At 41.0% G+C, this 72,089-nt stretch overlaps 3 pseudogenes; 2 read left to right on the top strand and 1 right to left on the bottom strand.

Annotated features, from left to right (window-relative positions):
- Positions 1 to 47,904: 47,904 nt before the first annotated feature.
- LOC143848802 (alkane hydroxylase MAH1 pseudogene) lies at positions 47,905 to 49,710 on the bottom strand (annotated as a pseudogene).
- Positions 49,711 to 55,786: 6,076 nt separating this feature from the next.
- LOC143849185 (noroxomaritidine synthase 2 pseudogene) lies at positions 55,787 to 57,392 on the top strand (annotated as a pseudogene).
- Positions 57,393 to 65,491: 8,099 nt separating this feature from the next.
- Positions 65,492 to 67,264, top strand: LOC143848814 (alkane hydroxylase MAH1 pseudogene; annotated as a pseudogene).
- Positions 67,265 to 72,089: the final 4,825 nt, after the last annotated feature.

Below are 72,089 nucleotides of genomic sequence, written 5' to 3'. Positions count from 1 at the left end.
TTTGCCTAGCAAACGGACGATGTTTGTAGAGTAGTGTAGTGTAGGATTAAGGGTGGCGATTCAGCCAGAAGCGGGGGTGCGCAGTAACCTAGAAAACCAGTTCAAATTTTCCGTCATGGGTTGTCCGGGAAGAAATAGGGGTATACGAATTAATGTGTAACGTAATTAGGGGTGTATTATCCTGAACCAGGGCAATTTCGTAATTTGCGAAGATGCTCTTCTTCCCCTCCAAGTCACCATTAAGCCCTGAACTAGGTTAGTGAGTGATTAGGACTAGGATTAGTTAGAGGGAATCTTAGTTGGTTAGGATTGCTTTGATCTTAACCCTTGAATCAAAAGGTGATTTGAAAGGTTAAGATCAAAGGGAGAGAAGATATTTTTTTGCAAAGATTATTTCCCCCCTGTTTTCTACTTGCCCCCCCCCCCTGCTAGTATAAAAAGTAATTATGAATGCACTAAGGTTGGTTGTCCAGGGGAGAAGGAGGAGGTGGACATATGTTTCAAAATTGGAGACCCCTTTCCTGCTCGGGGCAGCCCCTCTGTAGAGTAGCAGAGTAGTCTTGCATACACTAGATTAGGCTGTTCATGGAAAGAATAGGGGGGCTCAAATTTATCGTGTCCCTTTGGATAAAACCCACCGAATTAGGGTTCGGAAAGGGGAGGTTCCATTTTTTGTGGTGGTGAGAAAGCAGAGAAAGAGAGAAGAGAAGGAAAAATCCCTAAGATCCAAACCCATCGTCCCCAACCCCACGACCACTTCCGTCTCCACCTCCATTCCCTTCTTCTTCCTCACCCCAAACCCCTCTCTTCGATTATTCTCAGCCTCTTCAACCCACCTCCTCCATTTTTTTTTTCTCACCAACCATCTCCATCATCCTTATCCACCGAGCTCCGACGAACCCACCGGAACCATCACCATCAGCCATCACCACCATCGCCACTACCCTTGTCTCCTCTAACCTCGGTGGAAATCCAAACCCATTTTCAAAAAAAATAAGAGAAAGATAGCACAGAGGAGAGAAGACACAGAGCAGAGAAGAGGAAGAAGAAGGAGAAAACCCATCATCTCCGACCGTTCGAGCCTTTACCTCCACCCCCAATCGGAAACCCGAAACCCAAAAAAAAAAAAAAAAAAAAAAAAAAAAAAAAAACCATTTCTGCAACTTTTCCGTCACCGGAGCTCCGGCCACCGACTCTCACCTCACTAAATCCGGCCATCCACCACGGAATCCGGTCATCCTATCACCCACCTTCTCTAAATGCCTTAACCCTCTTCTCAAACTTACCATTCTCCCCTCTCTACCACCACCACCGGCCATTGCTTCACCCCAAAACCCATTTCCACCACCACCACAACCTCAACCACCATCTTCTACCGCCGATCACCTCCACCATCTCTACCCTCCACTTCACAGCCATCTCGTCCTCTACCCAGAATCCCCCAAACCCATTTCCCTGCAAAATCCAAAACCCAAAAAAAAAACCGTTTCATTTCCTCCATCTCCACCATCCGAACGATACCCCATCATCTCCTTCCCCATTATCAAACCCCTTCTGTTTACAGAGAAAGCAAAAAAGAAGCATAGAGAGCAGACCCATTCTTCCCCGGCAAGGTTGCCGGAACTCCGGACAAATCTTCACCATTTTCTCCGGTCAACCTTCCCCTTCCGGCAAGTTCGCCGGGGCACCGGCAATTAACTCCTCTGTGCTTCCACCACCCCCATCACTTTCACCATTTTCTTCCCCATCTCAACCACCCTTTTCCTTCACAGCCACATCCTTCACCCTCATCTTCATTTACAGCCACCAAAACCCACTTCTAATCCAAACTCACTTTCAAACCCATTTCATTTTCCCCATCTTCCACCTCAACCCCATCCCTACGCCCCATCAACCACCGATCCTACCTCCATCTCCTATTCTATCAACCCCACTCCCTTTCCCATTCCTAACCCACCTCCACCTTCCACCCCCCTTTCTTTAGCTAGAAACCCTAGATGTATTTTTCTTCTCCATAAACCCTAGGTCTACTCTTCTCTGTTAGATTCAAGCCCCCCCCAAACTCCATTTATTCCTGCAAGGTTTTCCGGAACCCGGCCGTATTTTTCTCCTGCAAATCACTTCCCAAGATACCCAATAATCATCTCTAGCTGCTAAAACCTTATTTCTATTTTTTTTTACAACACCAAAAGGAGGAAAGGGTCTTTCATTTTCGGATCTAAAAGAAAATTTGCAGAGAGAGGGTTTATGCAAAGTGAGAGCAGAGGTTTAAGAGGAGGAAGAGTTTATCATCTCCGATTGACAGATTGAAGCTTTGAACCTCTGTTCGGGTGAGCTAAATAAGGGTTATGCATTAAAATCAGGTATGCTATGCTATCTCACCTCCATTTTTTTTTACCATAATCTTCTAGCTCCTTGGACCTTGCGCAGACTTTAGATTTGAATTTTTACACTTCCTTTCCCTTTTTACTAGCACATGTACTTTGATTTTGGCATGTCACTTTGTGAATTTCAAGTTCAATTATGTTGTTAATTCTGGGCCTCAGTGAACAGACCCTTTTTGTTTTGGCTCTCACATTTGCCTTCATTATTTCTCTTGTGTATCATTTGTGTGTTGCTTATATCTCATTGCTTACCCTTTATGTTTTGGGTTGGAAAGAAGGTTTCATGTGTCTAAGAGGTAACTTCCCTCTATGGTGTATGTGATGTTGGGGATTTCAATTGTGCCGTTATCTGTATAACCCAGGCTGGTTCTAATGAAATGAAAATTGGTTGGCTTTTGAATGATGACAGCATTTGTAGATAGTTAAGAATAAGGAATTAAGCTAATATGGTTCAATCGTAAGAGCAGAGCATGTTTTGATAAAAATAAAAGTGTTGATGATCATGGAGATTGCTGTTGGTGTTTGAATAAATGCATGCTTCCAGTTAGTTTTTTTTTCTTTGAAAAGCAAATGACAGCCCTTTTCACTTGATAATGGCAGCCTTCGTGCCCTTACTTTGAAAGCCCTCACTCTCTTGGTATGTCAACCCTCTTTTTGCATATAATATAGTATTGCCAATGGCAACCCTCATAGTGTTGCGTAGACATAGCAGCTCTCATTTTGTTGTAGAGGCATAACGGCCCTCGTATTATTGGAATCATAAAAGCAAGGCAATGGCATGGAGTATGTATGTGTGTCTTTGTGTATGAGCATGTGTAGGTGTGTGTGAACCTGCAAATGCATGTATGTATGAATAGGTGTTTACATTACAAGTTGTAGAAATTCAGTCTTTCTTTTAATCGTTGCACTACCATTTGTGTAGTTTAGTTTTCCTTTTAGCTGTTTGCATTATTAAATGTTTCAATGCAATTTTTCTCTTAACAGTTCACACTGTGCATTGTATGAGTTTAATTCTCTTCTTCATTGTTTGTATTACACATTCCAAGTTCTACACACAAATCTATTCCCGTTTTAAGCACAAATCTGTCCCCTTTTGGCACAGTCTATGCACACAAATCTGTCCCTGCTTTGGATTAAAATCTGTCCCTGTTTTAACGCAAAATTCTGTCACATTTCAGCCCCTGTTTTACACTAAAATCTGCCCCGTTTTGGCACAGTTCAGTCCTTGGATCTGCCCCCTGTTTTAGCACAAATTCTGTCACATTTCAGCCCCTGTTTTACACTAAAATCTGCCCCGTTTTGGCACAGTTCAGTCCTTGGATCTGCCCCCTGTTTTAGCTCAAATTCTGTCACATTTCAGCCCCTGCTTGAGGCGCGAATCCGTCGCCAGTTCGGCCCTCTTTGATTTAATTTTCACTTTGGTTCTATGAGCCTCAATGAGTGCATTTAAACTATGCGCAGTCATTTGAGTGATCCAGTGAAGAAAGGTTTGATTCTTGAGCATGTTCCACTTTCATTTCGCAATTCCTTAGTGTTTTCTTGATGCTCAAGTAGGGCATTAACATTGTATGGGTGTGTATATGTGATTATGAGTGTGTAGAGCTGGGCCTGTCCCCTGAATATTATAAGCTTTGCTTGTCAATATCTGCCCTGTTATATAGTTTAAATGTACAAAGTCTCGCTGATACTGCATACTTTGATTATCAATCTTTGTACTATCTTGTCTTGCTGCCAGAAGGATTGAACTTCTTGTAATTGTCTGTACTGAATCAAGTGCCTAACAGTATGGCTATCGGGGTTATTATATTTATTTGGAAATGTGTTACTAAAGAAAAAGATAACTTCAGAATAGTTGATGAGAGAGTTAATAGTATCATGCTCTTAGACGATGGCATTAACTCTCGTTATTTGTATGTGAGCAGTGTTTAGGTTTCATAATTTGTGATTCAATGTCTATGCGCGTCTCTTTGCTTTAAGGTATGGTGTACTTATGGTGGAAAGATTATGCAAATCATAGCATGTTCTTATTTTGTGGTCATCATATAGCTTTGATTTAATTTCCTTAGTGGTATTTCCTTCTTTTCATTGAGAATATCATTAGTGGAAATCGGTAGTCTTTCAGGTTGCTTCAGATAGATAATTAGGGGAGTTTGCTTTCTTATATGAGTAATGGCCTTAGGAAAATCTAGAAAGTTTGGGATCCTTTCATTTTCTTATCCCCTAACCTTTTCACTAGTAGTATTAGAATTGTCCTGAGAATCATTCAGCTTTTTAGAAGGGCTTGCATTGCAAGGGCGATGAAGGTGCTAGCCCAAGCCCATCCTTAGGGGACTTGCTCAGTCCGAGTAGCATACCCCTCTTTTGTATATAGGAGACTTGTCCAGTCTCATTCTCTTGCTTAACCTCCTCTTTGTGTGTCGTTTGGTTTTGGGAGAACACCCTACTCGGCTTGGCAGCATACCCCTACCCTTATGGGTATTGGGTTGCACATTTGTTGCACCCTTCGGCTAGGTAGCTGTCCGGCCCGGCTGGGTGTTTCACCTTTGCCAAATATGCACAAGGTCTCTTATTCCTTTTAGACCCGCCCGGTCTCTTTCTCTTCCTAAACCTCCTCTTTGTGCGTCGTTTGGTTTTGGGAGAACACCTTACTCGGCTTGGCAGCATACCCCTACCCTTACGGGTATTGGGTTGCACATTTGTTGCACCCTGAGGGCTAGGTAGCTGTCCGGCCCGGCTGGGTGTTTCACCTTTGCCAGCTATGCACAGGGTCTTTTATTCCTTTTTACTTGTGAGCTTCTCCTTATTCGATAGTCCATTCGCATAGGAGTCAGCCCTGATTAGAGAGTCTTTGACTCATTCATCCTTTGTAGTGTTATTAGAGTCTCTGACTCATTTGTACTTCCTCCCTAGTGTTATTAGTTAGGAGTTTTTCCATTAGAGACTAACTCAGTCATATAAGAGCCTTCCCTGCTTAGGATCTTAGATTGTTTTCTCTGTTCTTGGGGCACTATCTTTCTTGTTGTGGTTTGTCTCTTTGAGACGCCAGTTTCTTGTTGTGGATCGTCTCTTTGAGACCTTTGTTGCTTGTTTGGGGTTTCCCCTTTTTGCTTTAAGGCTTTGCCTTAGTTTATGGTATTACTTGCGTGTCCCCTTTAAGATTGAAAACATTTAAAGGTTTAGAGCATTGGAAAAGCTTTAAAATCCAAAAACATTAGAAATTTAAAACTCAAAAACATTTGAAAACTTTAAAAATATCAAAAACATTTGAAAATATAAGAAAACCTTAAAAAATCTGAAGTGTTGAGTGTTTATTTTAGAAGCGTAGTTTGAGAGTTCGTTTCGAACTACGTTGGCTTGATCCTCTTCCACGAGGTACGTAGTGCAGCTTGGGATCTTCATCCCAAGTCCAGCCAAACTTTGTAAATAAAAAATGCTTTAACCCTTCAACTTTAAAACCTTGTTTTTAACAAAAATCTTCCTCTAGAGTTAGGAGTTTGTCCTAGATAGAGAGTTTTAGAGTTAGGAGTTCGTCTTTGATTTGTTGTGTGCTTGTTTGTGTTTGTTTTAGAGTTAGGGGTTTGTCCTAGCTAGGAGTGCCTCCGTCCGGTTAGTTGGCGATTCACATCGCCGACTGATGACTAGGTCTTGGATACGTTAGCAATCCTATTGTTTCCCTTAGGGCATACAGCCTAGTTACACGTAGGTTGTAGGAACCACCTGCATTAGCTTAAGGCTAACTTGCATTTAGTTAGGGCATATAGGGTGTCCTAAAATCTACAATTCACTGGAATTTAAATAATCGTTCAAGAAGCTTTAATAATTAGTCCGGTCTTTTAGATCGAGTCTAAGATAGAGGTCTAGGTGTCTAAGGCATCCTAGCTTAGAATAGACGCGAAGAACTACGTTGCCTTGATTCTCGTGGAGGCGGGGATACGTAGGCTTCTTTGGATGAATACCAGACCATCCGAGGACTCGGGCTTAATCATTTAGAGTCTTAGGATTTATTGTGTTGTTATATTGTGTATTTTGTTGTGTTTTCTTATTTTCTTGTGCAGACCCTATACCTTTAGCTGTAGCATGCATGCGTTCGTCCACCAGAACTTAGACACCTGTTAGGCCTGTCACTCATAACCTAGTTGTCATTAGGTGACATTTATTTCGGTTCTTTTGTGTGTGCTTATTTTCATCTCCGAGACATGCATGATTAGATAGACGTTTTCTCGGAGAGGTGTGTTCCCATTTCATATGATTTTCGCCCAAAACTCTTCGAGGTTAATAATAAATGGCATAAGAGACCAAGTGTTCGCACTCGGGCGAATTGGGGGCGCTCTTCGGACCTTCTCCATTCGTCATCAGGCACGGACCTTCTGTATCTCTGGTTATCCATTGCAAACAGAGCATTTGTTTTGGTTCCATGGCGTGTCCATGGATGGCGACTCTGAGTTATTTTAGGTACATCTCGGTTTCGAGCCTTGGCTCCTGATCAGGATGTATCTCATTCGTTTTTGTATCGCCACTCATGCTATGCTGTGAGGGTGGCATCCGTTTCGAGAGTTCCTTGGTAGAGCTCTCTTCCGTTGTGGAGATCTTTGAGGATTGCTGTGGGGATCTCGCGTCCTTCGGCACCGTCCTCGGATCGGGGTCCACAGGCTGGCGACTCTGCTGGGGATTTCTTGAAATATTGCCTAACTCTATAAAATGCCATTTTTACTAACTTTGGAGAAATTTGAGCTAAAATCATTTTAAATGGGAATTCTATCGTTAGAATCCAGGGGCACCAGATAGGTGCGTAATTAAAACAAGGGATTCACACACTGCACATCATACATTGGCATATTCTTTATTTCTTTCATTGTTTTCATTATTGGCCTCAGGGAATAGATATGACGCGTACCAGACGGGTAATTATGACCTTGAGGGAACCGTTGTATCTATTTCCAAGCTATGCGCCGGAGCTGCAGCCGTAGACACTGGGTGTGCTGGTGTTCTACAGCAGCCGATGAGCGGTGAACATACTCTGTATAATGCTGGGTGTGCTGGCATTATACATCAAGGGTATGGTCATAAGCATAGTACCCAGCAGAAATGCCCGGGCCCTACTTTTATTTCATTATATTATGTATATATATATTAGCTGCTCCCTTTAGAACCAAAATTAGGGAACCCTTGCTAGGACACTATATATATGTACTCATATAGGACGAACATGTGCGACCAGCATATGTGAGCCTAGGATAGAAGTTAGCCTACCCATTGTAGTGTAGAAGGGTAAGTCACACCGTGATTACCCGCCGCGCTATCTAGTACACTCACACACTTTCGAGTCAAGGTTTTCTTGGCTTTGCTAGATCAGGTTAGGGCTGGTGCCCCTGGTTAGGGTGTATGTATATATGTACGTGCATGTATTATATCTATTCTTAGATTATGACCTATCTCTTAGATTAGGTTTCTGTATCTATCGAGGTCGTGCATTCCTTCAGGCCTGATCGATGACCCTTACTCTTGCTCGGTTGTCAGCTAGATCATGATTTACCCTGTGATCTCTTATCGCATGGTCATTCCGGTCTTAGGTCCATGTTTGTGAGTTTTTCTGATCTATTATCATCAGGTGCAGTTTGTTCCTTCTTTCAGTTTTGGGTCTAGCCGACGGTTCTGTTCACCACCTTTCATGGCCATGGTCCAGTCCTTGATTCCTTATTGTCCTGATCGGTCTTTGTGCTAACCTGTTAGACCAGGGTCTGTCTGTCAATAGAATTTTCTGGTCTAACTATTAGCTACATAGTTTCATTCTCCAGTCTTCAAAATGGTTAATCATTTTCCCTGGTCTTTATCCTGATCATAGGCTATGGTCTTTCTTCTGAGTGTACACTTGTATTATTCCATCGTACGTCTTACTCACTCAGTCGATGTGCAGTTTTGCCATCGTCTTGTACATACCCTATTTGTCAAAGTCGGTCGTTCAGATCAGGCCCCCTTTTGCAGTAGGTGTTCCATGTCTGATTCATCCTATTTGCTTTCCTTCGATGCAGTCGATAGTATCTCTTTTACGGTTGTTGGGGCTATATCTGTCATTTTGTCTTCAGATTGTACGAATCTCGTGTGCATACTCAGTTTTGTCGGTTGGTTAGATTAGAACCCTCTTTTCCAGTGAGGGATTCCTGGTCTAATCGATCATATATACAGTCTTTCAGAGTCACCTGATTAATGGTCCATACTCGTCACTCTCATGGCCATGGTCTATTTATTGCCCTTTGATCATGAGTTCATCATGTTGTGTACACAGACCCATGTCATATATGTATGTTGCCCTTCGACTATGTACCCATTCTTTTGATATGCCATAGATCCATGCTATGTGTAGATATTACTCATTGGGTTAGGTTTTGCTATTTGCATGCTCTGTCTTAGATGTGGTTGATGGCTTGTCCGCTGTCTCTGTGACCATAATCTATCATTATTGATCCTCTTGATCATACAGTTGTCAATATCCATCATCAGATTTGAGATCCAGTCTATGACCTACTTCTGTCATTTTGTGGCCATGGTCTACCTTTCTGATCTATTGATCATCCATGATTATTGATGAACAAAATCAGTGTCACCAGTCGTATCCTTCCCATGTGGTTGATCAAAATTATCCCTATTATTTCGTTATTCAAGGTTATCTTTACTCTCTTCTAATTTTATCCTATCTGTGATTAGGTTGAATCATGTCGAACAAGGTGATGAGGGTTTGGATAGCCGAGTCAATTAGAGCTCTCCCGCGGGAGCATGCAGAGTGGAGTATGGCCGACAGGTTCATCAGCACGTTTAATCATTTGAGCGCCTCCGGTGTGAATTGGCAATTTCTTCAAGCAGCTGCAAGACTTTGGGATCCTATTCTTCATGTTTTTCAATTTGGTCCCTTTGAAATCTGTCCTATATTCGAGGATTGGTGCGCCCTATTAGAACTCCCACCTGAGGGACTCTGGATCCAACCTCCGAGTGTAGCGTCTCCTCGTTTCCTCTTCTGTAAGCTTTTCGAGAACAAGACTGTTGATGCTATGCCCTATTTCAAAGACACGTACGTGCAATTCGATGACCTCATTGAGCGTTTTTCTAAAAACGTTGACCCTGTCGACTCCCATTTTCAAAGTTGCCGGCGCAATGCCTTAATCTTTGGTGTCCTTGCACGTCACGTTATCCGTGAAGACTCCAGTATTGCTCCTGTGACCTTACTGAGTGTAACCGATCAAATTAGCGAAGGAAGGAATCCTGTCCCAATCATTCTAGCGGAAACCTTCTCTGGGTTGGACCTTATTGCTCAACGAGAGGTTAAGGATAATTTTCATGGGTGTGTCAAGCTGCTTTATTTGTGGCTTTGTGAAAAACTCACCATCCTTCAGCCACGGAGCTCCCTTCAGTACACCCTCAAGGATCACCTTTCGTGGCAACCAATGGCCAATAAACCCCAATCCATTGATGAGTGGCATTATTGGTTGCAGAGCGTGGAGAAGGATCAATTTCACTGGGTGAGTCATTCATGCTTACACGTTATCACTAGCACTCTCCCGCATCCATTTGTGTATCTTATGGGTTTGGAAAAGTCAACCTTTTATGCACCAACCCGTTTGCTTCATCAGATCACGGGATATCCATGTCTTCCCGGGGCTGTAACGCCTCCTTCTTGTGAAAAACTGTCTCCTGATCTCATTCAGTCCATTGTAGCTGCTTGGAGGAATAAGGTTGTGGAAAGAAGGTTTTCCTTAACATCTAAAGTCCGGCGTGGAGAGTTACCGGAAAAGCCCGCAAGCAAAAGGGCTCGGATCGCAGAGCTCTGAGGATCTTCGGCATGAGATTATCATTTCCTTTATTGTCTTTATCTGTTTTACTTGAATATAATCAGAGTCAAATATTGTAATCCTGGTCTCATTATAGATGAAAATATGAAGGAAAGAGTTTTACTTAATACATGTTATAAACAATTGGCGATTCAAAGATTCATCAATTTTGCTGTCGTTATAACCTGTCTTGATATAATCAATGCAAAATGTGTTTCTTTTCTTTTCTCTCTACTTGTGGAAGCTACCTGATTTCATTTGTCAACCATTTAATCTAGTTTGTTAACTTCCAATCAGGATTCTAAAAGATAGCAACCATCGCTCCGAAAAAGGACACCCAAGCTAAACCTACCTGGTCTAGACCTACCTCAGTGTCTAGACTTGTTCGTCACTTCGATCCCACTGTGTCACCAACAGCACCTTTACCATCTTCACCAGAGTCGTCAGGTTCTTTTGAAGTCAACCAAATGGCTAATGATCTAGTGGACCCCATGATAACTATACAGGAAATGCTGAGAAATATGTGTCGAGATATAGCAGGGTTGAAAGATGAGGTGACTCATCTAAAGAACCAGGGTACTGAAAAGGTCTCTACTTCTAAAGATCCCGCCATTCAGCCTCCTCCAGCCATATCTCCTAACCTCACCAGACCAGCCATCTCTCCCGTAGAGATCGATCTAGAAGATGAGCAATATGTTGGAGAATATTATGTCCCTCCGGTTAACAAGGAAAATGAGTTGTTCGATAAGTATGAGAAGATGGCTCGCGACATTGAGAGCATGAAGGTTCAAGCGTCCAAGGGATTCGATATTTCTGAATTTCTGATGTCCCCTAATGCCGTATTCCCGCCTAAGTTCAAGGCACCAGACTATGACAAATATGATGGAACTGGGTGTCCGAGAAACCACGTCAGATGGTTCATCACTCTTTCCCAGCAGCATGGTCTAAGTCGAGAGCAGATGGCCCATTTGTTTCCCATGTCTCTTATAGGGGTGGCCAAAAGATGGTTTTTGAGGTTGAAACCCGAAGAGATTAGGACATTGGAGGAAATCTCTAACCGGTTTGTTGAACAGTTCTCTATGGAAGAAGGGATTGAGGTTACAAAAAGAGACTTGAAACTGTTGAAGCAGAATCCTCAGGAGACATTCACATCATTCATCAGGCGCTGGAGGCGCAAGTCTGCTCAACTGGGCCAGAGAATGACAGAGGAAGACCAAATAAAGTTGGTCCTCAAGAGCTTGTCTCCGCAGTACTTTCACTTCATGGCACCGCAGCACTTTCAGAATTTCGAGCACTTGATTAAGACTGGCACCCAGATCGAGGATGCTATTGCTAAGGGCCTCAGAGCCAAGACGCTATCTGATGTCCGAGAAGGGAAGAGGCCTATGATCCAACCAAAGGAAGTACAAGCAGTCAGTTATACCAGACCAGTGGCCAAGCCTGTTACGGAAGTTGCCGGACCGGCGATAAGGAGGCAGTTCAGACAGTTTGACCCATTACCGTTTCCACTGCCCATGATACTTAAGAAGTTAATCAGAGACAAGAAGATCAGACTTCCAGATGTCAAACCTGTACCTAACCCGCTGCCTGTAAACTGGAGAAGGGATCAATATTGTGAATATCACAGGGGCCCAGGGCACATGACTGAGAACTGTTTGGCCTTGAAGCACGCGATTCAGAACATGATCGATAAAGATGAGCTTGCAGTTGAAAGGCCGAATATCACTCAGAACCCTCTCCCCAACCACCGAGCTGTTGCTCCTCCCACTGCAAACGCTATCTTTGTAGATGAGCCCATCCTTGATCCCTCTGCTCTCATTTGCGCTATTACATCTGACAAAACATATGTTTTGAGGTTTGACGATGAAGAGCTCGGGGAATTCAAAGGAAAAGAGCCTTATGTGCTGTCGTTCAATGACGCTGAGCTCGCTGAGTCATCTTCAGCCCAGTCGTATGCGCTTCGGAATGTTGGTCTGGAAGAAACGAAGGAAGCCACCTATGTTCTAAGGATGGAGGACTTTGAAGAGGATGTCAGTAATGCCCCTTATGTTTTCAGAACGGAGGAAGACGAACTGCTGTTACTAGAGGATCAATGTGACGAGATGCGTCACATGACCAGAGGTGGGCGTGTATTCAAACCTCCTCAGTTGAGCGTAGAAAATCCGGCAGAGGTTGCAAGAAACTCAGAAAATCAGAGGCAGAATAAAGTGAGCGCAGACGAAGAAGATGAGAGCTTGTTAAAGCAGCTGAAGAAGACTCAGGCTAATATCTCGGTATGGGGTTTACTCATGGCCTCATCAAAGCACAGAAAGCTAGTCCTTCAAGAGCTTAATGCAGCGCAAGTTTCTGTTAATACCTCGCCCGATGAGCTTGTCAGTCTCGTAGCCATGGCCAGAGCAGCGAAAACATTGTCATTCGCTGATGACGATTTACCTCCTGAGGGCCGAGACCATACTAAGCCTCTTAAAATCACAGTCACCTGTAACAAGAAAAAGGTGCCAGAGGTGTTGGTTGACAACGGCTCTGCGCTGAATGTTTGCCCGTTAAGCACCGCAGCAACCCTGGGATTCAGTCCTGAGAATTTTATTCCATCCGAGCAGGGTATTCTAGCATATGATGGCACTCGCCGGGATGTAATCGGGACTTTGGTCACTGAGATACAGATTGGCGGAGAGGCCTTTGAGGTAGAATTTCAAGTCTTAGATATTAAGGCTTCATTCTTACTGTTGCTTGGCCGTCCGTGGATGCACAAGGTCGGGGTTGTTCCGTCTACTCTCCACCAAAAACTGAAGTTCATTCGCGGGAACAGAGTGATAACGGTAAGGGGGGATCCCGATCTTGAGATAGGGCAGATCACTCCGGACTTAACTGAGGAAAGATCCGAAGATATCAGTTTGACAGGGTTTTCACTAGAGGTGACTACGATCACCTTCAAAGAGGCTTTGAATGAGGAAATTTGTTTCCTGACCAGCACAAATTCAAATGTCATCAGGATGATTCGCCGGCAAGGGTATATCCCAGGCGCTGGATTAGGCAAGTACCATCAGGGTTTGACTGATTTTCCGGTGTTCAAAGCGTTCAATGGTTTGTTCGGGCTGGGGTACAAGCCTACAGAGAAAGAAATCAGAGAGATGAAGCAGTTAATGCTGAAATGGGCAGAAAATCGTCGCCGTGGGTTGGGACTACCAATGGCGCCTATTGATTTGAAAATGAACGGTCGATTCCGAAAAGAAGGCGCAGCCTTTCCTTTTTGTGGCTTTGCTGAGTTTTGGTTGGATGAGAACACAGGGCAGATGCTTCCGGGGTTTGAGATTTTCTTCGATCTTGAGCTAGAAGATGAGCCAGTGGGTATGCAGATTATAGAGGCAGAGTCTGAGACTGATTGGGCAGAGCACATAGAGCCGAGCCTTCTGAATTCGCTTTTCCAAGAAGGGTCACAGACTGTGGCCGTGATTGGCAAGAGCCCGCTGATACTAGACCCAACTCGTCTTATCACCCCGGCTGAGGAACCTCTGACCAACTGGACTTCTCAAGTCCTACCCCAGGTTATTTTCCAGTACAATCAAATCCCTTCAGAAGAGTCAGTCGTCCGTAAGTACGTGTCAATCTCCGAGTTTGATTCAGAGTCTATTTCTTCTAACAAGTCTTTTGATGCAGGTACCATAGAGGACTATTCTCCCAAGGTCAGTGGTGGTTTTTCTTCTTCTGGCAACATTGAGTTGAAGATTGTTCCCAATAAAGCAGCTGATGCTGTTTCCTCATATAGTTCCGAGTCAGTTGACGCAGGTGTCAACATATCCATCGAGTCTGTAAAAACGAGTCCAAAGTTCATTGTAAACCCCGATGAGGGTAATTCATCTGTTGATGTATTTGATTCAAATTTCAATGAAATAAAGGATTCTTCTTTTGAGTACATTCCTGTCTCTATTTCGTCTACTGAATCTGCTCTAAAATCTGATAATCTTAATAATAACAATCAAGACTCCCCCTCTGATGAGGATGCCGACGAAACTCCCCCTGAAATCAGACATATGATCCAACAGGAGGAGAGTCGCCGAGCAAAACCACTTGACGAGGAAATTGAAACTGTGAACATTGGTGATGAAACCTCAATTCAGGAAATAAAGATTGGCAAAACTTTATCTCCTGAAGAACGCGAGGAATTGATCACTCTGCTTAAAGAATTCAAAGAAGTTTTTGCTTGGTCTTACGATGATATGCCAGGATTAAGTGAGGAAATCGTCCAGCACAGATTACCCTTAATCCTTGGTGCTAAACCAAAGAAGCAAAAACTCCGAAAACTCAAAACAGAATGGGAGTTGAAAGTCTATGAAGAAGTGAAGAAATTGTTAGAAGTAAAATTCATCCAGGTGGTGGAATATCCTGAATGGCTCGCGAACATAGTACCGGTGCCCAAAAAGGACGGGAAAGTCAGAATGTGTGTTGATTTTAGAGATTTAAACAAAGCAAGTCCTAAAGATGACTTTCCTCTTCCTAGCATTGATCTCCTGGTAGATAACACTGCCGGGCATGCTCTTTTATCCTTTATGGATGGGTTCTCAGGATACAATCAGATTAAAATGGCACCCGAAGACATGTTGAAGACAGCATTCATTACTCAGTGGGGTACGTATTGCTACAGGGTGATGCCGTTCGGTTTGAAAAATGCTGGTGCTACGTATCAGAGAGCCGCTACAACTCTTCTTCATGATATGATTCACAAAGAGGTTGAGGTTTACGTTGATGACATGATCGTAAAGGGGAAGACTCGGCCTGAGCACACTGTTGCACTGAGAAAGTTCTTTGAGCGAATCAGGAAGTATCAGCTCCGTCTGAACCCGAGTAAATGTGTATTTGGCGTTACGTCAGGGAAACTCTTGGGGTTTATGGTTAGTGAAAGGGGGATCGAAGTGGACCCGCAAAAGATTAAGGCGATTCAAGAAATGCAGCCGCCGAAGACAGAAAGGCAGATCAGAGGTTTCCTTGGCAAAGTTCAGTATCTGAGACGGTTCATAGCACATCTGACGATGACGTGTGAACCCATCTTCAAGCTTCTGAAGAAGAATTCCTCGAAGAAATGGAATGAAGAATGTCAGGAGGCCTTTGAAAAAGTTAAGCGGTGCTTATCTTTACCTCCTGTTCTATCACCTGTCATTCCAGGTCAGCCGTTGTTGTTATACTTGTCTATCACAGATACAGCGATGGGTTGCATGCTTGCTCAGCAGGATTTTGAGTCTAAGAAAGAAAGGCCCATTTACTACATCAGTAAGAAGATGCTAGAGTATGAATTAAAATACACTGTTTTGGAGAAGACTTGTCTCGCATTAGTTTGGGCAACCCAGAGGCTTAGACATTATTTGCTTTCAAACAAGGTTCTTCTGCTTTCGCGAATGGACCCTCTAAAGTATTTGTTTGAGAAGCCTGCCCTTACAGGAAGGACTGCAAGGTGGTTATTGTTATTGTCTGAGTTCGACATCACTTATGTTACTCAGAAATCAGTTAAGGGGCGGGTTATAGCTGAACAATTGGCTGATGCTCCAGTTGAGGAGAATGCTGTTCTAAAAGCCGAATTCCCTGATGAAGAGATTATGGATATCGAAGAAGAAGAGGTTCTCAGCACCAAGTGGTTAATGTACTTTGATGGAGCCGTAAACAGTCGTGGTCAAGGAGTAGGTGCAGTCTTGGTCTCTCCGAAGAAAGAATACATTCCTATCTCCATCAAGTTGCAGTTCGAGTGCACCAACAACATGGCAGAGTACGAAGCCTGTATTGCCGGACTCGAAGCAGCCTTAGCTTTGCAGATTCAAGATATTGATGTGTTCGGGGATTCCATCCTGATCATTTACCAGATTAATGGGCAATGGAAAACTCGAGAAGATAGATTGATCCCTTATAATATGTATTTGGAATCTCTAGTCCAGAAATTCAAGAGCGTCACATTTACTCACTTGTCAAGGACCAGAAATCATTTTGCTGATGCTTTGGCTACTTTGGCCTCGATGTTAGATATCTCTGCTACAATGGAAGTTCAACCGCTGGCCATCAGACTGCAATGGGCTCCTGCTCACGTAAATGCTATAGAGATTTCAGCTAGATGTCCAGATGGGAAACCTTGGTACACAGATATCAAAAACCTCATTTCAGGCAAGGGTCATCCTCCAGAAGCTTCAAGCAAAGAAAGGAAAGCTCTTCAGAAGTTAGCTGCTAATTTCATCATTTGCGGTGAAGAGCTGTATAGAAGGTCATTTGATGGTATACAACTCCTTTGTGTTGATGAAGATAAAGCTGCAGAGCTTATTGAGCAGACTCATGAGGGTGTTTGTGGACCTCATATGAACGGGAAGATGCTATCTAGAAAGATCCTTAGACTTGGATTCTATTGGCCTACGATGGAAGCAGACTGCTTCGCATTTGTAAAGAAATGCCATAAGTGTCAAGTCTATGCGAATCTTATTCATGTTCCTCCTTCAGAGTTGCACTCCCTGACTTCGCCGTGGCCGTTTTCAGTATGGGGAATAGACATCATTGGGAAGATTTATCCGAGATCCTCGAGCGGACATGAGTACATTCTGGTGGCTATTGATTATTTCACAAAGTGGATAGAGGCTGCATCTTATGCTTCCATCACTTCGAACACAGTTGCGAAGTTCATCCGTACCAATATAATTTGCAGATACGGAGTACCTCACGAGTTGATTTCAGATAATGGATCACATTTCAAGAAAGAGGTGTTACACCTGTGTGAAGAGTTCAAGATAAGGCATCATAAGTCGTCCCCTTACAGGCCGCAGACGAATGGAGCCGTTGAAGCAGCAAATAAGAACATCAAAGTCATTATCAGTAAGATGACTGAGACATATAAGGACTGGTCGAGCAAACTCCCTCATGCCTTATGGGCGTATAGGACATCGATCAGGTCTTCAACAGGTGTAACTCCGTATTCTCTGGTGTACGGAATGGAAGCTGTTCTCCCTGTTGAGTTAAGAATTCCCTCTTTGAGAGTGATGATGGAGGCCAGCCTGCCAGAGTCAGAATGGGCAAAGGCCAGGCACGAAGAGCTGCAGATGATAGATGAGAAGAGGCTGAGAGCCTTGTATCATGTCCAGGGATATCAGAGACGGATTGAGAGAGCTTTCAATAAGAAGGTTCGTGTCCGACATTTGAAGCCTGGAGATCTTGTTTTGAAGTCCTACAGGGCACCGGTATTTGACCCAAGAGGAAAGTTCAGGCCAAACTGGTCTGGTCCTTACATTGTTGATGAAGTCCTGCCTGGAAAAGCCGTAAGACTCCTCAATGAAAATGGAGAAAAATTAAATGAGCCTACAAACCTGGATCAATTAAAAAAATATTATGCTTAAGTACACCAGGAGGCCATCCTTGGACGATTTGAGCTTCAAGCCAATACCCAAATGTTTTAAACTATTTGCAAACCCTTTGGGCCTAGAAAAAAAATGAATAATGAAACCCCTTTCCGCTAAAAGAACCTGTGAGCCGAAAGCAAAATCAAAATTTCTTTGTTAAACTTAAACTAGGGGCATCTTTTATGACTTTCGTCATAAAAGATTTTAAACCCGAACTACGCGTGACCTGATTCCCAATTTCTTTGGGGATACGTAGGCAGTCTGGAGGATCCAGATTCGGTCCAGATACATGCAAACATACCAAAGTCTAACCGGTTTGAACCTAAGCCCACCCGAAAGTCCTTCTGGTGTACTCAGGCCCAGGTTTGTAGAGAAACAGAAAGAAAGAAAAATGATGGAGTCTTAGACCCGCTAGACTGAAAACCCGCAAGGGCGGTCTAGGCAAAAGTTAGGGTCATTCATCCGCTAAGCTGAAAACCCGAAAGGGCGGCTTAGGCAAAAATCGGGTGCTGAGCCTGCTGGATGGAAAATCTGCAAGGGCAGACAGTCTAGGCAAAAATTAAGGCGTGCGGTCCGCCGAATCGAAAACCTGAAAAGGCGATTTGGTCATGACAGTGACTTCATGGAGAGAGGACAGGGCTTTAAAAAGCCAGCTAAACTTTCGGTTTTCTCTGGCACCTTCTCAAAGTCTAAGTAAGCGCCATCAAGACTTCTTTTGGTACTCTTTGAGCCAGAGAAGTTGAAATCGAGCAATCTGAAGGGAGGATAACCATGGCAGAAATCCTGAAAAGAGGGTTGAAGCACCTTTAAACACGGTATTCAAAAGACTCTAAGAGAGTGACTTTTACCATTTAAAAAAAAAATCTTATCAGACTAAGAAGCAGATTTCAGTCTATCTTGGTATTTGAGTCAGGTGTCCGTCAATGTTCTCGTTCGTTGTTCGTCAAAGTCTTTCCTTTGTCGAGTCGAGGTCAATTCTTCGAAGTCCTGTTTAGTTAAAATTCCTCCCCAAGCCGGGGTGGCAAAAAAAAAGACAGGAGGGAAAGCAGAGCTCTCAGAGAAGCAGAGAATTTATGGCTCCTGTGAGCAAGTGTATAGTAGAGCAGAATTCAGAGGTTGATAGGCTTTTAGCCCAGTTCCAGCGTTAGCAGATGGCAGTAATGAAGCAAGATTTTGAGCAGAACCATTGTTCTTGTACTTTTGAGGAGCTTTATAAGCCCAGGTGTTCATCAGAAAAGTTTGTAACCCCAAGTGTGCATTAATGAAAGCCTTTGGCCCGTTTTTCTTGTGTTGCTCTCCAAATGAACTTTGTTATGGAAGTAATCATACTAGGGGCATCTTTTATAACTCACGTCATAAAAGATGTCAAAGTGCACATTGATATTTGAAATGGACATTCTCCTCAAATAGAGACTAGAGAAGTTTGAGCATGCTCTTTTGGTTCAAGCTCTCCCATCGAGTTGTTTTCTTTTGGATTAAGATTTTCAAAAAAAAAATCTTATCCTCAGCAAAAAAAAAAAGGAGCTTTTCGAGTGATTAACGTACTTGTTTAATTCTTACTATCCAGTATTTGGTTAGTGTTTCTTTGGTAAAGCTTCAATCTCTAAAAATAAAATAAAAATAAGAGTGACTCTTTGAGCGTGGCATTTGGGACCTTTCAGGGTCCGCAATGTGTCCCTGCCTAACAGGTCATGAGTCAGGCGTATCCGCGTGGAAGTTTGTATGGATCCATGTTGCATGATGGGCATACAAGCCTGGATTTATATGGAACCGTGTTACATCACGGGCGTGTAAATCTGGGGTCTTGCGAGATAATTTAGCATTTCCTTTTGTGATTTGAGACTCTTTGAGTATAAATGTTTTGTGTTGATTTGAGACTCTTTGAGTAGTTGAGGCCCTTTGAGTGTTACAGACTCTTCGGGTAGTTGAGACTCTTTGAGTATAAATGTTTTGTGTTGATTTGAGACTCTTTGAGTAGTTGAGGCCCTTTGAGTGTTACAGACTCTTCGGGTAGTTGAGACTCTTTGAGTATAAATGTTTTTGTGTTGATTTGAGACTCTTTGAGTAGTTGAGACCCTTCGAGTGTTGCAGACTCTTCGGGTAGTTGGGACTCTTTGAGTATAAATGTTTTTTGTGTTGATTTGAGACTCTTTGAGTAGTTGAGACCCTTCGAGTGTTACAGACTCTTCGGGTAGTTGAGACTCTTTGAGTATAAATGTTTTGTATTGATTTGAGACTCTTTGAGTAGTTGAGACCCTTCGAGTGTTACAGACTCTTCGGGTAGTTGAGGCTCTTTGAGTATAAATATTTCTGTGTGTGTTTGAAGCTCTTCGAGTGTTACAGACTCTCTGAGTGTTTGATTTGAGACTCTATGAGTATTACATACTCTTTGAGTAATTTGGTTTGATATTCTTTGAAGGATTGATTTACGTCTACATCGATAATGGTTTGCTTTCTTTGAGGTAAGTTCATTGGGTTCGTTTTCTTAAAAGCTTCGTTTTAAAAGAGTGTTTGTGTCTGCTTTAATAAAGTCTTTGCATTTTGATTTAGATAGTTGAGTCGTGAGTATCAGAGAGAGGCTATCTCATTGAGATATCGTGATTGCCGAGTTAAGGGTCGGTGAGAGGTTATCTCCCTTTTGCTTGCAGTCTTTGAGTCTCGTAGTGTTATTTCGTAGTCTTACCTTTTTTTTTAGAACCTAAAACCCAAAAAATTTTTTTTTGCTTTCGGGTCAGCCAAAATGTGTCGTCTGTTCGGCTTCGGCATTCGCGTGTTACACACGCTCTGCCAAAGAGGGGCATCTGTAGACACCCCATTTTGACCGAACCCTAAATCAGAGTCGTTAGGGTAAAAACCCTGTTAAATTAGTGTTTTAATGTCCCAATTTTGTTCCTAGAATAGGTTAAGGTCTCATTTAGATCCCCGTAATTTTTCGTCCGAATCCGTCGCGGTTTGCCTAGCAAACGGACGATGTTTGTAGAGTAGTGTAGTGTAGGATTAAGGGTGGCGATTCAGCCAGAAGCGGGGGTGCGCAGTAACCTAGAAAACCAGTTCAAATTTTCCGTCATGGGTTGTCCGGGAAGAAATAGGGGTATACGAATTAATGTGTAACGTAATTAGGGGTGTATTATCCTGAACCAGGGCAATTTCGTAATTTGCGAAGATGCTCTTCTTCCCCTCCAAGTCACCATTAAGCCCTGAACTAGGTTAGTGAGTGATTAGGACTAGGATTAGTTAGAGGGAATCTTAGTTGGTTAGGATTGCTTTGATCTTAACCCTTGAATCAAAAGGTGATTTGAAAGGTTAAGATCAAAGGGAGAGAAGATATTTTTTTGCAAAGATTATTTCCCCCCTGTTTTCTACTTGCCCCCCCCCTGCTAGTATAAAAAGTAATTATGAATGCACTAAGGTTGGTTGTCCAGGGGAGAAGGAGGAGGTGGACATATGTTTCAAAATTGGAGACCCCTTTCCTGCTCGGGGCAGCCCCTCTGTAGAGTAGCAGAGTAGTCTTGCATACACTAGATTAGGCTGTTCATGGAAAGAATAGGGGGGCTCAAATTTATCGTGTCCCTTTGGATAAAACCCACCGAATTAGGGTTCGGAAAGGGGAGGTTCCATTTTTTGTGGTGGTGAGAAAGCAGAGAAAGAGAGAAGAGAAGGAAAAATCCCTAAGATCCAAACCCATCGTCCCCAACCCCACGACCACTTCCGTCTCCACCTCCATTCCCTTCTTCTTCCTCACCCCAAACCCCTCTCTTCGATTATTCTCAGCCTCTTCAACCCACCTCCTCCATTTTTTTTTTCTCACCAACCATCTCCATCATCCTTATCCACCGAGCTCCGACGAACCCACCGGAACCATCACCATCAGCCATCACCACCATCGCCACTACCCTTGTCTCCTCTAACCTCGGTGGAAATCCAAACCCATTTTCAAAAAAAATAAGAGAAAGATAGCACAGAGGAGAGAAGACACAGAGCAGAGAAGAGGAAGAAGAAGGAGAAAACCCATCATCTCCGACCGTTCGAGCCTTTACCTCCACCCCCAATCGGAAACCCGAAACCCAAAAAAAAAAAAAAAAAAAAAAAAAAAAAAAAAACCATTTCTGCAACTTTTCCGTCACCGGAGCTCCGGCCACCGACTCTCACCTCACTAAATCCGGCCATCCACCACGGAATCCGGTCATCCTATCACCCACCTTCTCTAAATGCCTTAACCCTCTTCTCAAACTTACCATTCTCCCCTCTCTACCACCACCACCGGCCATTGCTTCACCCCAAAACCCATTTCCACCACCACCACAACCTCAACCACCATCTTCTACCGCCGATCACCTCCACCATCTCTACCCTCCACTTCACAGCCATCTCGTCCTCTACCCAGAATCCCCCAAACCCATTTCCCTGCAAAATCCAAAACCCAAAAAAAAAACCGTTTCATTTCCTCCATCTCCACCATCCGAACGATACCCCATCATCTCCTTCCCCATTATCAAACCCCTTCTGTTTACAGAGAAAGCAAAAAAGAAGCATAGAGAGCAGACCCATTCTTCCCCGGCAAGGTTGCCGGAACTCCGGACAAATCTTCACCATTTTCTCCGGTCAACCTTCCCCTTCCGGCAAGTTCGCCGGGGCACCGGCAATTAACTCCTCTGTGCTTCCACCACCCCCATCACTTTCACCATTTTCTTCCCCATCTCAACCACCCTTTTCCTTCACAGCCACATCCTTCACCCTCATCTTCATTTACAGCCACCAAAACCCACTTCTAATCCAAACTCACTTTCAAACCCATTTCATTTTCCCCATCTTCCACCTCAACCCCATCCCTACGCCCCATCAACCACCGATCCTACCTCCATCTCCTATTCTATCAACCCCACTCCCTTTCCCATTCCTAACCCACCTCCACCTTCCACCCCCCTTTCTTTAGCTAGAAACCCTAGATGTATTTTTCTTCTCCATAAACCCTAGGTCTACTCTTCTCTGTTAGATTCAAGCCCCCCCCAAACTCCATTTATTCCTGCAAGGTTTTCCGGAACCCGGCCGTATTTTTCTCCTGCAAATCACTTCCCAAGATACCCAATAATCATCTCTAGCTGCTAAAACCTTATTTCTATTTTTTTTTACAACACCAAAAGGAGGAAAGGGTCTTTCATTTTCGGATCTAAAAGAAAATTTGCAGAGAGAGGGTTTATGCAAAGTGAGAGCAGAGGTTTAAGAGGAGGAAGAGTTTATCATCTCCGATTGACAGATTGAAGCTTTGAACCTCTGTTCGGGTGAGCTAAATAAGGGTTATGCATTAAAATCAGGTATGCTATGCTATCTCACCTCCATTTTTTTTTACCATAATCTTCTAGCTCCTTGGACCTTGCGCAGACTTTAGATTTGAATTTTTACACTTCCTTTCCCTTTTTACTAGCACATGTACTTTGATTTTGGCATGTCACTTTGTGAATTTCAAGTTCAATTATGTTGTTAATTCTGGGCCTCAGTGAACAGACCCTTTTTGTTTTGGCTCTCACATTTGCCTTCATTATTTCTCTTGTGTATCATTTGTGTGTTGCTTATATCTCATTGCTTACCCTTTATGTTTTGGGTTGGAAAGAAGGTTTCATGTGTCTAAGAGGTAACTTCCCTCTATGGTGTATGTGATGTTGGGGATTTCAATTGTGCCGTTATCTGTATAACCCAGGCTGGTTCTAATGAAATGAAAATTGGTTGGCTTTTGAATGATGACAGCATTTGTAGATAGTTAAGAATAAGGAATTAAGCTAATATGGTTCAATCGTAAGAGCAGAGCATGTTTTGATAAAAATAAAAGTGTTGATGATCATGGAGATTGCTGTTGGTGTTTGAATAAATGCATGCTTCCAGTTAGTTTTTTTTTCTTTGAAAAGCAAATGACAGCCCTTTTCACTTGATAATGGCAGCCTTCGTGCCCTTACTTTGAAAGCCCTCACTCTCTTGGTATGTCAACCCTCTTTTTGCATATAATATAGTATTGCCAATGGCAACCCTCATAGTGTTGCGTAGACATAGCAGCTCTCATTTTGTTGTAGAGGCATAACGGCCCTCGTATTATTGGAATCATAAAAGCAAGGCAATGGCATGGAGTATGTATGTGTGTCTTTGTGTATGAGCATGTGTAGGTGTGTGTGAACCTGCAAATGCATGTATGTATGAATAGGTGTTTACATTACAAGTTGTAGAAATTCAGTCTTTCTTTTAATCGTTGCACTACCATTTGTGTAGTTTAGTTTTCCTTTTAGCTGTTTGCATTATTAAATGTTTCAATGCAATTTTTCTCTTAACAGTTCACACTGTGCATTGTATGAGTTTAATTCTCTTCTTCATTGTTTGTATTACACATTCCAAGTTCTACACACAAATCTATTCCCGTTTTAAGCACAAATCTGTCCCCTTTTGGCACAGTCTATGCACACAAATCTGTCCCTGCTTTGGATTAAAATCTGTCCCTGTTTTAACGCAAAATTCTGTCACATTTCAGCCCCTGTTTTACACTAAAATCTGCCCCGTTTTGGCACAGTTCAGTCCTTGGATCTGCCCCCTGTTTTAGCACAAATTCTGTCACATTTCAGCCCCTGTTTTACACTAAAATCTGCCCCGTTTTGGCACAGTTCAGTCCTTGGATCTGCCCCCTGTTTTAGCTCAAATTCTGTCACATTTCAGCCCCTGCTTGAGGCGCGAATCCGTCGCCAGTTCGGCCCTCTTTGATTTAATTTTCACTTTGGTTCTATGAGCCTCAATGAGTGCATTTAAACTATGCGCAGTCATTTGAGTGATCCAGTGAAGAAAGGTTTGATTCTTGAGCATGTTCCACTTTCATTTCGCAATTCCTTAGTGTTTTCTTGATGCTCAAGTAGGGCATTAACATTGTATGGGTGTGTATATGTGATTATGAGTGTGTAGAGCTGGGCCTGTCCCCTGAATATTATAAGCTTTGCTTGTCAATATCTGCCCTGTTATATAGTTTAAATGTACAAAGTCTCGCTGATACTGCATACTTTGATTATCAATCTTTGTACTATCTTGTCTTGCTGCCAGAAGGATTGAACTTCTTGTAATTGTCTGTACTGAATCAAGTGCCTAACAGTATGGCTATCGGGGTTATTATATTTATTTGGAAATGTGTTACTAAAGAAAAAGATAACTTCAGAATAGTTGATGAGAGAGTTAATAGTATCATGCTCTTAGACGATGGCATTAACTCTCGTTATTTGTATGTGAGCAGTGTTTAGGTTTCATAATTTGTGATTCAATGTCTATGCGCGTCTCTTTGCTTTAAGGTATGGTGTACTTATGGTGGAAAGATTATGCAAATCATAGCATGTTCTTATTTTGTGGTCATCATATAGCTTTGATTTAATTTCCTTAGTGGTATTTCCTTCTTTTCATTGAGAATATCATTAGTGGAAATCGGTAGTCTTTCAGGTTGCTTCAGATAGATAATTAGGGGAGTTTGCTTTCTTATATGAGTAATGGCCTTAGGAAAATCTAGAAAGTTTGGGATCCTTTCATTTTCTTATCCCCTAACCTTTTCACTAGTAGTATTAGAATTGTCCTGAGAATCATTCAGCTTTTTAGAAGGGCTTGCATTGCAAGGGCGATGAAGGTGCTAGCCCAAGCCCATCCTTAGGGGACTTGCTCAGTCCGAGTAGCATACCCCTCTTTTGTATATAGGAGACTTGTCCAGTCTCATTCTCTTGCTTAACCTCCTCTTTGTGTGTCGTTTGGTTTTGGGAGAACACCCTACTCGGCTTGGCAGCATACCCCTACCCTTATGGGTATTGGGTTGCACATTTGTTGCACCCTTCGGCTAGGTAGCTGTCCGGCCCGGCTGGGTGTTTCACCTTTGCCAAATATGCACAAGGTCTCTTATTCCTTTTAGACCCGCCCGGTCTCTTTCTCTTCCTAAACCTCCTCTTTGTGCGTCGTTTGGTTTTGGGAGAACACCTTACTCGGCTTGGCAGCATACCCCTACCCTTACGGGTATTGGGTTGCACATTTGTTGCACCCTGAGGGCTAGGTAGCTGTCCGGCCCGGCTGGGTGTTTCACCTTTGCCAGCTATGCACAGGGTCTTTTATTCCTTTTTACTTGTGAGCTTCTCCTTATTCGATAGTCCATTCGCATAGGAGTCAGCCCTGATTAGAGAGTCTTTGACTCATTCATCCTTTGTAGTGTTATTAGAGTCTCTGACTCATTTGTACTTCCTCCCTAGTGTTATTAGTTAGGAGTTTTTCCATTAGAAACTAACTCAGTCATATAAGAGCCTTCCCTGCTTAGGATCTTAGATTGTTTTCTCTGTTCTTGGGGCACTATCTTTCTTGTTGTGGTTTGTCTCTTTGAGACGCCAGTTTCTTGTTGTGGATCGTCTCTTTGAGACCTTTGTTGCTTGTTTGGGGTTTCCCCTTTTTGCTTTAAGGCTTTGCCTTAGTTTATGGTATTACTTGCGTGTCCCCTTTAAGATTGAAAACATTTAAAGGTTTAGAGCATTGGAAAAGCTTTAAAATCCAAAAACATTAGAAATTTAAAACTCAAAAACATTTGAAAACTTTAAAAATATCAAAAACATTTGAAAATATAAGAAAACCTTAAAAAATCTGAAGTGTTGAGTGTTTATTTTAGAAGCGTAGTTTGAGAGTTCGTTTCGAACTACGTTGGCTTGATCCTCTTCCACGAGGTACGTAGTGCAGCTTGGGATCTTCATCCCAAGTCCAGCCAAACTTTGTAAATAAAAAATGCTTTAACCCTTCAACTTTAAAACCTTGTTTTTAACAAAAATCTTCCTCTAGAGTTAGGAGTTTGTCCTAGATAGAGAGTTTTAGAGTTAGGAGTTCGTCTTTGATTTGTTGTGTGCTTGTTTGTGTTTGTTTTAGAGTTAGGGGTTTGTCCTAGCTAGGAGTGCCTCCGTCCGGTTAGTTGGCGATTCACATCGCCGACTGATGACTAGGTCTTGGATACGTTAGCAATCCTATTGTTTCCCTTAGGGCATACAGCCTAGTTACACGTAGGTTGTAGGAACCACCTGCATTAGCTTAAGGCTAACTTGCATTTAGTTAGGGCATATAGGGTGTCCTAAAATCTACAATTCACTGGAATTTAAATAATCGTTCAAGAAGCTTTAATAATTAGTCCGGTCTTTTAGATCGAGTCTAAGATAGAGGTCTAGGTGTCTAAGGCATCCTAGCTTAGAATAGACGCGAAGAACTACGTTGCCTTGATTCTCGTGGAGGCGGGGATACGTAGGCTTCTTTGGATGAATACCAGACCATCCGAGGACTCGGGCTTAATCATTTAGAGTCTTAGGATTTATTGTGTTGTTATATTGCGTATTTTGTTGTGTTTTCTTATTTTCTTGTGCAGACCCTATACCTTTAGCTGTAGCATGCATGCGTTCGTCCACCAGAACTTAGACACCTGTTAGGCCTGTCACTCATAACCTAGTTGTCATTAGGTGACATTTATTTCGGTTCTTTTGTGTGTGCTTATTTTCATCTCCGAGACATGCATGATTAGATAGACGTTTTCTCGGAGAGGTGTGTTCCCATTTCATATGATTTTCGCCCAAAACTCTTCGAGGTTAATAATAAATGGCATAAGAGACCAAGTGTTCGCACTCGGGCGAATTGGGGGCGCTCTTCGGACCTTCTCCATTCGTCATCAGGCACGGACCTTCTGTATCTCTGGTTATCCATTGCAAACAGAGCATTTGTTTTGGTTCCATGGCGTGTCCATGGATGGCGACTCTGAGTTATTTTAGGTACATCTCGGTTTCGAGCCTTGGCTCCTGATCAGGATGTATCTCATTCGTTTTTGTATCGCCACTCATGCTATGCTGTGAGGGTGGCATCCGTTTCGAGAGTTCCTTGGTAGAGCTCTCTTCCGTTGTGGAGATCTTTGAGGATTGCTGTGGGGATCTCGCGTCCTTCGGCACCGTCCTCGGATCGGGGTCCACAGTTGGGTGAGTCAATCATGTCCACAAATTATTACCAGTACATACCCATACTCATTTGTCCATCTTATGGGTTTAGAAAAATCATCTTTCTATGCACCTTTGTGTTTTCCTTCCCAGATTATTGGAATTTTGTGTCCTCCTAAGGTCATTACACCACCTTGTTGTGAAGACCTTACTCCTGACCTCATTGCATCCATAGTAGCTGCTTGGAGAAACAAAATCGCGGAGAGGAGATCCGCTTTCATGTTTAAGCTCCGAAAGGGAGGAGTATTTGGAGAGCCTGCATTCCGAAGAGCTCGAATTGGTGAACCATAAGGATCTTTGGATCGAGATTGTCATTTCTTTTATTGTTTTCATTTGTTTTACTTGAATATAATCAGAGTCAAAAATTGTAAATCTGATTTCATTATAGATGAAAATTTAAAGAAAGAATTTTACTTGATACATGTTATAGACAGCTGGCAATTCAGGGTTTCATCATTTTTTTCATGTAACCAATCGCTGGTGTTGTAACCTGTCAATATAATCAATACAAAGGATGTTTGTTTTTCTTTTCTCTCTATTGGTGCAAACTATCTTATTTCATTTGTCAATCATTTAATCTAGTTTATTAACTTCCAATCAGGATTCTGAAAGATAGCAACCATCGCTCCCAAAAAGGACTCCCAAGCTAAACCTGCCTGGTCTAGACCTACTTCAGTGTCTAGACTTGTTCGTCACTTTGATTCTCCTGTGTCATCCGCAGTACATTTACCTCCTTCACCAGAGTCTTCCGGTTCCTTTGAAGTGAACCAGATGACTGACTCGACTGACCTTCTGCTCAGTATGCAAGAGATGATGAAGAATCTCACCCGAGACATGGCGGGGATGAAAGAGGAGACGGCATGTATGAAGACCCAGATAAGTGATAAGACTTCCACCTCTAGACCGGTACTTCAGCATACTCGTGCTGCATCTCCGGAAGCGCGTAGACCTGATATCTCGCCCTTTGAGGCTGATATAGATGATACCCAATACGCCGCAGAGTATTGCGCTCCAGGGGTTGATAGAGAAAAAGAAAAATTTGAAAAATTTGAAAAAGAGATGTCTGAGAAATTCAGTAAGATGGCTCATGACATGGAGCAAATGAAGGTGCAGGGGCCAAAGAAATTTGATGTCTCCGAATTAATACTGTCTTCAACAGTATCTCTGCCGCCCAACTTCAAAGCTCCTGATTATGATAAATATGACGGAACCGGGTGCCCGCGTAACCACATGAGGTGGTTTATCATTTTATCCCAGCAGTACGGTTTGAGCCGTGAGCAAATGGGCCAGTTGTTCCCGATTTCTCTGACAGGAATCGCAAAGAAGTGGTTCTTAAGGTTGAAACCTGAAGAAGTGAGAACCCTAGAGGACATTTCTGAGAAATTGATAGAGCAGTTCTCGATGGAAGAAGGTATTGAGGTCACAAAGAGGGACCTAAAGCAGTTGAAGCAAGGTCCTCAAGAGACCTTTACTTTCTTTATCAGGCGTTGGAGAAGCAAATCTGCTCAGCTGAGCCAGAGAATGTCTGAAACAGAACAGATAAAGCTGGTTCTGAAAAGTTTGTCTCCTCAGTACTTTCATTTTCTTGCTCCTCAGCATTATCCGAGTTTTGATCATCTGATCAAGACTGGTACTCAGACGGAAGATGCCATAGCAAAGGGTCTGAGAGCAAAAGTTTCTACAGAGATTCGAGAAGGGAAAAGACCTATGGTCCAGCCCAAGGAAGTTCATGCTGTCAGTTATACCAGGCCTGTGGCCAAGGTTGTTACAGAAGCTGCCAGAGCACCCAGGAGAGGTACATTTGACAGGAAATTTGATCCTCTTCCATATCCTATAATAATGATATTCAAAAGGCTTATGAAAGACAGGAAGATCCGGCTCCCAGATATCAAACCTCCACCCAATCCTTTGCCCGCATTCTGGAAGATGGACCAATATTGTGAATATCATAGAGGTCCAGGGCATTTGACTGAAAATTGTTTGGCCTTGAAGCATGCCATTCAAAATCTGATTGACAAAAATGAATTGGCAGTGGAGAGACCAAACGTCACTCAAAACCCACTTCCCAACCATCATGCCATGCCTCCTCCTACTATCAATGCAATTTTTGCTAGTGAGCCTTTGCTTGATCCATCAACCCTTATTTGTGCCATTACCACAGAAAAAACCTATGTCGTGAAGTTTGATGATAGGGAGCTGGAAGGGGCAGAAAGGAGAGAGCGTTACGTGATTTCCTTCGATGATGACGAAGTTGCTGAGTCATCATCATCTCAGTCTTGTGTATTTCAGACTGACAATGTCAGAAATATGAGAAGAGCTCCATATGTCCTACGGGCTGAGGACTTTGAAGAAGATGAACTGTTGTTGCTAGATGACTTTTGTGACGAAATGCGTCATATGACCCGAGGCGGGCGTGTATTCAAACCTCCAGAGCTGAGTGTAGAAAATCCTGCAGAGGTTGCGCGAAATGCTGAAAACTAGAGACAGAATAAAGTCAGTAAGGCCAGCGCCGATGAAGAAGAAGAGAGCTTGTTGAAACAGCTGAAAAAGACTCAAGCTAATATCTCAGTATGGGGTTTACTCATGGCCTCATCTAAGCACAGAAAGTTAGTCCTTCAAGAGCTTAACTCGGCACAAGTCTCTGTAGACACTACTCCTGATGATTTGGTAAGCTTGGTTGCAATGACCAGAGCGTCTAAGACTTTGTCTTTCACTGATGATGATTTGCCTTCTGAGGGCCGAGACCACACCAAATCTTTGAAAATCACAGTAGTTTGCAACAAGAAGAGAGTACCAGAGGTGTTGGTTGACAACGGCTCTGCTTTGAATGTTTGTCCGTTGAGTACTGCAACGACTCTTGGATTTGGTCCCGCAGATTTCATCCCATCTGAACAGGGTATTCTGGCGTACGATGGTACTCGCCGAGATGTGATCGGAACTCTGGTCACTGAGATACAAATCGGAGGAGAAGACTTCGAAATAGAATTCCAGGTCCTGGACATCAAAGCCTCATTTTTGCTATTACTTGGGCGCCCTTGGTTGCACAAGTTCGGGGTTGTTCCATCCTCTCTTCACCAAAAACTGAAATTTCTTCGTAAAAACGGAGTGGTAACTGTAAAGGGAGACCCAGACCTTGAAGTAGGGCTAATTACTCAGGACATGACTAGGGAGAAAGCTGAGGATATTAGTTTGACTGGGTTCTCACTAGAGGTGAGTGTCATCACCTTCAAGGAAGCTATGAATGAGGAAATTTGTTTCCTAACCAGCACAAACTCGAATGTTGTCCGGATGGTTCGCCGACAGGGATACATGCCAGGTGCAGGGCTGGGTAAATATCATCAGGGTTTGACTGAGTTCCCTGAGTTTGAATCCTTCAACGGTCTATTTGGGCTGGGATACAAGCCCTCAAAGAAAGAGGTTAAAGAGATGAAGCAGTTGATGCGAAAATGGGCTGAATGTCGCCGAAGAGGGTTAGAATTACCAATGGCGCCAATTAATTTGACAATGAATGGCCGGTTCAGACAAGAGGGTGCAGATGTCCCTTTCTGTGGTTTTGCCGAAACTTGGCTAGATGAGAATTCAGGACAGAGGTTGCCAGGTTTTGAAATTTTCTTCGATGTGCAGTTAGAAGACAATCAGACTGGTAGGCAGATTTCAGAAGCTGAGTCAGAAGCTGATTGGACAGAGCATATAGAGCCGAGCCTGCTGAATTCAATGTTCCTTGAAGATTCGCAGATTATTGCTGTGATTGATCAGAGGGCCGTGATTCTGAATCCTACTCACTTAATCACCCCGGCAGAGGAACCATTGACTAACTGGACCTTTCAGGTCATACCTCAGGTTACTTACCTAAACAGTCGTGTCCTTTCAAAAGAGTCTGTCGTTCGTAAGTCCATGTCAGTCTTTGAGTCTGATTCAGAGTCTGTTTATTCTAACAATTCTTTTGATGCAGGTACTATAAAGGTCGAGTCTCCCGAGGTCGGTGGTGATTCCTCTTCTTCCAGCGAGATCGAGTCAGATGCCGTTTCTATCATTGATTCAGATGTTATTTCCGTACATAGTTCAGAGTCAATTGACACAAATGTCAATCTATACGTTGAGTCTGTAAATTTGTTTCAAGAATCTATTGTAAAGCCCGATGTGGGTAATTCATCATTTGATGTACTTGATTCAACATTCAATGAAATAAAAGATTCTTCTGTGTACATTCCTGTCTCTACTTTTATTTCTAATGTTTCTGCTTCAGAATCTGATAAACTTAATAATAACAATCAAGACTCCCCCTCTGATGAGGATGCCGACGACACTCCCCCTGAAATCAAATACATGATTCAACAGGATGAGAGTCGCCGAGCAAAACCACTCGAAGAGGAAATTGAAACTGTGAATATAGGTGATGAAACCTTGATTCGGGAGATTCGAATTGGCAAAATTTTATCTCCTGAAGAACGTGCAGAATTAATCACCTTGCTCAAAGAGTTCAAGGAAGTTTTTGCTTGGTCATATGATGACATGCCAGGATTAAGTGAAGAAATTGTTCAGCATCGCTTACCCTTAATCCCTGGTATTAAGCCAAAGAAGCAAAAACTCCGAAAACTCAAAACTGAATGGGAGTTGAAGGTTTATGAAGAAGTAAAGAAACTGTTAGAAGTAAAATTCATTCAAGTGGTTGAATACCCAGAATGGCTTGCAAACATCGTACCGGTGCCCAAAAAGGACGGAAAAGTTCGAATGTGTGTCGATTTTCGAGACTTGAACAAGGCAAGTCCTAAAGATGACTTCCCTCTTCCAAACATTGATCTCCTAGTTGATAATACAGCTGGTCATGCTCTTCTATCTTTTATGGATGGATTCTCAGGCTACAATCAGATTAAGATGGCGCCCGAGGACATGATGAAGACAGCGTTCATTACTCAGTGGGGTACCTATTGCTACAGGGTGATGCCATTTGGTCTGAAAAATGCTGGTGCTATATATCAGAGGGCTGCTACAACTCTTTTACATGATATGATCCATAAAGAGGTCGAGGTATATGTCGATGACATGATTGTAAAAGGCAAGACTCGACCTGAGCACACTGTTGCCCTGAGAAAGTTCTTTGAGCGAATCAGGAAATATCAGCTTCGCCTAAATCCGAATAAGTGCGTCTTTGGTGTTACCTCAGGAAAGCTCTTAGGGTTTATGGTCAGTGAAAGAGGGATCGAAGTAGACCCGCAAAAGATTAAGGCAATTCAAGAAATGCAGCCGCCAAAGACAGAAAGGCAAATCGGAGGTTTCCTTGGCAAAGTTCAGTATCTGAGACGGTTCATATCACATCTGACGATGACGTGTGAACCCATTTTCAAGCTTCTGAAGAAGAATTCCTCGAAGAAATGGAATGAAGAGTGTCAGGAGGCTTTTGAAAAGGTTAAGCAGTGTCTATCCTTGCCACCTGTTCTATCACCTGTCATTCCAGGCCAGCCGTTGTTGTTGTACTTGTCTATCACAGATACAGCCATGGGTTGCATGCTTGCTCAGCAAGATTCAGAGTCTAAAAGGGAGAAGCCCATTTACTATATCAGTAAGAAGATGCTGGAGTACGAGTTAAAGTACACGGTGTTGGAAAAGACATGTCTAGCATTAGTTTGGGCTACCCAGAGGCTTAGACATTATTTGCTTTCGAGCAAGATCTTTTTGCTTTCGCGGATGGATCCGTTAAAATATTTGTTTGAAAAGCCGGCCCTTACAGGAAGAACCGCAAGATGGTTGTTGTTACTGTCTGAGTTTGACATCACCTATGTCACTCAGAAATCAATTAAAGGACGTGTCGTTGCTGAACAATTGGCCGATGCACCCGTTGAAGAGAATGCTTTTCTGAAGGCAGAATTTCCGGACGAAGAGATCATGGATATTGAAGAAGAAGCTTCGGGTACTAAGTGGCTTATGTATTTTGATGGAGCTGTAAACAGTCGAGGACAAGGAGTAGGAGCTGTGCTTATATCCCCTCGGAAAGAGTATATTCCTGTTTCTATCAAGCTGCAATTTGAGTGCACGAACAATATGGCCGAGTATGAAGCTTGCATCGCCGGGTTAGAGGCAGCCTTAGCTTTGGAGATTCAAGATATTGATGTGTTTGGGGATTCTATCTTGATCATTTGCCAGATTAATGGGCAATGGAAAACTCGAGAAGATAAATTGATCCCTTATAACACTTATTTGGAATCTTTGGTCAGAAAGTTCAAGAACATTACGTTCACTCACTTGTCAAGGACCAGAAATCATTTTGCTGACGCTTTGGCTACTTTGGCCTCGATGTTAGACATTTCTATATCAATGGAGGTTCAGCCGCTAGTTGTCAGACTTCAGTGGGCCCCTTCGCATGTGAATGCAATAGAGATTTTAGCCAGGTGTCCAGATGGGAAGCCATGGTATATAGATATCAAGAATTTTATTGCTGGTAAAGGGCACCCTTCAGAAGCTTCAAGTAAAGAGAGGAAGACTCTTCAGAAGTTGGCTGCCAACTTCGTTATTTGTGGTGAAGAGCTGTACAGAAGGTCATTTGATGGCATACAGCTTCTCTGTGTTGATGAAGACAAAGCTGCAGAGCTTATTGAGCAGACCCACGAAGGAGTTTGTGGACCTCATATGAATGGGAAAATGTTGTCAAGAAAGATTTTGAGACTTGGATTCTATTGGCCCACCATGGAAGCAGACTGCTTCGCATTTGTGAAGAAATGCCATAAGTGTCAAGTTTATGCAAATCTTATTCATGTTCCTCCTTCGGAGTTGCACTCTATGACTTCTCCATGGCCGTTTTCAGTGTGGGGAATTGATATAATTGGAAAGGTTTATCCGAAGTCTTCGAGCGGACATGAATACATTCTGGTCGCCATTGATTACTTTACGAAATGGATTGAAGCCGCTTCGTATGCTTCCATAACGTCAAACACAGTTGCGAAGTTCATCCGTGCCAACATTATTTGCAGATATGGAGTGCCTCATGAGCTGATTTCAGATAATGGGTCGCATTTCAAGAAAGAGGTGTTACACCTGTGTGAAGAATTTAAAATAAGACATCACAAGTCATCTCCTTACAGACCTCAAACAAACGGAGCTGTAGAGGCGGCAAATAAGAATGTTAAAGTCATTATTAGCAAGATGACTGAGACTTATAAGGACTGGTCGAATAAGCTTCCATATGCCTTATGGGCTTATCGGACATCGATCAGATCTTCAACAGGTGTAACTCCATATTCTTTGGTGTACGGAATGGAAGCAGTCCTCCCCGTTGAGGTAAGGATTCCCTCTTTGAGAGTGATGATGGAAGCTGACTTGCCAGAGTCTGATTGGGCTAGAGCCAGGCATGATGAGCTGCATATGATAGACGAGAAGAGGTTGAGAGCCTTGTACCATATTCAGGGATATCAGAGGCGAATCGAGAGAGCTTTTAATAAGAAAGTTCGTGTTCGAGATTTGAAGCCCGGAGATCTAGTTTTGAAGTCCTACAGGGCACCGGTGTTTGATCCTCGAGGTAAATTCAGGCCAAACTGGTCTGGTCCTTACATCGTTGATGAAGTCTTGCCTGGAAAAGCCGTAAGACTCCTCAATGAAAATGGAGAAAAATTAAATGAACCTACAAACCTGGATCAGTTAAAAAAGTATTATGCTTAAATACACCAGGAGGCCGTCTTTGATCGACCTGAGCTTTGAGTCAACAGCCTAAATGTTTTAAACCATTTTGCAAACCCTTTGGGCCTATAAAACAATTTGTTTCTTTGACGAACCCAAACTAGGGGCATTTTTTTTATATATAAAAAAAAGAAAGAAAGAAAAGAAAGTAGTTTGAACTACGTTATGACCTGATCCCTTTTTAAGGGTACGTAGGTAGCCTGATTAATTCGGGTTCGGTCACGTTTTTTGCAAAGCCAAATGGGGCGAACTACGCGGATCTGATTCCCATTTCTTCAGGGATACGTAGGAAGTCTGGAGGGTCCAGATTCGGTCCAGTAACATGCAAATACATTAGGGTTTAGCCTTTTTGAACCTAAGCCTACCTGAAAGTCCTTCTGGTATATTTAGGCCCAGGTTTGTAGAGAAACAGAAAAAGAAAAAAAATTGATGGAGTCTTAGACCCGCTAAGCTGAAAACCCGAAAGGGCAGTTTAGGCAAAAATCAGGGCATTGGGCCTGCTGGATGGAAAATCTGCAAGGGCAGACAGTCCAGGCAAAAATTAAGGCACGCGGTCCGCTAAATCGAAAACCCAAAAGGGCGATTTGGTCATGGCAAGACTTCACGAAGGATAGAGCTTTTTGGAAGCCAGTTGAGCTTCTATTTTTCTTTTTAGATCTTCTTTAATGTCTGAGTAAGTACCATCAGAGCTTCTTTTGCTACTCTTTGAGTTAGGAAATTGAAACTAAACAATCTGAAGGGATATAACCATGACGAAGATCTTGAAAAGAGGTTGAAACATCTTAAAACATGGTATTCAAAAGACTCTAATAGTGATGGACCTTTGACTCTTTTAAAAATGTTTATCAGTTTAAGAAGCAAATTCAGTCTCTTTTGGAGTCTTGTTTAAAACTCGTCAGAGTCTTTGGTCATTATCTGTCAAAGTTAGTCTGTTGTCAAGTCAAAGTCAATTTCCAGAGTCCTGTTTAGTTAGTATTCTTCCCAAAGCCGGGGTGATAAAGACTCAGAGGCTCAGAGAGGCAGAGAATTTGTGGTTCCTGTGGATAATGTAGAGTTGAGCAGTGTTCAGATGTCAACAAGCTTTCAGCTCAGTTTCGATATCAGCAGATGGCAGAGATGAGAAAATTTTGAGCGCAGCAAGTTTCTTGTACCTATGAAAAACCTTGTAAACCCAGGTGTTTATCAGAAAAATTTGTTGTAATCTCAAATTTTCAGTAATAAAAGCCTTTGGCCCATTCCCTTTTTGTTGCTCTCTAATGAATTTTGTCATGGAAGTAATCATATTAGGGGCATCTTTTATGACTTATGTCATAAAAGATATCGAGTAATCATTGATACTTGAGATAAATATCTTTATAAAATAGAGACTAGAGAAGTTCGAACACTCTTTATATTGAGCTTTTTAGTCAGGTTATTCTCCTTTGGAGTTAAAATTCCTGGAAAAATCTTTGTCTCAGAGGAGTTTAGAATTTACTCCAGCGATTTTTAAACTTCAATAGAATGCTTTGCGTCTTTTAAAAAGGTTTGACCTTCAAAAATTGTTTCAAGTTACTTGAGTCCGGTCTTTGATAAAAATCATGCATCTTTGTTACTCTTTGCGAAGAGATGACTGGTTTATCAATGAAATCATTAAGAGTTGATCTTTTCTTTCAGTCATTGTGAGTTTCTCAACTTCCTGCTGTCTTGAAGTTTTTCTTAATAAAGATAGAAATTACCAGAATATGTGTTATACGATCTGGTCTTTTCTTCAAGTGTTTTGAAGAGTGTTTTAATAGAATAAGAAATTATCGGATTTAGTGTTGCACTATCTGATTGTTCCTTCAATCTGTTTTTGAAAAAATTTTACAAAGAAAAAAAAATTACCGAACTTGTGTTACACGGTTTGGTCATTTTTGAGAGGTTTTAGATAATGGAGGTTACTGAACCTGTGTTACACGGTTTGGTTTTTTTGAAAGAGATTTTTAACAGAAATGGAAATTACCGAACTTGCGTTACGCGGTTTGGTCTTTTTGAAAGATTTTAACAGAGTTTGAAATCACTGAACCTGTGTTACACGGTTTGGTCGTTTTGAAAGAATTTAATAGAATTGGAAATTACCGAACCTGTGTTACACGGATTGGTCTTTTCTTCTTTCTCCCGGGTATTTAGTACCCCGATGATTAGTATTGCAATGTCACGTAGTGACTTGCCTGATCATCGTTCCGCAATGTGCAGCTTCCTAACGTGTTAGGAGTCGTGTGTATCTGCGAAGAGGTTTGTATGGGACTGTTTAGCAGGACATACGAATTTGGATTTATGTGGAACTGTTTAACAGAACCGCGTGATCCGGAGTGATTCGCTACCTTGAAAGAAAGGAGTCAGAGTTACTCGGGTAGTTAAACAGATTTATTTTCAGCAATGATCTGTATATCTACCGCCGGGCTTGAGACTTAGTTTCGCCTCGGTATTAGATGTTTGAGTTTAGCTCAAATATTCGAATACCCTAATGATTGGTCAAGTCTTAGACTGATCCGCATGATATAAAAAAAAAAACTCTTTGAGTGTTTAGTTTTGAATTTGTTTTGGACGAATTTCAATACATTGGTCTTTGGCCTATTTTTACAGGTTTCTAAAAAGGAAAAACTCTTTGAGTGTTTGGATTTATGCTTGTCTTAGACGAGTTGCATTATGGTTTCTAAAAAATGAAAACTCTTTGAGTGATTGAAATGATTTGTTTGTTTGTCTGGTTGGTGCTCTTTGAGCAACTGTTATGTTTACTTTGGCTTAGCCTGATAAAAAAAAAATGTGTTTGTGTTTTGCAATCGTTCGTTCGTTTTTTTTTGTTAACTAGTTTAGATAGTTGAGTCATGAGTATTAGGGAGAGACTATCTCTTTGAGATGTCTTAGTTGCCGAGTTAAGAGTCGGTGAGAGGCTATCTCCCTATTGTTGGTAGAGTTTTACCTTTGTGAATATCGTTTTAAAAAACCTGAAAATCCAAAAATTTGCTTTACTTTCGGGTCAGTCAAAATGTGTCGTCTGTTCAGCTTTGCCATTCGCGTGTTACACACGCTCTGCCAAAGAGGGGCATCTGTAGACACCCCATTTTGACCGGACCCAAGTTCGTGTCGCTGGTGCGAAACCTCGCCAAACCAGTGAGTTAGGGCCTCAAATTGCACCCTAAGCTAGGTTAGGGTCCCCCATAGGTCCCTGTAAAATTTCGTCGAAATCCGAGTTGGTTTGCCCTGCGAACAGACCGAGTCAGTGTCGTAGTATAAATGCAGAAGGGGGGCAAATTATCCGCACAGGGGGGTGTCCTTTTGTAAAATAGCCGAGGTTTTGCCTTTTGTCTAATAAGACAAAGCGGGAAGAGTGCAACTAGTAGTTCGCGCGCCTTATCCAAAAGTGGAGTGCCGATATCAAAAAATTTTTTTTATATATATTCAAAAAAACCAAAAATTCGAGGTCACTGTTCATTCTCGTCGAAAACGAGAGAGAGATTTTCGCAGAAATCTGAGAGAAAGAGAGAGGGAATTGGGTTTCTTCCTTCGCCTTCATCTTCTCCGATCGGATTTTCCGATCGGATCCGATCCTTCTCCGACAGCTACATCCTCCTCCTCCTCCATCTTCTCCGGCAGCTGTATCCTCCACCTCCTCCACCATCGCTCCGTCCATCTCCTTCTTCCACCGATCCTCCTCCTCTGCAGATCCACCGATCCTCCTCCGCAGATCTACCACCTCCACCACCATCTCTTCTACCTCCGGGCTCCGGCCGATCATCGCACCTTAGATCTGATTTCCCTCTTTCAAATTAGTTCGTAAAGAAGAAATCTCAGATCTGAGATCTGAGAAGTAAGGAGAGAAAGGAGATTTGCAGAGAGGCTTTAAGCAAGATCTGAGAGAGTAGAGAAAAGGGAAAAAGGGAAATTTGGTTTTCCGATCGGATCTCCGATTCTTCTCCGGCCTTCTTCCACCTCAGGTAGTCTCCCTCCTCTCCGATCCACTTCCTCCTCCGGCAACTCCATTTTCTCCGATCTTCCTCCTCCCCGATCAATCTCCTCCTCTAGCAACCTCCTTCTCCTCCAACCTTTTCTCTGCAAATCCGACCGGATCTACGATCCTCCTCCGTCCGATTGTCTCCGGCCGGCAGCACCTCCTCCTCCGACCAAGCTTCTCCGATCCACCTCCACAAGCCGGCCATTCGTTGTTAGATTCTCAGATCTGAGATCTGAAATCTCAGATCTGAGATTGCAAAAAGAGAGAAAGGAGACTAAGAGAGAAAGAGAGAGAGAGAGGAGGATCTGGATCTTGTCTCTTTCATCCTCTCCGGTGGTTCCTCCGGTGGCAATCCTACCGGAGATCCGGCCCAGCATCGACTCCATTTTTCCCAGTCAAGCTCCAGCGATTTTCAGGTGATTCATTTCATACTTTGTTGAAGAGATTTGAGATTCGAGCCTTTGTTGATTGGATCTGTTCGTCGAATCACCATTTGTTGAAAAATTCAAATCGAAATTTTCAGGTATGGCAATTCATTTTAATTTTAATTTCTTTTAAAAATAAAAAAAATAAAAAAATAAAACTGCAGTAATGGAGTAGTTTGTACTGGGAATATGTCGTGTTGTTTTATTTTCTTTTATATGCATGAATATGTGATGACCTTTTGTTTAGAGTCATTGTGCTGCTCTGTTAAAATAAGGAGGATTTAGATGTTAATTGCTAGATAATGAAATTTACAAGTGTAAGTTTGCTTTACTCTGTTTTGTTGATGATTTTGTTGTACAATAATGGGGTTATGACAGTAGTAGTACACCTATGTTTTGTTGAAGGCATTATGATATTTTGTATTTTCTTCTTCATGAGGATTGTCCCTTTCAAAATAACTGTTTGAATCTGTTATCAGCCGTTTGAACATTTAAAGGCAAACTGATTTGGTGTGGTTAGCAGAACCTAGTTGTGTGATAGAAATGGTGTATAGGGTTTTGCATGTATGGCATTGTATCACCTCTTTGATATGTATTTTTACTAATGATTTGAGCCTGTCTATATTTTCTTGGATGCTTTAATCATTGGCTAAGTGTTATCTCATTAGATTGTCTTTCTATTATTAATAATAGCTTGTCATTGATATCATGGGCGTGTTGTTGTTCATTAGAGTGTATCATTGAAAGGGCGATGAAGGCGATAGCCCAAGCTCATCTTTAGGGGGACTCGCTCAATCCAAGTAGCGTTCCCCTCTTTTGTTTAGTAAGCCTGCCTAGTCTTTCAGATATGCCCCCTGTTATGCATCAAAATTTATAAAAATCAGAAATATCATTGCATGCATTTGTATAATCTATTAAATTTTTTAATATTCTTCTCTTGTACTAAACTTTGAGTTAGGTTCTGAAGATGAATTGACTGTCCAGGTGAGACTATTTCGAAAGCTTATTTTACTTAGGCTACCCAGCGGCTGGTCTGGGCTAATTAATTTTATTTTAAATAAATTGTTTAATAGGAAGGAGGAAATCAGATGACTACTCTATTCGATATTATCGACATGAGTACTGTCTGATTTCAAGGCGGTTTGTAGGAATATTATATGTGTATTGAAATCAGATGATTACTTTGGCATCATCTGATTTCGCTGAGTCCCCGTATTGGGGTTTGTGGTTGGCTTTGAAGTGTTTGAGTGTTTGATATTATTTTTACTTCATTAGGCTACATGCTATGATTGCTATTATTACAGGTTGTGTACTCTTTAGTTGTAAGTCTTTCTTTGCTTAGTACTTGATTTGTTTATATAAGAATTGAATGGAAATTTGAGATTGTCTAGTAGCTCTTTTCTGCTCTCTTAGTGGACTTTCCAAGTCTTTTAGACACCTTTAGATAGATCATTTCCTTCGTTTAGAGGACCATTGTGGTCTCATTAGTAAGGTCCTTCATAAGGAGACGCGCTTCGTCTTGTTAGGCAGCTCCCATCGAGGAGCAAGCCTCGTTGCTTAGAGCCCGCCTTTTCCCATTGGAGGCATATAATGCCTCATTTAGGGAGCATCCATGGTTTGTCTCTCTTTTGAGCTAAAAGACATGTTATGTCTTATTTGTCCCCCTTTTTAGAGTATGAGAAAGTCTCTGAATCGTTTATCTTTTTTTTTAGTGGCGGTATTAGAGAGTCTTTGACTCATTCTTCCTTTAAGTGTAGTATTAGAGAGCCTTTGGCTCACTCGTCCTTTAGGTAGCGCTGTTAGGGAGTCTTTGATTCATTCATCCTTTAGATGGTGTTATTAGAGTGCGCCGTTTGGTTTTGGAAGAACACCCTACTCGGCTTGGCTTCATACCCCTACCCTTATGGGTATTGGGTTGCACATTTGTTGCACCCTGAGGGCTAGGTAGCTGTCCGGCCCGGTTGAGTGTTTTACCTTTGCCAAATATACACAAAGTCTCTTATTTCCTTTTAGATCCGCCCGGTCTCATTCTCTTGCTAAACCTCCTCTTTGTGCGCCGTTTGGTTTTGGAAGAACACCCTACTCGGCTTGGCTTCATACCCCTACCCTTATGGGTATTGGGTTGCACATTTGTTGCACCCTGAGGGCTAGGTAGCTGTCCGGCCCGGCTGGATGTTTTTACCTTTGCCAAATATGCACAAGGTCTCTTATTCCTTTTGCTTGTAAGCTTCTCCTTAGTCGATAGTCCATTCGCATAGGAGTCAGCCTTGATTAGAGAGTCTTTGACTCATTCATCATTTAGATGGTGTTATTAGAGAGTCTTTGACTCATTCACCTTTTAGGTGGTCTTTTAGAGAGTCTTTGACTCATTTGCCTTTTCGGTGGTTTTCTAGAGAGTCTTTGACTCATTTATCTTTTAGTTGGTGTTATTGGAGTCTTTGACTCGTGTTCCTTTTCTTTTAGAGAGTCTTTGACTCATTTATCCTATGTCGGTGTTTGTGGAGTCTTTGACTCGTGTTTCTATCTCTTTTAGAGAGTCTTTGACTCATTTGTCTTTAGTCATTGTCAGTGGAGTTTTTGACTCGTATTTCCATCTTTTTTAGAGAGTCTTTTGACTCATCTGTCTTTAGTTGTTGTCAGTAGAGTCTTTGACTCGTGTTTTCGTCTCTTTTAGAGAGTCTTTGACTCATTTATCCTTTAATTGGTGTTAGTGGAGTCTTTGACTCGTGGTTCTTTTCCTTTAGAGAATCTTTGACTCATTTATCTTTTAGTTGGTGTCATTGGAGTCTTTGACTCGTGTTTCCGTTTTTTTAGAGAGTCTTTGACTCATCTGTTTCATTTGTAGTGTTATTAGAGAGTCTTTGACTTCGTTATCTCATTTCAGTGTTATCAGTTGCTCCTATTAGAGAGTCTTTGACTCGTTTATCCTTTAGTTGCTTTTATTAGAGAGTCTTTGACTCATTTATTCTTCAGTTACTGTCATTAGAGAGTCTTTGACTCATTTGCTCTTATAATAGTATTATTAGAGCATAGTTTCCCCTGTTAATCCTAGGGTTCGTCCCTAGGGTGTTGTTGTGTATATTCCCTCCGGTCTTTGGCCAAAAGGTTGAAAACATCAGAACTTAGACACCCTTTAGGTTTGTCACTCATAACCTAGCTGTGCTTAGGTGGCACATTTTTCATTTTATTTTATGTGTTTATTATCTTTATCCTCAGGAAATGCATGCTTAGGTAGACGATTCTTGATTATTGTTCCCATTTCAGATGATTTTTATCCAAACTTCTTTGGAGTTAATAATAAATGGCATAAGAGACCAAGTGCTTGCACTCGGACGAATTGGGGGTGCTCTCAGACCTTCCCCATTCGTAACCAGGCACGAACCCATATATATTTCTGGTTATCCATTGCACAGAGGATTTGATTTTAGGGTTCCATGGCATATCCATGGATGGCGACTCTGAGTTTATTTCAGGTATGTCTCGGTTTCGAACCTCGGTTCCGGATCGAGACATATCTCTTTCTTTTATATCGCCACTCGTGCTATGCTATGAGGGTGGCATCCGTTTTGAGAGTTCCTTGGTAGAGCTCTCCTTCACACGTGGATGATCCGGATGGTGTTTGGGACCCGTTCCCTCGCTGCCTATCTCGGATCGGGGTCCACATGTATTCGTCGTATGCCATGGCAAGGATGGAGAGTGTGTGGGGAAAAGATTGCTCAAAATTCATGCCAGAGAGATGGATTTCCAAAGATGGGAAGTTGAGGTCTGAACCATCCTACAAGTTTCTGGCATTTCATGCAGGGGCAAGGAGTTGCTTGGGTTAGGATGTATCATTCACTCAAATGAAGATTGTTGCTGCTGCCTTGCTCTACAACTTTGATATTCAAGTGGTAGATGGCCACATTGTGTGCCCTATGTTGGGTATATAATATAACTGATGTATGTTCTAATATAAGCCCAATAAGATGATGGACCGGTGTAGTGGGCCTACATGGGCTAGAGTCCATTAACTAGTCACTAACCCTAGTGTATCTCTATTTATAGGGGCTGGAGGCAACAAACTTGGTATTCCAAATTAGATACCTTGGGTGTAATGCTTCAAGCAACCTCTTGCTTGATCTAATTCAACTAACACCCTAGCGCCTCTGTACTGCTTCAAATGAAGCATGGGTTGGTGGTGAAGGTGAGACAAAGATGTCCTAGGGCATGAACAATTGTATTAATGGGGAAGACAACTCCGGTTACCTATACCTGTGGTTAAATTCAGTCATAAATAAGGGAGCTTGCTATGTTATTTTACGTAATATATCTATGAATGGTTACTACAACCATCATTCGTGTATGAATCCTTATGTAATCTTAATGTTATGCTTGGCGTGCTTTGTATCTTTTTATATGATGCCTGACCGTGAGAATTACAAGGGCTAGGTTTGCCACCTAGCCCTTGTTACTTTGACGGTCGGCCACCATATAAAATCTTGTATCTTAAATACCCCAAACCGTAATGGTCATTTGAAATTTGGAGAGGGCCATTTTTGTTAATTATGTTAAGTTAGGAACTTCCTATAAATACTAATGTTAAGTCCTAATTTCTTTTAGGGTAAACCCTAGATGAGAGGGCCGGAAGAGACTGCCGAACGATATGCCTGCTTGATCTGCCCCCACTTGGTTTCCAGTCACTCTAAAGAAAACCCCCAAAGTGGAAGTTGCCTGCATAAAGAGTGCACATGGCAACTTTTTTAGATGTAAAAAAAAAAACAAATTGTTGCAATTTTTAGGAGGACAAAAGTATCCTTATCACGTTGAAATATGCAGGAAGTTTCTTCAAAACATTTTGCAGCCAAGTTTTGCTCCCTTCTGGCCCAACCCAAACTACCATAGATTGAAAGTGGAAATCCAATGGCCAAGAAGAAGTAGCGACTCCCTTTCACGATTTGGAGTTGGAAATAAAAACTGTTAACTAACCAACTTCTCCAAAACCTTAAGCTGTTGGAGAAAGGCGTTATTTATCTTTTATACTTTAACACTCCCCCGCACGTGTAGCCCACTTGGCAAACACGTGGCACATGTGGTCCCAACTTTGGGCTGACCATCGCATGTGGATTTTTGCTATCCGAGAGGTTTGAACTCGAGAGCTTTGGCTCTGATCCCATTTTAACTAACCAACTTCCCCAAAAGCTTAAGCAGTTGGAGAAAGACGTTGTTTATCTTTTATACTTTAACAAAAACCAACTCAACTTTCTGTCCTCAAAATTCTCTCCTTTATTCGCTACATATTACTCTCTTTCTCTCTTTATTTTTAGCCAATAGAATCCCAACTCTCTCATTATCCAAAACTAATTAATTAGATAATTAGTTAATCTCACATACAACGCTATTGCGGTATATGCATTTGCGTGCATACACTATTGCTCGTGCATATATCTTCCACATTTACACATATAATCAAATTTATATGTCCATGCACTCTATAAATTCGGGACCCGATTTCTCTAATAATTCTTACTGGTTAAGCGAGTTATGAGTGGGATCATCACAAGAATCTAACAACCCATTATGTTGGACTCGACGAGCCCTACTATGACCATGCTTTGTAGTCCAACCATGATCACACTTAAGCAAGGGGCCCACACTAGGGCATTGCCTTGAAGACGAATGTCAGATTACCAAAATGCCCCTAATCACATCTCCATGTGTATATCCTTCTTCTAATCCTCATTTACTGGACTGGCCTCTATGGGAGGTGGGCACTTACTACCCCCTGGGCCCCCACGAGGTATACCTTCCAATTAGCCAGTCTGGACCAACAAATGGGTTTACAAATTATATTTGAAATACAAATATACAATTTTGGAAAAATTCTTTGATAAACAATTTACCAAATCACCTAATTGGGTATTTTTAAAGGTCCGAGTTGTGATCGAAACTGTAAATGACTTTCCTCTTGTCGAGGCAGTGGATTCCTTGTTGGGTATCCCTATTGATCTCACGGGTTACGCTATAGCACATTATACCCAAATATAATCTCATGGGTTACCCTATTATTCCTTGTCCATGGGTTATTCTAGGATTTAGTCATCTTGTTCAGTGCGTAAACCATTTACTACAACCATGCAGCCTGCTTAGGGTTCACTACCCATGTCACGCCCTAAACCCGCGCATACCCGTGGCTCACCTACACGATCATGCAAGGCCACTTATGATAGCACCTGTCCAACATAGCATGTATGCAGAGCAACTAAAATTCTAATTCCATTTAACCATAAAAGGTTCCACAATTAATATCCAAATTAATTCACCTCTCATGAGGTTCAATCAATAATGAAATACCAAATCACTAATCTGTCTCTACTAAATACTAAAAGAAAGTAAATGAATCTAAGAATGTTAAAGCTAACTAAATCCTCGCTCGCCCCATTCCCCTTTCTGCGTCTGTATCTATTTCTCGCTCTCTGAAAAAACAACATATGTGGAATGAGCTAACACCCAGAGAGAGTGAACAAGTGTCAGATGGATCAAGTATGTAACATAACATTCAAAGTTTCAAACTTCAAAATCATTTTACTTTTCCAAAATGCATAAAAAAGAGCAATAGATCAAGAATATTATACGAATTCCATGAGGTGCATATAAAAATAAGTGTTTAGAGTCAATAGTCTATACCAACTGGTATTTACCTAATTACCCCACAAAACACACACACACACACTCTCTCTCTCTCTCTCTCTCTCTCTCTCTCTCAAACCCTAAGTCTTAAACAACAACGGTTTAGATCTTTTAACAATTTATCTCTACTTTTTAATAAAATCACACGGACCCATCTTGTTCAAAGATCCAAACTGTTCATTTGTTAGGCGCCAACGTGATAAAACCATCTCCATGTGGAGCCTAACAAGTGATGGTTTTATTATGTTGGGGCCTAACAAGTGAACGGTTTGGATCAGAGAGTTACGACCTGGAGATTATTTTAGGGGAAAAGCCTGTTTACGTCATGGCCCAACAAATGAAAACTTCGGATCTTTGAACGAAGTGGACCACAATGAATATTTTCCATATGGTGTCTATATGCCGTTGCACGTACTTTTTAAATACTATGGGGCCACCTTCCTCAATAATATAAACCATTCAGTTGTTGGGCTCCAAAAATCTTCTCCATATAGGATGATCCTAACCTTCCATTCACTAGAGAGTTCTATTTGGTGTAATCTGTCTACATATTAGAGTGTTAGGATCATCCTATGGATCGAAATCATTTTTGGGGCACAGTCTATTTAGATTTGGGGCCACCAATTGAATGGTTTGGATTTTCGAACAAGGTGGGCTCCTTTGTTTTTAAAAAATAATAGGCCATCTAAGCAAAGACGTAATATGGGTGGGACCCACGTATCCCTAGCCCTGTATTTTTTAAAACTACAATAAGTTCAGAGATCTAAAAGACCTAGATTTTTAATCGTGCGATTTAATTGGCGTAACTTTTATATGGTGCCCGAGCATGAAGTCCAATATTTTTTGGAAGGTACACTGAGACCCACTTCAGATGATGATCCAAGCCGTTCATTTGTGAGGCCACAATGCTGATAGTCCGCACACCACATATCATCTCCATAGGATGATGCTAACCTTCCGATCTATCGACGTTTCTATAATGTATAGTTGTTGTACAAAAGGGAGGGTTAGGATCATTATGTGGAGATGATCTGCAGGGGACATCCTATTTACGTTGTGGCCCAACAAATGAACACTTTCGAGGTTTCTATATACTGTACAGCCCTTGCACAAAATGGAGGGTTAGGATCTTCATGTGGAGATGATATGCGGGGTACAACCTATATACGTCGTGGTCCAACAAATGAACGGTTTGGATCATCCTTTGAAGTGAGCCCCACTGTTTGCAGCATATAAAACTCCTGGAGAGAGAGAGAGAGAGAGAGAGAGAGAGAGAGAGAGAGAGAGAGAGTTTGAGTTTGTGGGTAATTCGGTAAATACCGGTTGTGAGCTTCACCAATGAGGTTTTGAAAGGGGCGAATTTATGAGCGCCCAAGAAAATTTACTTTGATCCGGTCGTTGGACAAAAAGTATCTAACATGCGAGAGCAGCCGCGAAATACCATTTGCGATGGACGCTAGCAAGTCCCTATTGAAAATATTCCGGCCAGTCTCTTGGTCTTTCGACGTTGTTTAGAAGCATCCATTATAGCCTGCACTTCATCAATTTCAATTTGAATTGTCTGGCCAAATTATTTTCAAATCCACACTTTGTAACTGTTACTTCTAAATAATTTCCCATTAGATTTTTTTAAACATTGCTATAGTATCCCAGAATTCATAATAACAGTAAACAATATGTCGAAATTTAATGAGAATACACTGAAGACGTTGTATAGTGACACACTAACACATGCATACACTACACAACACACATGACCACAACTGGTTCTATTACCATAACTATACTATATGAGATCTTACTCTCATTTTCACCATCAAACCATGCTTCATTTGAAGTAGAACAGATGCTTTAGGATAAACAGGGTGGCCTTCAACAACTTGAATATGAAAGTTGTAGAGCATGGCTGCAGCCACAGCTTTCATTTGAGTGAAAGTCACTTCCTTACCCAAACAACTCCTTGGCCCTGCATTGAATGCCAAGAACTTAAAAGAAGGTTCACTTTTCAATGTCCCTTCTTGAGATATCCATCTTTCTGGTTTGAATTCTAAGCAATCTTTCCCCCATACACTCTCCATCCTCGCCATGGCGTACGCAGTGAACACTATCTTTGTCCCGGGCCGAACCTTTACGCCGCTCGGAAGAACGTCTGGCTGCAAAACTCCCCTCACCCCAAGAGCGGTGGGGGGAAAAAGACGCAAAGATTCACATAAAGAAGCATGTAAATAAACCAACTTAGTGAGATCTTCAGTGTCAAACACCCTTGTCTTTATGAAACCTTCCTTTCTTGGCAAAATTGTCTTGAGTTCCTCTATGATTTTGGTTTCAGCCTTTGGATTCTTTGAGATTATCCAAAAGAACCAAGTAAGAGCTGAACTGGTTGTGTCTCTTCCTGCAAACAAATAGGCCAACATTGTGTCCCTAAGAAACTTATCTGATTTAGGAACAATGGTTTCATCTTGAAATTTGTCATCCATGTAAGATGTTAATAAATCAACAATTTCTTCTTCTTCTTCTTCTTCTTCCTCTTCTCCTTTCTCCCTTAGTTCTTCTCTTCTAGTTGCAATATATTGGGCCACAAAGCGATCCATTGTCTTCCAAGCTTCATCATATCTCTTCTCTCTCCCTATCCTTAACCACCTCTGCAACTTCCACCAGCTCGCCGGCAAAATATGTCGGTAGAATATCGCTTCCTCGGCTTCATCAATGGCAGTTGCAAATTCGACTTCAGGAAAACCCGGCGAAAGGCAGCCCGGATTTATACCAAAAACCAAGACGCAAGTGCTATCGAAAGTGAATCTCTGCATCACATCTTGCAAGTCCATAACTTTGTCATGTTGGGTTATGTGCTCAAGAATTGGGATAAGCCCCTTCTCCACAATTTCGCGGCTGTTCTTGGCTACGAATCGCCGGAATCTTCTTTGAGTTACACGGGAGATCGCCATTTTCCTGTGAATTTTCCATTTATCATAATCAACACTGAATAAGGATTCCCCGAAAATGTCGAACAATTCGACAAAATCCGGTCCCTTTGGGAAATTCAAGATGTTGGTAGATAAGATATGGGTCACATTAGCTGGATCACAAGTGATTACCAGCTCAAGGTGAGTGAACCCTGGTCCTTTGATCACAAATGTTCCTCCACGCTCTCTGAGAATTTCAGTCCCCCAATCAAACACGCGATGGAGGTTCAAATATAAAAGAGGAAGAGCTCCAAAGATAGGCCAGTTCACTTTGGTAGCATTATCTTTGCGACCCAAACTTCCAATGAAGAAGAAAGAAGCAATGGCTAACAAGATTTCAGGGTAGCTCAACAAGAAGCTTGATGAACCCAGAAACCATGTCCAAGCCATTATTGCTCTGCTTGAATCTTCACCTTTGTAAGGCTTGCATGAAGATACTTTATAGCTGGCCAATGCATTTCTCTTAGGAACGGAGCAAAGTTGAGAGTTAGGTGAGCGGCACCTACATTGGGACTTTTATCAGTTGCTGTGGGCCCGTGATGGTGCTGCCATGTGATACCATTTTGGCATGGAATTACCTTGATGAAGTATCAATGATTAAATTACAGCAATTCTAAGACCTTAAGCTTTTCGAGTAATAGGCTGTTTCACATGGTATCTGAGCTATTGCCTCACCTCGGGTCCTCGGTTCAAAACCCAACAACTTCTTGATAGTAAAAATCCACGTGTAAGCCAACCCAAAAAAGAGGGGCCACATATGAGGGGAAGCGTTGAAGTATAAATGAGTAAATAACACCAACTCTAAGGGGCCGTTTGGATACACGGATTTTAGAATTCATGTTTTAGTTTGAAAATAGTGTAAAAGAAGAGGGTTCATGAACAAGCTGTTGTATGCTGTCCTGAGAATGTTTCTTGGATTTTAAGTAAGAAATCCAGATTTTAGAAATCTCTCCCGCAGCCTGAGATTTCTAAAACCTGGAAACTTGGGACGATCGCCTGCTTTCTTGCTGTCGGAAATAAGGGCGAGAAATAAAAAAAGAGGGCTGGTCACTTTCTTCTCTCGTCTCCCATCAACAATTTTGAGGAAATTCAAGATTCTAAAATCCGCGTAGCCAAGCGACCCCTAAGAGTTTAAGTATACGATCCAACATTGAAAAGGGAGAGAAAGTTATTGGGCTATATATGTAAACTCTCCTTCTCCCAGTGTAGACACATTTTTCAGCATCTCCCAGAGGCAAGCCCGCGGAGTGAATTGGGTACGATTAGTGCTGCTGGAAAACAAAACTTGAGAGCGTGGGAAGACCCGGAACCAGACAATATTTACACAGTGGGGTCGGGGCATGACAAAATGATATCAGAACCATACCTCCCGCAATATGGTGTGCCAGCGAGGACTGGGCCCGAAGAGGTGTGGATTGTAAGATCCCACATTGAAAAGAGAGATAAAGTTCTTGGGCTATATATGTGAACTCTCCTTCTCCCTGTGTAGATGCGTTTTAGAATCTCCCTGCAAAGTGGTTCAGGCATGGTTAGTGCCACTGGAAAACATAATCGGGGAGGGTGGGAAGACTAGGAACCGGACAATATTTACGCAGTGTGGTAGGGGCATGACATTAAGCTTTTGGAGTAATTGGTTGTTTCACATAGATTCATGATCCATAATACAAAAACTAAAAAATGGACTCCATTTGAAACTGTGTTGAGTCGTGTCAACTCAAACGAGCTTGAAAAAAACTCAAGATGCATTAAAGGTGAGCATTATTTTACAGTTTTCACTTTTCATACATGCCAAGTTGTTGGTGAGTCACCACATCGTAATATAATGAGGCATGCTTGCATCGTATAGAACCAACCTACCTTTAATTGATTTGGAACTTCCCAGATCCTCAAATGGCCTGACAATCCATTTGAGGGAAATGATATAAATTAATAAAGACCTACACATGAAGTCTAGTGTTCAATCCATCATGATAAGAGGGGGGGGCGGGGGGGGGGGCGCTGGGGGGCTCACTCCACCAATATAGTTCCATCGTTACGTATACTTCACTCATTCCTACTACTCACAGAAATAAGTAGAGTTCACCGACTTACTATACCTTCGATCTTCCTCAGTTCACTTTATACTACTTATTGCAGGCTTTACATTACCTTCATTACTAACACTTTGTCTTCTGATGTTACAAGAACTCTGCAGCTGAAAGGAGAGTTCATCTAGAATGCCTTATGAAGGTCCCATTAATTTGAAAGGGTTGCTCCTACTTTTTGATGAAGTACCAATACAAGTAGAGTTCACTCACTATACCCTTTACTACACCACTTCCCTTTATATTTACATCGTGCACCCGACTCTTTGTTGAACTGAATATGACATTTTTTTACAGGGAAAAATAGCAATATGATTCATCCTTATTGAGTATTGTTGGTCTTTTTCGGGTTTACATTAGCTGCATTACTAGCACATTGACATCTGATGCGGACGGGAAAAGGAAATCAAATCTAAGTTATATACGTTCCAAGTGGGACAAACATGAAAGTCCTTCATTTTGGTATAGCAGTTTCACACCTTCCCATGTATTTTCCCGTGCTAAAATTCATAACAACACACCTATCCAACTTCACAACTAAATTAGGTGATTTCATTGATGGCCTATAACTTATATGAACACCCCTAATTGTCTTGCTGTTTAAGAAAGGGTAGGTTACCTACTTGAATTGTAGTTGGTTTTACCTCTCACAAAGGCTAGCAATTCGAAGTCAAATATATATATATATATATATATATATATATATATATATATATATATATATATATATATATATATATATATATACACACAATTTGCATACACATTTTGCCTCTATTGGACGAATGTTTCCTAAACCAAAAGTAATAGTCCCAACCATGGTCGGGTGTTTGTCTCTCTAAAGAACCCAATCCTCGATGACATCCGGTCACTTACAGATGTATACTTATGGGTTGTTTCGATCATATATATATATATATATATATAAGGAAAAAGAAAAAGAAAAAGAAAAGTTAAATCGAGAAAAAATTAGATGGACAAGAAGGATGTATTTTTTGAATAATAGGGAGAACGTACTTTAAGAAATATTTTTGTATAAACTTAGAAACAAAGTGTACATCGAACTATTAATCTGTCAATCTTGAATGACAACTTTAAAAGGAATGCTTGAATGCCGCATATATACTTCTAACACATAAAACATAACTTTGTAAAACACTAAGGCCCTGATTGTTTTGGATTTTGACAACCGATTGTGAGTACATAACTGATTATTAGACTCAAAATTAAACATAAGTTTGAGTCCAATATCATTAGCCTAAAAATGGTAGCCAAAGGCCGTTGACTTTTTGCTTGTTAAGGATCTGTTTCTTTCGACGTAAAATAGGCGTAAAACAAATTTTACGCTCATTTTCCACTTAAAAATGGGCATAAAATTTGTTTTACGCCCATTTTATAAGAAACAAAGCCTAAGAAAATGTTTACACTAAATCCAAATAATCGCTCATATGCACTTGACCGTGAACCTCAATTGCCCTTTCATTGACCAACATCAATGTATTACCCTACTTAATTAGTCTAAAGCTTTTAATACACAAGTTGAATGCGGCTGAGGGGTTCAACAAGGACGAGATCGTGACAATATCATAAAATATCTATCAAATAACCTATAATGAAAATTTACGACTTGTTTCGATGTAGGATATGAATTTTTGCAGAAAAATTAACAAAGAAAATTTCCATAGACATTTTTTTTTCCAGTTAGCAGAGTTACGTTTTTCATGAATAAAAAGGAAAAGTTATTAAAAAAAATGTTCATGTTATTGAAAACAAAGTGCAAGCCGATTAATTAATCTGTTAATCTTCAGTCATGGCAGGCATGCTGCATTGCACCTAATTCTAAGCATAACCAAACACAAAAACTTTTAGTTCCTGGATAATATCTTTAGACAATATTTTGAATTCACTGAGGGGCGCTCTAGCAGAAATGAGGTGAACGGGCGCCCCTATTGGCTGCAAGGGCAGTTATGAATTTAATACACTTTGACTTTCAACCATATAAATGCACAACCGTCCCATGTAGCCAATGGGTGCGCCTTTTCACCTCATTTCTTCTGCAAGGGCGCCCTTCAGTTTAGAATAACTCTGGAAAGAATTCATAAAGTAAATAAGAGGAATGATAGATGCAAGGGCCCTCTTTATGCAAGGGCCGGAGAAGGGCACTTGAACAGATCCATGGCATTTTAAAAGTCGGTTGAGAAACTGAATTCGGTTAAACTTAACGACGTGGATCTATTCAAGGGCCCTTCTATAGCCCTTGCATAAAGAGGGCCCTTGCAACTATCATTCCTCAATAAATTAAGTTATAGCAAAGGTGGAGAATTATATGGGTTTACTTCAAATGTCCCCTCAGTTGCCTGTGATCATCTAGGTCAAGTGGTCTCTCATTGCCCTACTTTAACGTATTACACTACATAATAAGTCAAAAGCTTTTAGTACGTTGGTTGCTTGGGCGTTGGGGGTTTAACACGCACGACACATGACAAATATCACAAAAAATCCATAAAATAAACGATATTAGGTACACAGTGTTACGTATCCACATGCAGGGTCCAATTAGAGTGGAATTGTTTGGAGTCAAAGTAGGAACTTGCAATGAATAATTTGTTCCCTCTCACTTTTTTTAGTTGGGAGAGGTCGTACTAGAGAGTGTAATGGGACTCAAACAAGTTGCGAAAGCCCAACCATACAAGGTAGAGGTCCGATATTTGATAAAGACACCCATCTAGGAAAGAAACTTCTTAACATGGGGCCATGTATTACAGGTTTTATCAGTTTTGATGCAATGGAGAAATTTCTGACATTATACTTTGGGAAATGATATCAACACTCCACCTTTTTAATAAGATGTGCGAAAGCATCTTATCGTTTAGTATTTAAAGGGCCGTCAGAAAGATATTACATTTCTCAAAAAGCTCTTTCAAGCTCTTTAAATACTAAATGACAACCTACTTCGTTCATGTTATTATAACATTGCAGTGCTGATATCATTCCCCTGTACTTTATGCTCAGTCAATTCCTTACCATGCTTGTTTAATTGTATGGTTTCGATGTTGTTCTTGGAATGCTTAGACTAACTAAGGAGTTGCTATATTGATTGCTTGTTTTTGAGCTCTTCATGAATATTGATTTTGCGTGGGATCAATGAGAACACCTGACTAGTCTAGCACTCGAGAGCTTTTAGTTAGTTTTTGGGACTTTTAGTTAAGACATGAGTAAATACTTGTTTCGAACAAGGTGGATGAATTGTGGTGGTTTGGACTGTAAGCTGGATTTGTAAAATGATATGATCTTGATAGTTGTTTATTAATTTAGTTATGGAGAGTTTACGTTGCTTTGATTACTGCCCAAGTGTATGAATATTTAAGAAGAATGCCTTGCGGGCTCGCGAGATTCTACTTGGCAAGCACGCGGGGTCTGTTGCGCCTTCGAGTAGGGAGCGGGCAGGAAATTATGTGAGTTCAAAAGATCTGGCACACAAAAGAAAGTGACTAGATCATCTAGATGTCATGTGGGTGTGCCTCGATCGACAAGGCTTCCAATATTGTAGCTTCTCACTTTATCCTTTCCCGACAAGATTTATTACTTGTTAACTTCAGCTTTTAAAGACCTTCTTCCAACAGTCAGATTACACCACGCAACTACACATGCAGTCAGATTACTCCTCGCAACTACACATGATAAGAGGGAAGCACTTAAAAGATTAGTTGTGTGCTTTTATTGCTTAAATTAATCTGTTTACTTCTCTCCGTACGTGAAGCTTTTAAACAAATTTATTGCGCTACTTCACTGACATCTCTCTACGTACAAGAGAGGGAAACTTTAAATAATAATAATTAAAAAAAAAACAAAATTTAAGCGCAATTTTGAGTGAAGAATTGAGGCAAAATTTATTTTACGCCCATATTATGTCCTCGATCAAGTGTACAAGTGTTGTTCATGTTTATGTAAGTTGGGCCATCATTAGTGAACCTACAAATGACAAGTGTAATTAATTCGTTGGTTCCATTTGTTTGGATTTTGAGTCCAAAACTGATTATTGGACTCGAAATCCTACCTAGGCTATGTTATTTTGGATGAGCCCAATTGTGACTCCAAACTGATTATCTGACTCAAAATCAAGACCATTGATTTTGTAGGTAATAGACTAATGGTGAGGCGACTCACATGGTCCCGGGCATCTAATGTGTTCCAAGTACTACAAAAGTCAATGGCGTTGCTTATCTTGGCAGAACCCTTAAAATGGCTTGATGGGTCAAGGTCCTAGGGTCATTCAATCAAGGAGTGCAAAAGTCACTCTCTTTTTAATTAGCTTATTCCCATTGAAAATTGATAATCACATTGACGGTCAAAACCAAATAGATGCACAATTAATGAACGGGGGCTTATAAATAATAGCCAAACAGGCATCATAAGCATGCAAATCTCCCCTGCAACAATGGGTTATGCATGGCTTATGGGTTCATTGAGCTTCTTGAGGAGCTACCCACAAGAAATCATGTTAGCCATTGCCTGTTTCTTCGTTCTTCGCCTGTTCAATAGAAAGGATAAGGGTCCTTTGAATTGGCCTGTTGTTGGAGTTCTCCCTTCCCTTCTTATTAACCTCCATCGCTTGCACGATTGGTACACAGATATTCTAAGAGAAAGTGGTCATACTTACATATTCCATGGCCCATGGTTCGCTCACATGGATATAGTACTCACTTGTGATCAGGCTAACGTGAATCACATCACGAAAGCCAACTTCTCCAACTTCCCCAAAGCCTCCGATTTCTCAGAGATCTTTGATATTTTCGGTGATGGAATTACGAATTCCGACTTGGAATCATGGAGGTCTCAACGGAAAATTGCTCACACTCTTATCAACTATGATAAATTTCGTAGATCGGTCATCAAAACTAACCGAGAGAAGGTGGAGAAGGAGCTTATCACAGTACTTAAGCACGTAGCCACGCATGAAGAAAATCGTGTGGACTTGCAAGATGTGATGCAAAGATTAATGTTCGATAGCATGTGCATATTGATTTTCGGTATCAATCCTGGCTGCCTTTCTATAAACTTTCCTCCGGTGGAATTTGCTGAGGCCTTGGATGATATGGAGAAGGCAATTCTTTCCCGGTATGTCACGCCGAGAAGTTGGTGGAAATTGCTAAGAAGGCTAAAGATGGGGAGTGAGAAGAAATTGGCTGAGGCTTGGGAAACCATTGATTATTCCATAGCCAAATATCTTTCAATGAGAAGAGAAGAATTGAACAAAGCTTCAAGGCCTATAGAAGAAGAGGAAATGGGTGATTTGTTAACATTTTACAAGGATTGTCAACTGGAAGATGGAATAGGAAAATCTAATTCCGAAAACTTTCTTAGAGATGCAGCATTGAATCTCATGCTAGCAGGGAGAGACACCAACAGTACTGCCCTCACTTGGTTTTTCTGGCTAATATCCAAGAACCCAATTGTAGAAACCAAGATCTTAGAAGTAACTGTATGGGAATTTGCTAGAAGAAAGAGATGGGTGCCTAGAGAAACCAAGGGTGTTAGATACCGAAGAACTCACCAAGTTGGTTTATTTGCATGCAGCCTTGTGCGAGTCGCTGCGCCTTTTTGCACCAGTTCCCTTAATACATAGGGGTGTTTCGAAGCTAGATGTTCTTCCAAGTGGCGTGAAGGTTCGGCCAGGGATGAAGATCGTTTTTTCTCCGTATGCAATGGGAAGGATGGAGGGGTTATGGGGCGAAGATTGCTTAGAATTCAAGCCTGAGAGATGGATTTCAAAGCAAGGGAAGTTGAAATTTGAACATTCCCAAAGGTTTTTGGCTTTCAGTGCAGGACCAAGGAATTGCATAGGCATGGACCTTGCTTTCATTCAAATGAAGGCAGTTGCAGCTTCTGTGATCTATAACTTTCATGTTGAAGTGATAGAAGGCCAAAATATTTCTCCGAAGACTTCAGTAGTACTTCCCATGAAGAATGGATTGATGGTTAAGGTCAGAGAAAGAATAGTTTCTCTCTGATGTGTGTTGGAAGTTGTTAAGTAAAGAATAGAGTTTCCCATGTACTTTTATGGTCCTTCATGTTGTAAGAAAATGGACTTAGTGTTGGTCTGTTTGGTTGCACAATAACTAGAGTCTAGTAGGTGTTTTGCTTAGTTTTGGAGCTCGATGATGTACTAGTGGTGGTTGGTTGGCATGTTTTGATTCAAACTATTAGGAGACTACTTGCCTTATCTCTCCCTTGTCTGCCCATGTTGCATGCATGCCTTTCGTATGATAATTTAGTACTTGAGGTTTTGGATACAGTTCAACAATACTGATTTAACAATACTGATATGTTAATATCTCAATGACAATTTAGTACTTGAGGACTTGTTAACCGTATTGATGGTTTTACCCCTGAATTTCACAAAATTAGGACCCGGCTTGCCAGTAGTATATTCCTCATAATCTGTTAATGTGTAATCTATGTTATACCCTAACTTATTATGCCATGTCACGTTATGCATATTTCTATTGCATATTTATAGACATAAATTTCATGTCATGCTGTGTGATACATGGGTTGTGTTACGGTTATGTATTCGATAGTCAAGATGCTTTGGTCGGGCTCTAGTGGCTTGTGCGGTATATCTGAGTATTTAGATATTCCGATACATGGGATGCTTTGGTCGGGATCTAGTGGCTTGTGTGGTATACCCCGTATTTGGATGGCCATATTCAAAGGTTGCTTTGGTCGATTGGACTTGCATTATATTTATTTATTGTTTTGCATTAGTATTGTTAGAGACTTCATATTCTCTTTTACTTCCTTTGGATGGGTTGTGAACACGACGTTGGACTTCTTCTTCTTCTTATTATTATTCTTTGGGATTGTGGCTATATATCTAGTTGTGGATTGGCAATTTAATTGCTTAAGAATGGATTATTTTGCTTTATGGCTTCTGTTTACTGTTGCCTTGCTTATCTGTGAGGTTGGTTGCAGCTATCACGTGCCTGGATTGTCGCTTGGTTCGGGGCCTGACGCCAAGGCTGCTCTGGGCCCACCCACATGACGGTTGGGTGATCTAGTCCCTTTGTTTGGCGGGCCAAATCTTTGGAATCACATAACCTTGGAATCATACTTCTGCTGGATGATCCGAACTATCCATTTACTACCTTGCAAATGAATGGTTAAGAAAGTAACTAAGATGGTTATTGAAGTTCAATTTAGAGTGATTATTGTTACGTTTGCGACTCAGGTGGGTCGAGCATTTTATTGGAAAACCTGAGACACAAACCCGACCTTGAAGAGATCACCCCTTGGGTCGGGTCGGGTCGGATTTTTAATATTTAGCTTATGATATTAGCAAGGTTTAAAATTTCGGTTTTCGGTAACCGTTTCGGACCCCACCAAAAACCGCCGAAATTTGGTAATTTGGTTCCAAATTCCGGACCAAAATTTTGAAATTTAGGACCGAAATTTTGTAACACTTTTTTTTTAATAAATAATGTCATTAAACCGAAATTTCGGACCGAAATTACCGAAATTTGGTAAAGGGCGAAAAATGAAATTTTGGAAATTTTCGGTTTCGGTCCCCACCGGTATCCGAAATTTCGGATTTCGGTCGAAATTTTAAACCATGGATATTAGTGACTATTATCAGCAAATATTCACTCTTAAATTCTCTAAATTTAAATCATGTACATAAATTTAAGAAGGAAACTATTTCAGATCACAAATCGTATCACCTCAATGGAAATAAATATATCAATATACTGAAAATTAATAATTTTCCATGTTAGTCAAGAGATATTTTAGAAATTTAATGTACGCGTATAAGAGTCGGATCAGGTATCAAGTTTCAAATTTTAAAACTGAAAACTGACCCAATCGAAAACCAATGCATGATTTATGAACAAGGCACAGGGCTTTTTTTTTTTTGGGTCAGGTCAATGTGGGTCGGGTTTGTTAAAGTATAAAAGATTAAATAACGCCATCTCCATGAGCTTGAGCTTTTGGAGTAATATATTGGTTGTTTCACATGCGAATTGAGCAGTGACCTTGGGTTCAAAACTCCTTAATATTTAAAATCCAAGTGTAATAATGGCCAACCCAAAAGAGGGGCCACATGTGCCACGTGCCACACGTGAAGGGGAATGTTAAAGTATAAAAAATTAAATAATGCTGTCTCCAACAGCTTAAGCTTTTGGAGTAATTGGTTGTTTCACAGGGCAAAAGCCTACACAAGTTGAAACCTTGGGGATTATCATGCTATTTTACCTGGTAGGGGAGGGTAGTTGAAGCTTCTTGGGGGCTTCTAATAATAAGAGCTTCTCATAGTATCGTATACTTATGTTATTATAGTGAGGAAGACTTTGTCTTCTCTGAAGAATTCAAAGAGAGATGATATCATGCCACCCTTGTATATCATGCCACCCTTGTACGTAATTATTATATATGGCAACGTTCACCCTAATCTGTTTCCGTTGACAATACCCCACCATTGAAATGTCTAGTTTCATTCTGAATGGACGGTAAGACCTAGTTATTCTTATTGGCTTTGAATTCTTTGATCGGGTGATCGCAGGGTCACTTTCACAATCGATACTGAAAAGCAATTTTTTAGGTACAATAAAGGCATGAATGTGAAATGAAGACCATTATTCTTGTGGGCTAAAACTGATTATTGGACTCAAATTAACATCTAAGTTAGAGTCAAATATCAGTGTTGGACTCACAATCTGTTCTCAAAATCCAAAATAAACAGGCCTGCATAATTTTGAGTCCAACAATCAATTTTGAACTCAAAATTAATTCTGAAAATGCAAAACAAATAGGACTCAACAAAGTAATTGCATTTATGTTAATAGTAGGTTCACTAATGATCGGTCCAACTTACGTACAATAAACAACACTTAGCACTCAAGTAATGGTCCCTATAAATTATGTCTCAGAACTCAAAAATTGCATTCTACCATTGGTCGTAAAGGTGACTTTCTACATAGTGGGTCTATTTTAATTAAGAGTGCAGTGAACCACCAATTCGGATAGAATGAACCGTCAATAAGGGATCATTCTTCTATTCATTATTCTAGGAAATATTTTACCATACGGAATAAAACAAGAAGGAAGACTTGGTCTGTTCTGAAGAATTCGAAGAGAGAGAGAGAGAGAGAGAGAGTTTAACCCCCCCAAACCCCCCCCACTCCAACGCCACCTAAAAACACACACACACACACACACCAATCCGGTACTATTTAAGGTGTCCTTCGAGCTCTTTTGTAATTGTATGGGCCCATATGGGATACAATTGGAGACATACATAAAGATAATCAATCCGAAAACTACCAAGCCACCAAAAGAATCCGGTGCAACTCGGGTCAATTTTTGAAAACTTAGGTTGAGATTTTACCATAAAATCGGGCCTGGGTAGATTCCAATTCAATTTTTAGCAGAAGCATCCCTACAAAAGATACTTATTACGTGTGTGGGTGATGAAATCCAATCTGGCCGGAGGAAAAACTGAAGATCCGGCTCATGCGCGTCCTACGCTCAAAGAATAACGTTAGAGGTCCTCGGAGTTTGGAGTCCGGGAAGACCTTCCGATCCTCAAGTTGGAAATCGGATCAACAAGAGAAAAACCGAGCAACAGAGGAGCCGATTAACGATCTGATTATGAGAGCTTAGATTACATACCTTGAGTGTGGGGTTCTTTTTATAGAGTCCGAGTACTAGGCAGCTTAGGAAGCTTGCCTTTCTTGGAGACTCCGATTGGCTGATTTCCTTATGGAGTCGGTTTCCATGTTTATCTAGGTGGTCGTCGAGTTTTCTTATGGAGCTCAGTTTCTAAATATATCTGAGCTTTTAGGAAGATTGCCATGTATGACTCGGATTCCCCATTTAGGCGATTTCCTATTTGAACGGAGTTGTTACTCGAGGTGTGAAGAGATATCTTTGTCCTCGATTTTTAATTAGTAAGTTCAGTCTCTAAGGTTAGCGGATGCCATGTGATGAGTGCTCATAGGTGGACAGATTTTACCCCTAACATAATCCCCCCTCCTTCCTCGGGACACCCCTAGGTCGTGGAAGTAGGTTTCCGGGCTTTGTTGTCCATGCACCCATCTAGCTTTTGAGTGGCATTCATAGGCCATTTGCCGAAATTGGAGGGTCCAGTTTTCCGATCATACGTAGGATCAGGTCGACCCAATCCGGGACTTGTGGAATTCGAGGATGGCAGTAATTTGTAGCGATCCTCCGCAGTTGAAACGCCTTCGTCCTCAGGAGTCAAACTTAACCGCCAATGTAATTGTTGAGGCATAACGGTACTTATGGTGTGCATTTTGGGAGGCCATAAGGATGGTGCCACGCGGCGTGCTGCATCCCGAAGCACGAAGCGAAGGGGCGTTTAGCATGTCACATGGGGGCTTTGCCTATAAAAGGAGGGGAACCCCCTCTGAAATGAAGTATAGGGCAACCAAGAGGGGGTGAATTGGTTGGGAATTAAACTTTTAGGTTTCATTAACAACTTTTGGTCTAATTTGCTTGTTATTTGATCTTGATTAAGTGGTTAGCACAATAATAAAAGCAATAAAGCAAAATAACCACAAATAGAGAATGAAAGGAAAGATATAAAGGAGAGATATGCACACCATATATTTATAGTGGTTCGGTCCCTTAAACCCAAGGGCCTACATCCACTCTTCTCAAGTTCTCCTTGAGGTGTTCCACTATTTGAATCCTCCACAAGGGCCGGATCCTAGCCTCCTTACAATTGTTCACCAAGGGATTTAAGAGTGATGCCCTTCCAACGTTTACAATATAGCTCACGTATACAAGATTGGTTTGGGGTTTGAATCCACAATGAAAGCTCTCTTAAATCTCTCTCAAGAAGATTACAAGATAAAGCCCTAAATCCAAACACTTATATTTAATCTCAAGTCAAGGCATAAGATGGTTTGGGAGAGAGAAATCTTGCTAAAAATGGTTGCAATGTGATTATAATGGCATTAGAGGGTTGGTAGATCATCAAGAATCCATTAAATGAACATATGGAAGTATTTGTAAAGCTCCAATCCAAAAACTAGCCATTATTGTGCTCTAACGAGTCTCTCAGACGGCCCCTTGATAGACCGGAGAGGCCCAACAGCTATATGTTTAAAACACAGTTTTGCCAGTGCCGGTCTACCTAAGGGGTCCGATCGGCTAAAATTCAGCTTCTGTTTGTTTCTGGAAATTCTGTCCATTGGGGCCAGACAACCTAAAGGGGCTAGACGACCGGTAAGCCTATGCAAATTGAGCACAGCATGATAAGAAATAATCAAGGATGATATGGCTGTTAATCTCCTCTTGAATATAATACATATATAGCAAGTTAATACACATATCGAAATGTCGATATGTAGCCAAAGTTGGTAAGTGTTTTAATTTAGGTAAAGGTACTGTTCTCCCAAAAGGAGGTCATAAGCACCAATTTTATAGCTTTTACAATTAAGGTTTAACATAACATACATGCAAATACTACTAAACAGGGGTGATAACGTATAGTATATGGTCACTAACACATGATCATGTGCCAGCGTATTAACCCCCACTGATGAGATCTTTCGTAGTCCGACTGAGAACCCATAAAATAATACATTGAAATTCAACGACATTCAATATGTAATATGCTTTCGAGAATTAACCGAGGCAAAAGAAAATATCACCACTTTCAAAAACAAGATCTCAGTGACACTAGCTTTCTTATCTCAAAAATCCTATTACAATTGATACAAAGAAAACACTAAATAAGGCCTATAATCTCTTACCTTCTTTCTATGCTTCTATCATAGAACACCCGTTCTATGCGATCCCTTGAAGGTAGGAATCTAATTCCTATTTATCAAGGTTTTTCATCACTAAAATATACTTAAGGGGGTTAAACATTCAATTTAGAAGCAAGAGGATGCATTCATAGCATTAAAATCTGCTCAAAAACACCCTCGGACATTTCCTCGACCTAAGCCGACCGGTCCCCAGCTCAGTCGACCGATTGAAATTTTTTTGAGAATTTAAAAGAAACCCGAGAGCTAAACCTCGGTCGAACGACCACTGGTTCAATTGATCGGCCTAGTAATTTTGGGTTTTTGTCCAAGCGCGGCATTTTTCTTTTTTTTCACTCTAAAAAGGCCATAACTTTCTTGTTTCATAACGGAATCAGGCAAGAGCAGTCTCGTTGGAAAGCTAAGGATAAGAGGATCCCAACGAGATCAATAGGTTCCTCAGAATCACACAAGATAAAAGAATCAAAATATAGAATCCTAACTTTTCTTCGCTAAAAATATCTATTCTTCTTTATATTGATAGAAAACAATATATCTTGTGATTAAAAAATATCGATTCTCCTTGAACATTTCTCTATTCGGCTCCAGGGCTCGCTCTTCTAGGTTTAGGGTTTCTGTAGTTTAGAGAAATAAGAAATTTACAGCACAGTTTAGTATCTATAATCTTGATTAGATTAATTAACCTAATCTAATCTTCCAAAACTGACTAAAATATTTCTTTAATTATAGAATTTACAATTGGGAGTGGGACCAAAATACCCCCACACGTTTTGGGGTAACTCACTCCAGCAATATGATTCTAAGGTTATATAAGTTCGAAGATCAATCTTGCCCAGCAAAATTGTTGCTTCTCATTGTATCCTTTCCTGTGATTTATGACTTGTTAACTTCATTTTTTAAGGACCTTCCAACAGTCCGATTACTCCACCCAACTACGCATGAGAGGAATATATTTTAAAAAATTGCTTGCGTTCTTTTATTGCTTAGTTAGATTTGTGGACTTCTCTGTATGTGTGTGAGAGGGAAGCTTTTATAAAAGTTTATTGGATTTGTTGACTTCTCTGTATGTGCGTGAAGGAAGCTTTTATAAAAGTTTATTAGATTTATTGACTTCCATGTATGCGCATTATGAAATCCAAAACTGACTTTAGGACGTAAAAAACAAAATTTTGAGCACAATTTTCATTGAAGAATGGAAGTGAGTTGGACCATCATTAGTTAACCTACTAATGACATGTGTAATTAATTCGTTAGGTCCCATTTGTTTTGGATTTTGAGAATTGATTTTGAATCCAAAACTGATTATTGGACTCAAAATCTGGCTAGGCCATGTATATTTTGGATGCATCCCAATTGTGAGTCCAAAACTGATTATCTAACTCAAAATAAAGACAATTGATTTTATAGAACATCGTGACCCACAGGGTCCTAGGTAGGGCAGCAACAGGGTCGGGTCGGGTTTTTCAAAACGCTAGCCCAACCCTGGATGCCATTATCTCGGCCCTGACCCACCCTGACCCTGAGTCAGGGCTGAAAAACCTCAACCCATTGCCCGCCCTACAGGGCTCAGCGCGGCCTTGTCCCGCCCTAATTGGTCCTGATTGGACTGATTGACTCTAGTGCAAAAACCAGTTAAGAGTGCCAAAAATAAAGCAACCACATATCCTATAGGACAAAATGATCAATAAATAGAGAAGGGGAACAAAATAAGACAATATGAATTCAACAACATGACGGACAACATAGAGAATTAATAATAATAATCTAAAGAAACATCAATCCAAGATAATAGAAAACACTATCAAAAGAAACATGCACAGATGACTCAATTCTATAATAGAAAACTTAGGATCGGGCTGACCCGAGGTATTAACCCTAAACCCAACCCGACCCTGAGTCAGTGCCTAAAAAATGAACCCTGACCCGCCCTCAGGGTTGGAAAATCCAGCCCAGACCCTGTTCGGGCTCAAGGCGGGTCAGGGTTGACAGGGCCAAACTTGCACCCCTAGTCCTGGGCATCCCATGTGTTAGTACTGCAAAAGTCAATGATTTAGGGCCTGGCATCCCATGTGTTAGTACTGCAAAAGTCAATGATTTAGGGCCTGACCTCCCATGTGTTAGTACTTCAAAAGTCAATGATTTAGGGCCTGTTCGGGCAAGGCTTCTCATTCTAGCGATACATTATCGGGTAGAAATAACTGTTTTTGGGAAAGGAGTGCAAAAAAGTCATATTCTTCTAATCTTTTTCCCATTGAAAATTGGCAATCACATTGACGGTCAAAACCAAATGACTGCTAAATTAATGAAATGGCGCTTATAAGTAATGGCCAAACAAGGGTCATGAACATGCAATTCTCCGCTGCAAGAATGGGTTATGCATGGCTTATGGGTTCATCAAGCTTCTTGAGGAGCTACCAACAAGAAATCTTGTTAGCCATTGCTTGTTTCTTCTTTCTTCGCCTTTGTTTCTTCGTTCAGGACCGGTTGAATCACAAGGCCAAGGTTCCTTTGAATTGGCCTATTGTTGGAGTTCTCCCTTCCCTTCTCCTTAACCTCCATCGCTTGCACGATTGGTACACAGATGTTCTCAGAGAAAGTGTCCACACTTTTGTCTTCCATGGCCCGTGGTTCGCTCGCATGGATATAGTACTCACCTGTGATCCTGCTAACGTGAATCATATAACAAAATTCAACTTCTCCAACTTCCCCAAAGGCTCCGATTACACGGAGATCTTTGAAATTATGGGAGAAGGAATTACTACTACAGACGCGGAGCCATGGAGGTCTCAACGGAAAATTGCCCACTCCCTTATCGGTTATGACAAATTTCGGACATGGGTCGTCAAGAGTAAACCGAGAGAAGGTTGAGAAGGGGCTTATCAAAGTTCTTAAGCACATAGCGCAACAAGATGATCATGTGGACTTGCAAGATGTGATGCAAAGATTCATGTTTGATAGCATGTGCATCTTGATTTTCGGTATCGATCCGGGCTCTCTTTCTATAAACTTTCCTCCGGTGCAATTTGCTGAGGCATTGGATGATATGGAGAAGGCAATTCTTTACCGGTATGTCACTCCGAGAAGTTGGTGGAAATTGCTAAGATGGTTAAAGATGGGGAGTGAGAAGAAATTGGCTGAGGCTTGGGAAACCATTGATTATTCCATAGCCAAATATCTTTCTATGAGAAAAGAAGAATTGAACAAACTTTCAAGGCCTATAGAAGAGGTTGAGAAAATGAGTGATTTGTTAACATTTTTCGTGGATGATATAGGAAACTCAAATTCCGAAAACTTTCTTAGAGATGCAGCATTGAATCTTATGCTGGCAGGGAGAGACACCAACAGTACGGCCCTCACTTGGTTCTTCTGGCTAGTATCAAAGAACCCAATTGTAGAAACCAAGATCTTAGATGAACTGAATGGGAATTTGCTAGAGAAAAGAGATGGGTGCCTAGAGAAACCAAAGATGTTTGATGCCGAGGAACTTGGCCAGTTGGTTTATATGCATGCAGCCTTATGCGAGGCGTTACGGCTTTTTGCACCTGTTCCCTTAATACATAGAAGTGTTTCGCAGCCGGATGTTCTTCCAAGTGGCGTGAAGGTTCGGCCAGGTATGAAGATCGTTTTTTCTCCGTATGCAATGGGAAGGATGGAGGGATTATGGGGTGAAGATTGCTTAGAATTCAAGCCTGAGAGATGGATTTCAAAGCAAGGGAAGTTAAAATTTGAACATTCGAAAAGGTTTTTGGCTTTCAGTGCAGGGCCAAGGAATTGCATAGGCAAGGACCTTGCTTTCATTCAAATGAAGGCAGTTGCAGCTTCTGTGATCTATAACTTTCATGTGGAAGTGATAGAAGGACAAAATATTTCTCCGAGTATTTCAGTAGTACTTCCCATGAAGAATGGATTGATGGTTAAGGTGAGAGAAAGATTAGTTTCTCACTGATGCGTGCTGAAAGTTGGTAAAGAATAGAGTTTCCCATGTAATTTTATGGTCCTTCATGTTGCAAGAAAATGGACTTTGTGTTGGTCTGTTTGGTTGCACAATAACTAGTCCAGCAGGAGTTTTGCTTAATTTTGTAGCTCTATGTCATGTATTAGCAGTGTTTGGTTGCATGTTTTGATTCAAACTTTTACGAGGCTGCTTACCTTATCTCCCCCTTGTCTGCCTTTCGTACTCCACCAAACAACTTGAAAAAAGGTGGTTTTTGCTAGTAGAATCTTGAGATTCATCACACTTTCCTCTTCCTCTTCTCTCTCTATATTGGTAATGAGACCCTTGTTGAAACCCTTGTTTTGACAACTATACTATATATGCACTAGGAAACTATAGTTGACAACCAAATACTACTAACCACTACTTTATAAGGATACTATTTCACTGCTATTACACATGTTGACTACTTCAGTTCTAATTCACCACTACTACTCTGCAAGGCAACTACTTGAACATTGAGGATCACTAGCGTCACTTTCCCATTTTACTCTCTTGCAACCATACATGAGGCCCGTGGGTATTACCTCTCTCATTTGTTTGTTCTCTTAGTTGAAGGGATTCGCTTCCTTGATATAAATCCGGTAAGTAATTGGTAGGCTTTCTTGGTTCACAAAATTGTTGGCTCTAACCCCATCATTAGTTGTTCTTAAGAAACCCTTCAAATCCTCCCTAAATCTTAATGTCACGCCCCTGACCAAAGGTGCAACAGAAGCCACATGCCTACAAGGAAGAACCTTACAAGCATGAATGGTTATTCCACTCAAAATATTTCATACAGGCTATAGCAAAATCATCCATAATTAATAAACAAAGCTTCCTTTTAATCTACAAAATAAAAATAGAACACTACCCAAAGCAACTAAAGCATCTTGATCACGAAACGAACTAAACTTTCAAAGAGTTACAACTCTCCAACCCCTTATAAACTCATAAAAAATCAGGAAAGTAAACCATTACAAAAGCATGAAAATGTAAAAGTCCATTAAATGCACTTTGGAAACTTTCAACCAGTGGATTAGTTTAGACTTCCTCATAAAAATATAATGCTGGCGTTAGGTGTACATAGAAGTCAACAAAGCAAATAAGCGATGCAGAAATCCAGCAGTTTTTTAAAAGCTTCCCACTCGGTAGTTGACACTACAAGTCTGAGGTCTTTAAACGCCGAAGTTACGAAGTAATACACGTTGCTTCCTATATAAAATCATGTTGTGAAATGATACATTGAGAAGCTACGATTTGAGCAGAGCCCTATGCCAAGGCTGCTCTGGGCTCACCTAGATTACATCTGGATGTTCTAGTCCCTTTGTTTGGTGGGCCAAATCTTTGGAATCAGATAACATGTTATGTACATGTTAGTGGCCGGTGTAAATGGGGTCAGTTAGTATGTAGTTGTTATGTAGTTGTGGCCTTGTGGGTATGTGTTTTAGGGTTGTGGGGTTAGATATAGCTAATGTGGTTTAGTGATGTAGTTATTGCCTATGTGTTATGTAAGTGGCAAATGGGTTGGCCGATGTGACACACCTTGGTACTTAATTGTATTTAAGTAGTGGTAATTGAATGAAATGAAGAAAAAAAAGAAGATAAATTTACAGCACAAAGGAAACTTATATGTTTTTAGGAGAGTCATGATTCCTCTCAATTTGAACCACTAGGAGGTCCACTTGCCTAGAATCAACCACCCCTTCTCTATTCTATCTTTTTTCTTTCTTTTTTTTAATTCATGTTACGGCCGATCAGGATATTTTTCGTTTCGGCGTTAATGCAGGTGGGGCAAAACCCTACACAAGTTGCAACCATGGTGATGAATTATCATATTATTTTACCTAGTTGGGGAGGGTGGTTGAAGCTTCTTGGAGGATTCTGTATCGTTCCCTAATGTTTATTATAGTGAGGAAGCTGGGTCTGCTCTGAAGAATTCAAAGAGAGATGATATCACGCAACCCTTACTATATATGGCAACGTTCACCCTAGCTATCTGTTTGCGTTCACAATATCCTATCGAATTGGAATGTCTAGTTTCATTCTGAATTGACGGTAAGACTTACTTATTGGCTTTGAATTCTTTGTGTAGGGAATTTAACCAGGTAGAACTCACCCCTAAAAGGTAGCCATTAGAGGGAGGGTGCCCATTCCCTTATAACCCATCCCAGTCCATTTCACTTATCCGATGTAGGACTATTTGCTTTTGCGTGGAACCCCAACACTTTGATCAGGTGATCGCACGGTCACTTTCACAATGTATACTAAAAGGAGAATTTTAGGTAGAATAAAGACATTCATGTGAAATCAAGACCATTGTTCTACTAGGTCCAAAACTGATTATTTTTTACTCTAATGATAGGCCCAACTTACGTACACATAAACAACACTTAGCACTTAAGTAATGGGCCCTATCAATTACCTCTACAGACTCAAAATTTTCATTTTACCATTGGTCGAAAAGTGTCTTTCTGCATAGTGGGTCTATTTTAATGAAGAGAAGAGTGAACCACCAATTCGGATGAAAAGAACGGTCAATGAGGGATCATTCTTTTATTCATTATTCTAGGAAATATTTTACCATACTTAATAAAATAAAAAGGAAGACTTGGTCTGCTCTGAAGACCCCCACCCCCCACAACACACCCCTTTCAAAATAAAAAAATTCGTTGATATTTAAGGTGTCCTTCGAGTAATTGTATGGGCCATATGGGATACAATTTGAGACATAAATATAAGCAATCTGAAAACTACAATGCCACCAAAAGATTAGGGGTGCAACTAGGGTCGATTTTTTGAAAATTTAGGTTGAGATTTTACCATAAATTGGGTCGGGGTTCACGTAGATTCCAATTCATTTTTTGGCAAAAGCTCAACCCGAACTGACCCAAATTGCACCCCTACAAAGGATACTTCTTATATATGTTGGTCCCAAAATCCAAATTAGCTGGAGGAAAACTGAGGATCCATCTCGTGCTCATCTTGCCCACGTGAGAGGTCCCCAGAGTTTGGACTCCGGGAAAACCTTTCGACGCTCATGTCAGAAATTGGCTCAATAGGAGAAAAAACGAGCAACAGATGAGCAGAGTAACGATATGAATATAAGAGCTTTAGATTACTTACCTTGAGCGTAGGGTTCTTTTTATAGAGTCAGAGTACTAGGTAGCTTAGGAAGCTTGCCTTTCTTGGAGACTTTCCCATTAGTAGATTTATTTAGGGAGTCGGTATCCATGTTTATCTAGGCAGTCATGTTTTCTTATGGAACTCGGTTTCTAAATATATCTGAGCTTTTAGGAAAGTTGCCATGTAGGGCTTGGATTCTCCATTTAGGCACTTTCCTATTTGAATGGAGTTGCTACTCGAGGTGTGAAAAGACAAAATCATTTTAATAATATTCAAAAACACTTTTATTTTAAAAATCATCAACAATTTCCTCATAAATCCCCGGGCCCAGAACCCCTTCTAATCTCCTTACTTTATCAATTAATAAACTCCTAATAAACAAAATATTACCAAAGATTTTGGAATTTTGAAAAATGAATTTGATTTGTATGTGCTTACTAAGGAAAAGTTGTTTAGAGAATAAAGTTCAAAGTGATCAAATTGAAAAAATTATTTCAGAAAACAAGAGATTAAAGGTGGAAAATGAAAAGCATACTTTAAAAAAAATCTCATGTGGAACGATATATTTATATAAATCCTTGAAAGGCAAATTCTTACTCTAGCGAGAGTTGGCTTGGGTTACGAAAACTCTTCTAGGAATAGACCCTTCAAGAATAAGTTTATTAAAAGCAAGCACAAGCTCTTATATGGTAAAGTATGTCATTAAAAATTCGCTTATAAATATAAGAAATCTTATAGCACAAGATGTGTTGTGATCATAAAGGACTTGCACCATGTTACTAAGCATGAAGGACCCAAAATCGTATAGTGGATCCTCAAGGCACATGAATGGAGATGCTTCCGAATTCACATTCCTCATCAAGAAATAAAAAAAGGTACTGTAACTTTTGGTGACAACGGCAAAGGGAACAAAGACTTTGTGATTAATAATGTCTTATTGGTTGATGGCTTAATTCAAACCTTATTAGTAGTAGTCAACTTTGTGACTTAGGAAACGAAGTCACTTTTTAAAATGATAAGGGTCTAATTAAAAATGCTAATAATGGTAAAATTGAATTCATGTTACAAATAAATGGTAATTTGTGTACTCTTACTCTAGAAGAACTCAAAAATCAAGGTGTGGAATGTCTTTATGCAATGAAAGGCATTTAATGGTGATGGCATAGGAGACTAGGACGTGCTAGCATGGGCCTCAAATATTTCTTCTAAAGATCTAGTAAATGGCTTACCTAGCTTAAATTTGTAAAATATCATATTTGTAAAGCTTGCCCGTTAGGAAAACAAGCTAAGAATTCTTTTAGACCCAAGAATATAGTAATTACTACTAGGTCACTACAACTCATTCACATGTACCTCTTTGGTCCTATGAAAACAAGTAGCATTGGCGCTAAAAGATATGTGTACATCATTGTTATAACTACTCCAGATACCATGGGTTCTTTTCTTATGAAGCAAAGATGAAACCTTAAAAAAGTTTTCCAAACTACGCAAAAAGATGAAACCTCAAGGATACATGCGCTCATGTATCTTGTCTTTTAGCATTTAATTGTCACGTAAGTGCTTTTTGGGAACCATAAACCCTTTTACAACTCTTTAAATACTAAAAGACAAGAAACATGAGAGTCTTGTATCATAACATGTTTGTGTTGAAATCATTTCCCAAAAATAATTATGGGTGGTTTATTTTTAGGGAAATGATTTCAGCACAACCACGTTTTGTTACATGGGCACTCTTGGCTTGTCGTTTAGTATTTAATTGGCTTGTAAGTGATTTTTGGGAATCGTAACAATCTTTTTACAGCCTTTATTAGGGCTGCAACTCGAGCCGGGTTTTACCCGACCCGCAT

This window comes from Tasmannia lanceolata, unplaced genomic scaffold (assembly GCF_043159265.1).
Source record: "Tasmannia lanceolata isolate RefF3 unplaced genomic scaffold, GAP_Taslan_0.1 ptg000016l, whole genome shotgun sequence".
Lineage (NCBI taxonomy): Eukaryota > Viridiplantae > Streptophyta > Magnoliopsida > Canellales > Winteraceae > Tasmannia > Tasmannia lanceolata.
This window is presented reverse-complemented; position numbering and strand designations above follow the sequence as displayed.